The 60,948-nt window shown below is 62.1% G+C and overlaps 1 protein-coding gene and 1 non-coding gene across 2 annotated transcripts; one reads left to right on the top strand and one right to left on the bottom strand.

Moving 5' to 3' along the window:
* Positions 1–7,192: 7,192 nt before the first annotated feature.
* On the top strand, positions 7,193–7,388 carry LOC119049195 (U2 spliceosomal RNA). Its single transcript, XR_005082476.1, has one exon. It is a non-coding gene; the product is annotated as a U2 spliceosomal RNA (small nuclear RNA).
* A 3,363-nt stretch (positions 7,389–10,751) lies between these two features.
* Positions 10,752–59,915, bottom strand: ANKRD55 (ankyrin repeat domain 55). Its single transcript, XM_053657294.1, has 11 exons — positions 59,667–59,915; positions 47,017–47,139; positions 43,362–43,492; positions 39,993–40,102; positions 35,620–35,680; positions 27,259–27,387; positions 25,517–25,701; positions 20,951–21,118; positions 17,837–18,486; positions 13,116–13,208; positions 10,752–11,378 (listed from the first exon to the last, which is right to left on the bottom strand). Exons 1-11 carry the CDS (start codon positions 59,704–59,706, stop codon positions 11,254–11,256), a joined length of 1,815 nt encoding a protein of 604 aa, XP_053513269.1. The 5' UTR covers positions 59,707–59,915; the 3' UTR covers positions 10,752–11,253.
* Between the last annotated feature and the right edge of the window lie 1,033 nt (positions 59,916–60,948).

The following is a 60,948-nucleotide window of genomic DNA, read 5'->3' as shown; positions in this document are numbered from 1 at the left end:
AGTCCGCACCGCTCCTCCCGACAGCTCCGGCTCAGCTCTGGGACCTGAGTGTGGGACACACGTCCCCCGTGAAGCCCTTCCCCTTCGCCAGGCCTCCCCAAGCCTGCAGGGTCCCTCCAGCTGGGTCTTACACTCTCTGTCCTGTGCCTGTCCCCTTGTCTCCCTGACACCTGCCAGCGCGGGGAGGCCAGGACCATGTCACACGGGTGACGGTACCGCTCCCAACCCCTTGCCTGGGGCTGGCACAGGTCGCAGTTGAATAGAGGACAGTGTATGTGTGCAGGAGAGGCTGGGTGACGCGGCCTGTGCTGAGGACGCTGAGAGAGGTCCTCACGCTCCTCATGTTCTGGGAAATAATGTTCACAGGCGCAGGCAATGGCTGGTGGTCCCCGGAGGGGAGGGGCGGGGGCGGGGCAGGCAGACGAGGGTAAAGTGGGGGAAAATGGTGGCGGACAGAGACGGGACTCGGGGTGGAGAACACTGGATGCCATGTACAGGTGGTGAGTCGCAGAGCTGTACCCCGAAACCTGTGTAAGTTTGGAAAGCAAAATCCCCCCAGTGAATTCCGTTTGACAAAAAGCATGGCCGCGTCGAGACCTTCCCGGTGCCATGCTGGCTGCCAGCGGCAGGGAAGGAAGCCAAACCACTTCCTTATTTCTCCCACTGAAATGACATTTAAAAGAGCCGCTTTCACTTTTTTCGGTTTGGGAGCGAGGAGAACTGAGCCCAGGCCTGTGGGTGCGGGCGCAGAAAGTCCCGGGACCGGGCGCCGACCTTGGGGGACCCAGGTGCCGGTTCTCCCGCAGAGACGGCCGGGCACAGACACAGCCCTTCCCATTAGCTCTCTCATCACACGGCCGTCAGCACACAGCGCTGTCGCACGACCAAGTCCCACTGCGGCACCTCGGGGCACTGTAGGTCACGCGTCCCCGTGGCTGCCTGTCTTGTGCGAGGTGCTCGCGTGGCCTGCCAACCCCACTCGGGCGGGCGCTGCTTCTGCCGGGCCCTGCGTTTGACCGCGGGCCGCCGCGCCTGGACGCGTTCGTGCCAGACCGTCCTCACCAGACTGTGCTGTCGGGGGCTGCTTTTAACGTCACCCCCCCACCGATAATTGGGGGGGCAGGGAACGAATGCACATGCTTTGGTTTGCTCGTGGGAGGGCGGTTAGGAGTGAGTGCTGGGAAAAGGGGGTCGGCGCGGGGCACCACGGGGCGTCACTGACCAGTGGGCAGAATGGTCGAGGGTCTGCAGGAGCAATCAGGAGTCTGCCCGTCTGAGACTCCCAGTGTCCGGGGCAGAAGCCATGAGTGACAACGTGTCTCGCATGTCCAGCCCCTGCAGTGCCCCTGCGAGGAGTCTGCCCCCGCGTCTGCCACGGGCCAGTTGTGGGACCGGCGGAGCCCCCACGCGTTCCGGGTTGAGTGACTCCAGTCATCTTCCCCCGGGGGCGGGTGAGAGGCACTCACACCCCCGGATGCTTCCGTCCCCGCTTTCAGGCTGCGGAGAAAAGGCGCTGTCCTCGTCCGTGTGGGCTGCTCTGACGGCAGACATTTCCTCGTCACGGTTCCGAGGGCTGGCAAGTTCAAGGTCTTCTGGTGTCTGGGCAGGGCCTTCTCCCTCTGCCCCCCCCCCCCCCGCGGAGCGAGGGAGGTCTCTACAGTGCCTTTAAGGAGGGCACTGGCGTGGGTGGGCCTGTGGGAGGCGGGCGGTGAGGAGGTCTGCACAGGCGGGTGCCCTGCCAGAGGCCCCGCAGGCTGCCAGCCCTTCCCCCATGGAGCACGGGGCCCGGGGGCCGCGTCTACAGCCCCAAAGAGCCTCCTCACCTGACTCCCCCACTCCCAGACTCCCGGCCTCTGGGGCTGCGAGATGTAAATTGTTGTTTGGAAGCCCCCCAGACAGTGGCTCTTTGTTACAGCGACACGTGGGTCTCACCCAGGAGAACTTCCTGAGTGAGGAAGGGACCCTGGGAGGGAGGCGGGCACCCAGGCTCCTGGGGAGCACAGGGGGACAGGAGCTGCGGGCCCAGGGGAGCTGTTTCCAGGGAGGGGCGGGGGGAGGTGGGTTTCCGGAAGTCCCTTGGAGAAGAAGAGGGTAAAGGAGACGAGGAAGGACGGCCGGTTCCCCCACCGGCTTCCGAGCCGGAAGCCGAGGGGAGCTGGAAGTCTGACTCGGGTTGAAGCTCTGATACTCGCTGTCCTGAACTGTCACCGTGTTGGACTGTCCTGGGCCTGGGGACACGGTCTCCGTTGGCTGTGGCGTGGTGGGCGAGGCTGAAGTCGCCTTCACGGTCACACTCGGCTGAGACTTACATCTTCAAAAAGTGGGTCACATGGAGATCGTGTAGTGTTTGCGGAGAAGAATTCATCTTGCTACGTGATGGCGTCTCTGTGTGTGTGTGTGGCACACGTGTGTGTAACCAGACTCTCACAGGTGGAGGGAGAGGTTCTGAAGGTGCCCTGGTCCCAGAGCCCGTCTCCGCACGACCGTGTTTCCAGAAGAGCCTTTCGTCCCCGGGGCCCTGGGACTCGTGGGGCGGACAGCCACCCATGAAGGACATTGAAGCAGGTGGCGCTTTCCTCTGAGGGACGTGCGTTCTGCCGCCTTAGGGCAGAGGGAGGTGGCGTCTGGTGAGGGACGAGGTCTCAGGACGCCAGCGGGCTCGTGGTTCCCGCTGAACACAGGACGGCTGCTTCTCTGAAGAGTCGGAGTGGGGACCTGCCGCCCGCCTCCCTGCTGGGCTCAACCAGAAGCCCAGCCTGGGAGCCACAGATGGGAAGTCGCAAGGCTGCCCCTGTGCTGGCAGGGCCACTCCCAGTCCCCTCCAGAGGACCTGTCGGCCGGCTACGCCTGGGGGCTTCCCAGGGAGCCGGCTCTGGCCCCCCGGGCTTTCCTCCTGCCCAGCGGCACAGGCAGACCCGAAGGGAAGACGGGGGCAGCAGTGGCCGTGCGCCCCCCGATCTGCTCCTCTCCCCCGAGTCCCCAGCGAGTATCACCAGGTCTCCTCTCCCTCAGGGCCCAGGAGCCACGGGCCACGTGTGGGGAGGGAGGCGGGATGCCAGGGGCACTGCCGGCTGCAGGTTGGCAATCGCGGCGTGGCTGAGAGGTCACCGAAGGCCCCACGCCACCCCCTCCCCTCCGGTCCTGCAGTGCAGGGGCAGCCACGGCGATGAAGTGGTTAAATATCAGAGCAAAGGGGCCTGAAGCCGTGAGCGTGTCAGGACCTCAAACTCTAACGCTCAGGTGAACGCAGGACAGGGAGAGGTGCCTGCCGAGTCCCCAGAAGCCCCGGTGGCCACGTTCACAGGCAGCCCCAGGGTCCAGGTCTGGGCATCTGGGAGCCGGTGGGAGGAGAGGCCTGACCACGGAGGCCGGCTCAGCCTCCGGGATCCCCCAGTGCAGTTTCAGGTTGACTCTGCAGGAGACAGAGCGGGGGCTCCCGGCCCAGTTCTGAAGAAGTGGCGGCTGCACCAGCCAAGCCACGGGCCCCTCCGGTTCCTCCAGACTCTTGTGTGCACGCAGACCACACGGAGCCTTCCCAGAAAAGCCAGATCTTAGCAGCAAAGCCGCCGATCCCCAGCCCGACTCTCAGGGGCGGCACGGCCTGCTTCCCGGCAACCTTCACGTCCGCTTGAGTCTCCGGCCACTGGACTCTGACCACAGTCGCCCACCACTCTGCTCTAGGGCCTCCGTCCTTACCTGGGTCCCTGCCCCGGGCCAGGTGTGCAAAGGCGGATGCATCCCAGACACTGCCTGTCAGGGTCAGCCGGGACCTCGGCCCAAACCGCCGGCCGCTGCAGACGCAGTTTCACTCGAAAGGGCAGAAGCGCAGCCTGCGGTGTGGGCTGCGGCCTGGGGCAGCCGGGGGGGAGGGGGAGCCGGGGGAGGGGGGTGTGGTGGGCTGAGCCTCGGGCGCGTACGGGGGCTCGTTCACCGGAAACCGCACCTGTGCTGCAGCCGTGACACCGAAACCAGACGCTGTCCTGACCACGCAGCTGTCAGCGTCTCCCAGAAACAGCACCTACAGCGGCCCGTCTGGGGGCCCCGTGGGGCCGCCTGTCACTTGGGCCTCTCCGCCCCCTTCTGACCCTGTGGACCAAAGGGACAGCCTGCTGGACAACCTGCGACTGCCCCCCCAGGACGTCCAGGGCCCCAAATGGCCCATCTTCTCTTTCACTGACAGCCCCGCGCCTGCCCTCCTTCCCAGAAGACCGGCCACGTGGCTCGGCCCCTGCGAGGCCCTTCTGGCTGCTGGACGGGACGCTGCCCGACGCAGGGAGCGCTCGGTGAAGCCACTTAAAAGGAGACCTTCGGGTTTCCTCCGTCTAATTTTGGTTTTTTAGATTTTATTTATTTATTTATAGAATAAAAAGAGGTGAAGGGAGGGAGGGAGAAAAACGTCCCTGTGTGGCGGCCTCTCATGCACCCCCCACACTGTGGGCCTGGCCCCAAACCCAGGCATGTGCCCTGACTGAGAATCGGACCAGTGACCCCGTGTGCACAGGCTGGTGCCCCACCCACTGAGCCACCCCAGCCAGGGCCCCATCTTGCTTTTCTGACAAGCAAGGAAGACAGGTTGTCGACACCAGCTCCCTGGGCTGGAGTCCTGGCCTGGCTGCACGCGGCCGTGACCTTCTCTGTGGCCCTGGCCCAGCAGGGAGCTGGGAGCCCTCCCGAGGGGCACAGGGGCCCAGGACTCCGGGCAACGGAGCGGCTCCTGCTTCTCCTTTTCTCCCCTGCCGTCCCCGCTGTGGTGGGGGTGGGGGGGAGGCCGCTCCTTTTTAGACCTGCACTCCACCTCCAGCCCTTGGGCCCGCCCCGCCCGAGGTGGGCGACCCCGCTGCCCCTGCCCACCCTCAGCCCCCGGGAGAACTTCCTCCAACCAGCAGCGGGTCCCTGCCGCCCACCGCAGGAGTCCCTCTGAACTCAGCGGTTCCATTTGCTCCCTCGTCCTGCCTCAGTCCTCACAGGAACCAGGACCCAGCGGAACCAGGGTCATTAGCAGCAGGGCAGGCCAGAACTGGGGACCGGTTTTGTGGGGTTTCTGGGTGAGCGGCGGGGTGGAGTCAGAGACCAGAGCCGGGGCAGTGGATGCGTTTGTCGCCGGGGCACCGCGTGTGAACAAAAGGGGCCGAGGCCCACACCTGGCGGGCGCCTCACCCCTCAGAGGGAGACCACGGAGGGGGGGTCCGCAGTGGGCGCCCCGTCCTGGGCCGGAGCCCCGCAGACGGGAGTCAGTCGCCACCTCCCTGAGCTTGGCTGCTGTCCCCTGCCTCTGAGATCGCACACCCTGGGGGGAGGCGACACCCCTTCTCCGGACCCCCTCCCCCCTGCATCAGCCCCCTGGGGCTGTGACCACCACCCCCTCGAGGTTACTGTTGTCCCGCTGATTGCCGACTGTCACCTCGCCTGCACCCACCTGTGGAGAGGAAGCAGGTGTCCGTCTTCTCCTTTCTGTCCCATCCCAGGGGTTCCCTGCCGCGCTCTCTCCCGCCTCCCTGACCTGCCGCCCACAGAGTCACCACCCCGGTGGGGCCTCTGCTTCCCAGCAGTTGCCATCGGTCTGGCTGAAGTAAACACGTGGGGATTCTCACGGGTCCGGACGTCTCCTCCGCTGACACTCGTGAACGAGGTCGGCTCCGGCCTTGCAGACACGGGGACACCGAGCTCATCCGCCCTGACAGGGGCCCCCACCTGCAGTGGGGGTGCTCACGGCTGCTGAGAAAACTCACGGCACCTGGGCCGGGCGCGTGGGCCACGGGCGGAGCTGGCGGGCGCTTGTTGAACACCACGGCCAGCGTGGGGGGTGGGGCGGGGGGTGGGGGGCTCTGCTGCTTCCCAGGGAGCCTTTTGTTGAGACGCCGTGGTCCGTGTTAGCAAGGACTTTCCTCACATGACAGAGGACACTAGTGAGGTCGGAAGGGCCAGCCTGTCTTGTGAAGACACGTGTCTGAGGGTCTGCACGGCCTTTCTCTTTCATCCCCTCATTTTTCTCTTAGAAACTGTCAGGAAGGCACGTTCTCCGGAATCAGTGTAACTGAGAAAGGGCACTCACTCATGTCAGTGGAACCCACTGAAAGTAACAAAAAAAATCAGAGCAAAGAATTCATTTTCTTAAAGTGACCCTGTTTTTCAAGTGGTTTGTAAAGGTAACTTAAAAAAAAAGATCTTATTTATTTTTAGACCAAGGGGAAGGGAGAGAAGGAGAGAAACATCGACCTGTGGATGCTTCTTGTGCGCCCCCTACTGGGGACCTGGCCTGCAGTGCAGGCCTGTGCCCTGACTGGGAATCGAACCAGAGACCCTTGAGTTCATAGGCTGATGCTCAGTCCACGGAGCCACACCAGCCAGGGCTGGTAAAGGTAAGTTTTGAATGTTGAAGGTGCCACACACCTGAGAAGCATCCTTACGGTCTGTCCTGCGTGCCCTCTCTCGCGGGGAACTGGCCTGGCACGGAGGACGCAGCCGAGGGCTCGCTGTCTGCGTGTGGCTGGTTCAGCCCGGCAGCCCGCAGACCAGACTCCCTCGCAGGGCACGGCTCTGGCGCCCATGACTCTTCCTTCTCCCTCCTCTGGGGCTGACGAGCGTGCCCCCAGGGTGGGCGAGGAGGGGCAGGACCAGAAACATGGCCCTCAGCTGGTTTGGCTTAGCTGGTTTGGCTTCTGTGAGCAGGTGTGTTCAAAGCTTTGCATGAAGAGAGCCAGTCATGGGTAAGCCATGAAGATGCTGTGTCTTGGGGGTCAGTGCCCCCAACATTCGCTGGGTAATCGGTCTGAAGGGAAAGTGGGGACCTGGGCTGGGCTGGGCGGCCCTGATGGGGTGGGCCGGGCTGGGGCGGGTCAGCTCAGTTCCCTGGCTCCTGTTCCCAGCGGCTCAGGAGTGGGCGCTCCTCCCCCACTGGGTCTCCTGGGAGGAGATGTGGGGGTGATGGGGGACTGTGGGCCGGCGGGGCCGTGCCCCTGGTGCAACCGGGCCCACCCTGCACACCCTCTGGCCCTGGGGTCTGCCGTTGGGAGGCCCGGGCCCTGAGCGCCAGGGTCGGCAGGACGGCCGTGGTGACGGTCAGGCTCATCGCTCCCACCCTCCCTCGGGTCAGCTCACGCCTGGAGCCTTGTGACCTCCTCTCCTTCTCTCGGGCTCCGAGACTGCGGCTTTGACACTGTCGCCGAGAGCGGGAATAAAAGTCGAAAAACAGATCGCTTCTCGGCCTAAACAGACCGCTTCTTGGCTAAGATCAAGTGTAGTATCTGTTCTTATCAGTTTAATATCTGATACGTCCTCTATCCGAGGACAATATAAAAAAAAAAGTCGAGAAACACTTTTGAGATGATATCTGGTTTTATTAAATAATTTTTTGGGCTCAAATCACAGCCAGGAAAAATAAAGACTCAAAACAGAGGGTCCGTAGCTTAAGTAATGACATTTTTCCATTAGTAAATATAGGAGGATTTTATCACTTAAATCTCATAGAATTTCCTTTACACTACCTGTGTTCTTTTTCTACAGCCCGGTGCCAAGGACCAATGCCTGCTGAGTGAGTGAATGAACTAGTGAGCGAGTGAATGAGTAAATGAATGAGTGAATGAGTGAATGAATGAGTGAATGAGTGAGTAAATGAATGAGTGAATGAGTGAATGAATGAGTGAATGAGTGAGTGAGTGAATGAGTGAATGAATGAGTGAATGAATGAGTGAGTGAATGAGTGAATGAGTGAGTGAATGAATGAGTAAATGAGTGAGTGAATGAGTGAGTGAGTGAATGAGTGAGTGAGTGAATGAATGAGTGAGTGAGTGAATGAGTGAGTGAGTGAATGAGTGAGTGAGTGAATGAATGAGTAAGTGAATGAATGAGTGAGTAAGTGAATGAATGAGTGAGTAAGTGAATGAATGAGTGAGTGAATGAATGAGTGAGTGAATGCATCGATGCTCCGTGGTCGTCGCTGCCCATCCAGAGCACGCTAAGGCAAGGACAGAGACTCGGTTTTGGAAAAGGAGCTGATTCCCCGATCCTGGCCCGAGAGCAGATCCCCAGGGGCCCCTCCCGCCATTTGTGTCCTGTCTGAGTTCATGGGTCACACGATTTAAATGGACCGTTCTCCTTACAACATGGAGTGACCAGCTGGGGCCCCCACAGAGCCATGGAGCGCACGCGCCTCCAGTTCCGCACAAAAGCCCTTCCTTCGCCTGGCAGGCCCACCGTGGACGGACGTGGCAGGCGAACGTGAGCGGGGCCCTCGATCCTCCCCCGGGTCCCAGGGCAGCCTGCACAAGGCGCACAGCACACCACGTGTCCCTCGCCATGGCCGTTTATTTCTTAGCCACGAGGATGGTTGGGGACACAGGCATTTCCTGAGGGTTTTAGTGTGGGGGGCAGTGTGACAAGGTCAGACCTGTGGCCCCAGAGAGCGCCCCCCACTTTTGACCAGGCTCCCCACCTTGAACAGAAAGCTGCCCACACTGAGCCGCGTGGTGCCCGCGGTGCCCGGGAGAGAGGGCGTTCCCCCTGGAGCAGCCGCGGGAGCGCACCCGGTGCGTCGGAGGGAAGCCCGCCCGGCGGCGAGTCACGGGCACGTGTGTCATGGGTTTCCTTGGGAAGTGTGGGAGCCGACCCAGTGCAACGCAGGCGTGTCGGGCGTGCTCTGGACACGGGCAACGAGTCCCGTCCCCCCCATGTCAGTGTTTCCAAAGCACAGCTTTAAATTAACGAACGTCCTCTTAACGCTGCACGATCTCCCCAGGAAACCCACTTCCAGGGATATGAGGGTGAACAGATCTCGACCGACTAAAACGGTGCCGGATTCGAGGTGCCTGCCGATCCCCAGGGCGTGGGCGCTCACACCGTGGCTGGGTTCCAGCTGTCGATGCTTGAACGGCCATCCACAGAATCTCCCACACTCCCCCCAAGGAACTTCCAGAGCAGGAAAAGGGCGATTGGGGGGCTATCTGTGGATTGGGGGCCAAGGAATTTCCCGCTGATCTTGTTCTGCCCCCGTCAGCTGCCTGACTTGGAGTGAGTGGCCGCAGCTCTCCCTCTGCCTGGGGCTCCGGCCAGTGCGGGGAGGGGGGGGGTGTGGGCTGCGGTGCGACCAGACCGGACAGTGCCTGCAAAGGTAGGGTTTTGATGGGTGTAAGTAACCTGTCCCTCGCAACGAATGGAAATATAAGTGATGAAACAAGAAGAGAATCATTTCCTAAGAAAATAGATTTTTAAAAGCTCTGTGCACATCGGGGGATACCTAACCTCCGATTTGGTCAGTAAGATCCCGGCCGAGAACGGACCTGCCCCGAACCAGCAGGGCGCCCGCCCTGGTGGCCAGAGGACAGCCACTCTCTACTCACAGAGGTGGGGCCAGCGGCGCCACTTCTTCACAGCTACGGAAGGTTCTGGAAGGAGCCTGGCGGGAAAGGCTCCTCCCCTCCAGGGCCCAGCATGAGCCGATTCTCAGTGTGTGGGTGCAGGCGCCCTGCTCAGTGATGTGGCTTGGTGCACAGCCACACGTGGGCGTCCCTTCTTTTCTCCCCCGTCCCCTTCTGTCCCCTTCCCAGCTGCTTTGACCTCTTAGCTCTCCACTCGGCAGGGGCAAACCAGGACCACTAAACGCTCACTTGGGGCCTGAGTTTCGGGGCCTGAGTTTCGGGGCCTGAGTTTCGGGTCCGTCACACCCCTCCCGTCCCCCCTCTCCCTGACAGCAGGAGGAGCGCCTTTCTCTACCCCCTGAAGCAAGGTGTGGCTACACGACTCCGTGTGGCAAACGAAGTCTGAGAGGCGGCGATGAGGCTCACCTCCTGTCTCCGACCCGCCGGGCGCCAAGGAGACGCGTGGCAAAGTGGAGACCAGTCAGCCATGGCGGCAGATGCAAAGACAAGTGTGTCGGCCCATGAGGCTTGGGGGCCGTCTCCCAGTGACACCCACCCTGACGCCGTGGGCCATGGAGAGCAGGCGACCGAATGCAGGGGCAGGTCCAGAGGCAGCCAGGTGACACGGGGAAGGGCCGCACAGATTCCCGGAGTGACGTCTTCACAGATGGGGACGGAGCCTGTCCCGAGCGCTCCTCCACGGCACCAGGACTTGCCCGCTCGGCGGCTGCCTGGCTGGGAGGCTGAGGCCCAGGCGCCCCTTTCCCGGTCCCTCATTCAGCACAAACGAGACTGCGTGGAATAACCTCTCGGGATTACTTCCCCATCTCTCCGCCTCGCCGGCTCCTGACCTCCTACCCTCCCTCCTTCCTGAAAAATGAGAAACAGTCAGGTGCCTCCTCTGTGCCAGGCACTGCGCAGCGCTCCAGCAGGGCAAAGCTGGGGGCTGCTGTCGAGTCTGAGCTCCCTGAACCGACCACGCTGCTGTAAACGGCGGGCGCTGCACGTGGTGAGGTAGCACAGAGTAGCACACTTGCTCAAAAACACCAGGGAGCGACTCTGACCTTCCGCAGCTCAGCCTTGAACTTCAGATCAGTCCAGACAGCACACAGACGTCCTAGCAGGGAGACCCGCAGTCAGCATCAAATCTCACCAAGTCACAACCCTGGAGACGCCGTGAACGGGCTCACACCCGGTGAACGCGTGGAGAATGTGAGGAATGTGCGAGGAGCGTCTGCTCCACGCCGTGGGCCGAGACGTACACCTGCCCAACTCAGATCGCCTCCCCTGCATGCAGTCAGTCAGGTCTGAGAACGCCCCAACGTGGAGGTCGCTGAGAACGAAGGAGGCCCAGAGACGCCCCGAGACCTGGGCTGCAGCCAGGGGTGAACAGGGCTAGAAAATGTTTGGCCAGAGACCACACATTTAAAAGTCATAAACTGTGACCAGGTAAGGAATTTACTACTTTAATTTTAACGAAATTTCATCATGACAAGGCAGAATCACAATAAATGCGAGGAACAATGGCAGAATGTGCTGTTCTGTTTGTTATTCAGCAAAGCAGACTCCGAAAAACAAAACGTGACATCATCCAGGATAAACAGCAGCCCGGGACACACAGCGAGCCAGACGCAGCCTGGAGCCCCGCTGATGCGTAACCTGGCGTTTCGTGGGGGCGTGGTGAAGTCCAGAGACGCACAGGCTTACAATAAAGGCACAGTCAGAGGCTCTGGGTGCTTCTGTGGGAAACGCCATTATTCGGAATAAAGAATTCAGAGTTACAAAACTGTGCATGGCTCACTGAGTGCAGTCCGCGAAGCTAGCCTCTGCCCCTACAAGCCAGAGGACGCTGCTCCTGGCACCGGGGAAAGTGCACGCAGTCCGCGCCGGCGGGCCGCGCTCAGTCTCCATCTGCGGTGGGGGTGGCGGCAGCGTGGTCACTCCCTCGAGCTGCTGGGCTCGCAACCCGGTGGCTCCGAATGGCGGGAAGCACCCGGCTGGCTCGGAGAGGCCCTCCCGACAGAACTGGGGAGGAGACAGAGCAGACACCTTCGGAGGCGGCCCCCTCGGGGTCCCGTGAGGAGTGGCGGCGGGAGAAGGGGGCTCTTCCTCCAGGAGCGAAGGCAAGTCTAAGGAGCACGTGGGGGTGGGGGCTGGGCTGCAGGAGAAGGCTGCGCGTGTGTGTGTCAGCTGGCCAGGTGGGCTCAGTGATGTCCAGTACACAGGGACACAGGTCGTGGGCTGTGCGGCCGGGGAGAGCTCACGGGGCGGGGTGGGGAGCAGGGGGGGAGGGGGCCGCGGATGGCCAGCCAGCATCAGCTCTTCACCAGCCCTGAGGCCTGCGGGCTTTGCTTTTATGCAAAGTCCAAGGTTCTTGAGTTTCTTTCAGGAAGAGCACCGCCTACCTTCCTTTCCATTTCTTTCCCATTGAGCTGATCAAAAATCTTTATCTTCCCTTCTTTCCTGAAATTTAACTGTGAAAAGCCGAGCACCTGGGCCCTGCCAAAGACAATCCCCTCCTTGGGCCTCTCAGGGCCCCGCCTGTGCTCCAGGCAGATGAGGGGCTGTCTTTGTTGAGACACCTGAGCTTGGTTTCTGCTTAAAGACGGGACTGGGCTCGACCTGCACCAGTGACTGCATTTGACCACTAGGGACTCTGCACAGACCCTGAAGGGCAGAGGGCCGAGGCCTGGGCTGCTTTGGCTCTCGGTGACACCGGACCATCCCTCCACTGCTCCCTGTCCTTCTCTGCAATAACGGAGGGTCCTCCCGAGACGCCCTGGCTGGCTGGTGTCACCGGGAGAGCTCCAGGACTTGGCCCGGCCCCCCCACAGCGCAGGCTGGGGCGGAGCGGGCACACTGGGCGCCTGCTCTGGCGGACAGCTGCCAGGTATGTGGCGTCGGGCAGCTCCTATGTCCCCTAACTGCTGCAGTCAAGAGGCGTGGAGGGGGTGTGTGTGTGTGTGTGAGCGTGTGTGAGCATGTGCACTCGGGCCTGGGCATACTTGGTGCCCCGTGGCTGGGCTGGGAGGAAGGAAGAACAACGGGGTCCAGGAAGCGGGCCTGTCTCGGAGGCGGCTGACTTGGCGTCCGGAGTGGTGCTCCCGGCCCTGCCACTGACTCTGGGAGTCCAGCGGCCCCTCTGATCCCAGTTTCCTCCTCCACGCGGTGGGAGTGGCGAGAGGCCCTGCCCCGAGGACAGAGTGTCCGGGTGTCCTCTTGGACTCCGCTGGACAACAGGCACCCCGGCTAATGCTTGCAAACGCTCAAACGTGAAGAACACCAGCTGGATGGGACCCACTAATGTTTTACATTGTGACGTTTTGGTACAAAATCTAACAGAAATCATTGATGCCAAAAGTACCACCGAGGGGCAGCACCTGTCTGACGCCTCCTTTCTGCAGAGCAACGCGTCGCCTGTGGACGCAAAGGGGACGGACCCTCTGCCGTCCATCGCGGCAAACACACCCATGCCGAGGGGCCAACCTGAGAGAAGGGTTTTAAAGTACAGGAGCCAGTACGCAGCCAAACACACTGTTCGTGTAGAGAAACAGCCCTCATGGGAAGGAGCTTTTTCTTTAAAAAAAAACAAGCATCACTGAGCTGGATGAAGCTGTAAGGACGGTCCCCATCCTGTCCTCCTGTGACTCACAAGAGCCGGCACGCATCCACTTGACAAGTGAAAGTGAACTGAAACGACACTCGGCCGTGCCCTGACACGCCACACTGGCCGGGACGCTGAAGCAGCCAGACGGTACTCACGTTTGTGGTTGGGCAGCGGGGCCAGGCTGTTCCGGCTGAAAGGGAGGTCCCTGACTTTGGTTCCGTTTGGGGACAGGTGCTGAAAGTGTTGTCCTGGGGACAGACATATTGGCATCAGTCATCTAAGAGTCCACCAGGTGCACGCTAGAAAACACGGTGGGCACGAGAACCACGCGGCCACTGGAGACCACCGTTTAGGTGCTAACTACAACAGCGTAACAGCTACACTTGACTGGGTTCCTACTACATGCCCGTCGCTGTTTAAATAAAAGGAAAAGGTATCAAAAGGCACTTTGGAATGAACTAGTTTAAGTAAAATTTTAAAACCAAGCACAGTGGGCCACCCACACCATAAAACTTACAGGTTTGGAAACTAGAATAGGCCATAACGTATTGGTCGTGGTCAATGAGTGGGCGCTGGGCCTCTCAGCCCTGGCTGGACACGGGAACTACCCGAGGGGTCAAGGACGTGCCGCCGCTCAGGTCAGTGAAGCCAGCACCTCCAGGGCTGGACAGCTGGGACTGAGAGTCGCCGCCCCGGGCGGGTGCAGGCAGGTGCCAGTCCCAGGGGACGGCTGTGGTCCAGGGCAGACTCGGCACGGTGTGGTGCTCAGGCCACAGGCACCAGCTCTGGGAGCTGATGGCCAGGTTTTCAGGGACTTTGAAAGCTGGTGGCCGTCACCGTGGGGCCGGGACTGTGGCTGCAGCAGATGCATTTACATCACAAAAGTGAGCGGGCACTGACCCTTCTCCCGGAGGGTCGGCTGTGACCCATTTAGCAACACACTCTGGATTTTACAGGAACACGGAAGGGAGTGTGCGAGTGACTGAGGCCCATTGTAACAGCTGACCCAGCGGGGCAACAGCCGGGGGCTCGGACTCCGGACTCCGGCAGGATTCAGCTCAGTCCCCAGCTCAGGCGAGTGACTCGACCCCTCGACCCCTCAACTCCTCATATGTAAAAGGGTGACAACCACTGTGTGTTTCTTCAAGTTGCCACAGAGGTGAAATGGGGGCCAAACGCACAGCATCTGGGGTGCAGGGTCACCCCTCAGCCAACACCAGCGGTCACTGCGGTTCTGTCCTGCGCAGCGTCTGGCCCTCCTGGGCGGCGGGGTGAGCGCTGACCGGCCTTCTGCCCACAAGCCAGCAGGAACCCGGGTCAGTGCAGAAATGCTGGCAGGTGCACAGCGGGACAGACGAGCAGGCTGGTTTAAAGCCCACGCGGGCCCTGAGGGAGGGTGTGCGCAGAGGTCAAGGCTCCCGGTGCCCCCGACCTGGCTTCCCGGCCAGCTCCCAGAGCGCAGGCTGTGCCGGGCTGACCGCTCTGCACCTCTGTTTCTCCACCTCCAGGAGGTGGACGGACGCCCCTCCGGCATTGCGGGGGGAGCACAGCTCACGGCCGCAGCGGGGCCCAGCAAGGTGGAGCTGCGCACGGTCGTGACGCAGAGTCAGCAAGACGTCAGAGGTCAGTGTGACTTTTACGGCCACGGGCGTTCTGAGCTGGCCCCTGAAAGGCTGTTGGAAGCTGGCTGGCTACTGGACTGGCCAAATGTCTGTTACGTTCGTCCCGCCCCCCCCATGACTCCAGGGATGCTTAGTGGTCTTTGACTTCATTCGAAACAATTTTGTAACATTGTATTGCAACAGCTGTCCTATCAGCAAGCGTTAAAAATACTGATCAGAATTGGTGAATTTTTGTGCTGCCACTTGAATATTGAGGATGGAAGAAGAGACACATTTCCAGTGTATTGTGTTTTATTATTTCAAGAAAAGTAGAAACGCAACTGAAATGCAAAAAGGGATTTGTGCAGTGTGTGGAGAAGGCGCCGTGACTGATCGAACGTGTCTAAAGTGGTCTGTGAAGTTCCTTGGTCCTGCTGACATTTTGTTCAAACGACTCCTTGCTGTGGGGCCGTCTCCTGCACTGGAAGGTGTGGAGCAGCCCCCCGGCCTCCACCCACGGGAAGCCAACGGCGGGAGAGAGCCGACGTACTCAGAATATATCCAACTCAATCAAGTTACTGGTGAGGATGAAAAACGTGTCTTCTATTTTACGGAACAAACCACACAGACTTTTTGTCCAACCCCGTGAACGGGACAGGAACAGGGACGCCCTGGGGTGCAAAGGTCTGAGGGGCCGTTCCCGGAGGTCGGGGGACAGAGCCGGGCAGGCTGGGGAGGCTGGGGCTGGGGCACTGGGAAGACTGTCCGCCTCAGTCCAGGAGACGCGGAGCCCCGGCTGGGGTGGACAGGCTGGACCGGAAGGGTCTCAGGACTGGACCAACTCGGGGTGGAGGGTGCATCCTGGCTGGGATGGTCTGGAAAGCTCTGGAGAAGGAAGCTGTCTCGTGAGCAAGGAGGGAGCCCAGCACGTCCTTCCTTTCCTTGTGCAGCCCGTGGGTAACCAGGCTGGGAGCTTCCCGTTCGTTCCATTTTCTCTGGAAGCCGCTGGCAACGGAGGAAGCGGACAGGCGCCGACGGCCGCAGGGGCGAGGGCCTCACCTGTCTCTCCATCAAGCGTGCCGACTGGCCTCAGCGAGTGCCGGGCGCTGACCACTACAACTCAGGTTCCGGCCCTGGAGCAAGCGCAGGGTGTCCACGCCAGGAGCCCGAAGGCAGCAGCTCCGGGCCCACGTTACTGCTGTAGTTTGGGAAAACCCGACGTTCCGTCCGAGTTCCGTCCAAGTTCCGTCCAAGTTCGAGCCAGTGCTGCCGTGGGAGAATTTCTAGTAGCCGACTGGCTGCTTTGCCTCGTTCGACTCCCACGCGGAGTGGGAGAGCTCAGACGCACAAAGACCGCCCCTGACAAGAAACCTGGAGGGCCGAGGCCTGGGCAGTCCCGAAAACAGCACTGAGAACTGGGTCAGGATGCTCGCGGGGGAAACCTGCGGGGGGAACCTCCTGGTTTGCGGGGGACAGCGCACTTCCTGAGAAGACTGCGCCGCGCTGTCAGTCGAGGGGAGGCCACTGGCAGATGGCACTTGGGGTTCAGGGAGAGCTGCGCGTGCCCCTGCTGCCTCCAGTGCAGAAGACCCACGGCCGGGCGCCCAGCGCGCCACTGAGGGGCTGCAAGGCTCGGAGCACCTTGGGCTGGGCTTTCTGGGCCAGGTGAACTGCAGCTACAAAGGCCCCATGGAGCCCAAGCGTGTGGTATCTGGGGGGAGGAACAGTGGCCTGCAGATGTGGTGCGTCTTGCTTTGTCCATCAGTCTTCGTCCAGGAAAACAGAGGTCTCTCCAGGTCTTTTCAAACGTTGGTTAGCAAGACGTTGGTTACACCAGCCAAGGGAAAGCCGAGAAGCCAAACGCAGCACCAGGCCGAAAGGCGGCCCAGCCAGGAGCCGACCCCGCTAGGCTGGGGGAAGAGGCGAAGGGGTGGTCCTGCCGCAGCCCAGAGGCTCATGGGAGCCAGGGCCGCAGGGTGGGGGCCGTGGGGAAGGGGCCACTGCAGGGCGGCGGCGGGGCTGCCATGGCAAGCCCCTGGTCTCTACCTGCGTCTCCTGGCACTTGGCCCAAAGCACCCGAAGCAGCTGGCAAGGCAGGCTGGGAAGTGGGGTTCCTGGGGACCCGAGATGCCGGGGCAGCGAACGCCCACATTTCATCACCTTAACACGGAGAGCACGTGCTGGGTCCCTAAGGCCCAGGGCCTGGCGTGGTCAAAACCCCCAGTGGAGTCCTGGCGGGTGTGGCTCAGTGGGCTGGGCACCGGCCTGAGACCACAGGGTCACCAGTCCTGGTCAGGGCACGTGCCCGGCCTGCGGGCCGTCTCCAGCCGGGGGAAAGCGAGGGGCCACTGGTGGGTGTTTCTCTCTCACCCGACCACGCGCCCTCCCTCTTTGTCCCCCTCCCCCCTCTCTGAAAGACGAGACGAAACCACAGACCGGGGCGTGTCTAGCACCGCATTCAAGTCTCTGCTCTGCGGACTCCACGCACCGCAGCGCCGGCCCCAACGGCAGCCTGTCCCCGACGAGTCAGGCGGCATTTTCCCGGCTTTTCCACATGAGGAAGCAAAGGCTCGGAGAAATTAAGTGACAGCATGTGCGTGGCCTACCCAGACTGTGTGGCTCAGAGCCCTGGGCCACAGCGACAATGCCTCTTGATAAATGAGGGTGACAGACGCTAAACAGCCACTCAGTGAATGAGCGCATGACCAAGCCCTCCCCTTGAGAGCACCACACGATCTCACCCCTCAGCCCAAGAGAGAACCAGCCGCGTCAGGGTGCGGTCAGCGAGCAAGTCCATGCCCCTGAAGGCCCTGGTGCAGGCCGCGGGCTCCCGGGACTCAGTGGCCCAGAACGGCTGCCAGTGATCAAAACGCTGGGAGAGGCCAGACGACACCCGCTGTCACTTAGGGCACCTGAATCTGGGGGCTCAGGACGGAAAGGGGGCATGTCCCCGGCCAGGTAGCCCCGGAGATGGAGCATCGTCCCGCACACCCAAAGGCAGCGGGTTCGATCCCCCGTCGGGGTGCGACAAGAGGCAGCCATCGGATGGCTCTCTCTCACGTCATGTCTCTCTCCCTCTCTGTCTCCTTCCCTTCCTCTCTCAAGTCAGCGACCATGTCCTCAAGGGGCATCAGAAACAGAGAAAAGCAGAAAACACCCACCGCCAACTTTCCCCGGCCCGGCCCTCCCGGAGGCCGTCGCCCAGCCCCTCCCCAGACAGGACCCGTCTCGAGAGAGGCTGCCCGGACCGAGGACGGAGGAAGCCCGCACTTTACCTGCTGAGGGGCAGTGCAGGTGAGGGAGGTGCGGAGGCCCCGGGGCGTCCTGCGGCCTGGGTCTGCCGCACAGCAGCCGGTCGGCCGTGGACGCCGGCCACACCTGGCAGAGCCCCTGGCGGGGATCGCCGCGCCTGGGGTCACTCCGCGGCGCCTGGCCGCCCGGCCTGCTGTGCAGTAAGTCCTGCTCGCTCCAGCTTTTCTGAGACGGTGGGCCCGTGTGCTGGGGGCCGGGGCCGGGGCCGGTATTGGAGGGGGCCCCAGAGCAGGCCATGGGGAGGCTGTTGCCCGCGGTGATGGGCGGGAGGCTCTGTGTCCTGATTGGTGGAAGCCCCTGGCGGGCCAGCGGCCTCTTCTCGGGCCAGAGGTGTTTTGAATCCTCAGGGGTCCTCTTTTTGAAGCCGACCATGGGCTCCTGATCCCCAGGCTGCTCCTGGCAGTTGGTACCCAGGACGCTGTCGAAGGTGGTGATGATGTCATCGACTTCCGAGGGGGGCTTCCCTCGGTGGGCGTCCTGGCAGCCGCCCTCTGGAGAGGCCCTCTGCTCCTCCTTCTTGCCTTTGCCGAAGATCTGGTTGAGCACGCCGAACCGCCCCTCCTTCTTCTGGGTCCTGCTGGGCTGGGGAGGCGGCGGGCGAGCAGGCTCCGCTCTGTGAAATGCGGGGGACAGAGGTGAGGTCAGCGAGTGTGGCGACACCCCCACCCGAATCCCCGGTCCGGTCCGGCCCCTGGGCTCACCCACAACCCCCTTCTGGACCAGCGATCTTCAATCTGTCCACCGCGGGTTTTCAAACACACGCCACCGACTGTTTGGTCAGGGGCACTGGCCTCTTTCCCCTTAGACTGTCACATTAAAAAAACGACCACAGGCAACACAACAGCCGTCTAGTGTGAATGAATCAAATTCACACCGATTTCTTGTCGGATCGGCAAAGGATGTCATGTATTCTTTGGTGCTGCCGGATTTCAGGGACCGGTTTACGGGTCGTGAGGTGGAACAGGCTGGAACTCGCAGGTCTCCACAGAGGAGCTTTCTGGACACGGCCCGTCCCTCCCAGTTAGAATGGGTCCCGGACCGGTCCCTCCTGGCTCAGAGGCTGTCCTTTCAGATTTGCCCCGGATGGTCCGCCTTCACCGCCGAGAACAGCCGGCAGCCCCCTGCCCTCCCTTCTCAAGGACAGGCAGGAGCAGGGTGAGGACGCAGGCTCTCAGCCGGAGATGAAGGTCGAGGGCCAGCACAGCTGCTGGGCGGCAGGAGCCCCGAGGAGTCCGGAGGGGCGGCCCTGGTCTCGGCCCCTCTGACAGCCCCGGGGACCCCGGGAGGCTGGGGCGGGGCCCTGACGCCCCCCCCCCCAGGAAGCCTGCCCACCTTGTGCTGGCGGTGCGCTTTCTGAGCCCCTTCCAGTTCTCACTAAGTTTCCTACTGAACACACTCCGTGAAAACGGTGCTCATGGAGATGGAGAAGAGAAGCTGCCGTGGGCGTCAGCCGCAGAAGAGGAAGCGGAGGGCCAGAGGTGGGAGGGAGGGAAGTGAGCGGCAGGGACGGCAGGCGAGAAAGGTCAGCGGCGGCCGCACACGCGGGGCTTCCCTGGGGCACCGCTCTGTGTTCGCCCCTCGGAAACTTCGGTTCTTCTGAGGCCGCAGGCGACCTACTGCTTTCCGAGGCCTGAGCGGAGGATGCGGCCGGACTGCGGTGCGTCCCCAGAGGCAGACGGCCACCTGCTCTGGAGAGCCAGATGCTGGGACCTGCGGCCTGAAGAGCATCGCGTGCAGTTGGGACACACAGCGCAGGAGTGCACCTTTACCCCAGGGAGGCCTTTTCGTCTCCCCCTTCCACGCTCTGGGGGGCTCCCGGGCCCCTGGAGAGGCCCCCGGGGGTCTCCAGCCCCGTTTCAAGTTCAAGTTCCTCTGTGGACCGCGCCCCCCTGCCTGGGGGCTGATGCTGCTTTGGCAGCTGCGGCAGCCGCCTCTTTGTCCTCTTACGGGGGGTTCTGGGCCAGTGGACCCCCCCAGTGTGGCTGTGAGCCCTGGGGACACGGTCCGGACAGCCCTCAGGGGGCCGTGGGGTGCGTGGTGCTCCCAATGACACAGAGAGGACCGTCTTCCTCCCTACGCTGCCTTCACAGCAGGGGCGCAGCGGAGATACCGGGTGAGATGGGTCAACTGGGCCCCCATCAGGGCAGTGGTGTGCACGAACCGGCTGCACAGGCCCTGTCACTTATCTCAGCAAAGCCCGGTGACATCTGGAAGACACTCGTCACAAAGCGAGCCAGTGTCTTCCAAACGACCAACGCAAGATGCTGTAACACCATGTGTGCAGACAAACGGACTTGAATGTCACAGAAAACGCACACTCACAGGGTGGAGTGCACCCTGCAGACGGCTGCTGGCAGAGCTCCTGCAAAGGCGACTGAATCATTCCTTGTCCAGCTGCGTGTTTCCGTGAGGCCGGGCCACTCCCACACGCGTCGGTTCGAACGACGGCCGTACCAGAGTGAGCTCGGGGGCTGCAGAGTCCTGGTGAATTCTCCTAAACTTCTGTTCCGATGTCAGAGAGGTTTGCAAACCAACGTTGGACAGCAAGGCTCTTCCTGTTACAGTATTTTTGTGTTCTGTGTAACACGTTGTTTCAACCAAGAGTATGGTGTTTGTGTTAACATGTAAATGTAAAGGGCTCACGGTTACTTTAAATGGACAGCTACATAAACATTACACTGAAAACGCTCTCGGTTTTAATGGTTGATGTGCATGTGTTAAGTCGCATGATCAAGAGCTCTCTGGGGTCTTCCGCCGTGTTTGAGAGTGTGAAGGGCCCACGGACACACCGTGTGACGACCGGCAGGGAGGAGGCAAGGCCATGCGCTGAGGGGAAGAGGAAGGGAGCGAAGGGAACCAGGGGGCTGAAGTCCCTCGAACGCAGGTGGACGGATTCACTGCCATCGTCTGGCTCCCCAGTCGAGGGCACGTCACTGCGTGCAGACAGTGCCAAAGGCAGCTGTCAGGGTCCCGCTGGGCTGACCCAGACAGCAGCTGGCGAACTGGCAAGTTCCCTCTGGTGGGGGGTGGGGGGCTGGGGGGCTGGAGGAGAGGGAACACGCCCCCGCCACACTCACCTGCTGTCTCGGGAGAGGAGCTGGACGCAGGCCACGTGGCCGCCGCGGAGCGCGTAGGCCAGGGCCGTGCCGTCGTGCACGTCTCGCAGGCCGCTGTCTACGCCCAGGTCCAGCAGGGCCTGCACGCACGCCTCCTTCCCCGCCGCCGCCGCCCAGTGCAGGGGTGTCCTGGGGACCGGGCGGGAGAGAACGCAAGCAAGTGAGCGCAGGCGGAACAGGCCCCTGCGTGGCGCAGGAGAGGCGGGTGGCTGCTGAGTGTGGGACGGCAGGGTGGTCCGAGTGCGAGGGGCGGGGCGAGGGGCGGGGCTGGGGCGGGGTCTAGTGCGCCCCAGCCTTCCGCCTTTCTGCGCATCTCCCGGAAGAGCTCTTTGTACTTCATGCCGAACTGCCTTCCAAGAAGACTGACCCGACTTACCCTCCTCCCAGCCCGGCTCCTCCTGCGATCTTCCATAAATTTTTCAAAAATCACCTCTTCATTATTGTTTCTTTCACAAGCTTGTGCTTAGAAAGTCTTTCATCAACCAGGAGATAAATAAATACTCATCAGTATTTAAACCTTTATTAAAATGTAAGACCAGTACTGTTTAAATAAAATGAAAAGAAAAAGCCAGAGACTTGCAGAAAACATTTGCAAATCGCATGCCCAATAAGGGGCTTATATTCAGAACATGCAAAATCTTTCGAAACTGAATGAGGAAATACAGGAGCCCAGAAAAGACACTTCGTCAAAGAAGACACATGAACGGTACATCAGCTTGCGAGAAGGCGTCGGTCCCCGGGGAGACGCCAGCACGAGACCCTCGAAACGGCCAACCTCCAACAAGAGGAACACACGAGCCCTGGCCACCCCGGGTGCTGGAGGACACGGAGACCCGGGGGTGTCGGCACACTGCCGGTGGGCGGAACGGTGATGGCGACCTGGGAGGCGGTGTGCCGGTTCCTTCTGCGCCATAAACACACGGTCACTGCGTGAATAGCAGTCTCACTGCTCGGTGCTACTTGGCTTGAGAAACGAGAACTCAGGTGCACACACCTGGGTGTGAACGTTGGTGGTCGAGTCATAATCGCCCCAAATGCCAGGTAACTGCGCCAGCGGACAGCAGCTCCTCACCCAGCGGAGTGGAACCCAGCACGAACGGGCGGCCTCAGCCACGCGGGGCCGCACGGGTGCAGCCCAGGCGCGGCCTGCTCAGTGAGAGAAGGCGGTCTCCCATGGTTCCACACCGAGTGGTCCGCAGATGCGGCCTCTGGAGAAGGCAGGCCTCCTCCAGGAGAGCTGATCGGGGCGGAGAGTCGGGGAGCTGATGTGGGGGAATCGGGGGAGGGCTGCGAAAACAGGAGGGGAGCTGATGCCAGAACGGATGGCTCATTCTGAATCTGATCTGTGGCACTGACAGGAAATCGTGAGCATGCTGAAATCACGTAGCTGCACACCAGACGGGTGCATTGAACTGTAAATTTTAAAAAAATCATTGTTTTCTTCTGTATGTACTTGAATTGGAAACGCTACACAAGGGTCTGCGTGTGCAGTGAGGGTGCGGCCACGCTAGTTCCCAGGCACAGGGCTCCCCAGCACTGGCCGTCACACCTGTCCGGGTGGTGGGGTCACGCGCCAGACCCCGGCCTGGGTGCGGGTTTGCTCTCTCCACCTCGTTTCTCCCAGGACAGACGGTGGTTGGCCCTGTGTTCAACCACAGGGCAGGAGGCACGAGACAGACCAGGGAAGCTGTGTCCCCATTTCCAGAGCGTGGCCTGGGACTGAGAGCTGGTCCGGAGCGCAGGGGCCAGACCCCGCAACCTAGCCGTGGGGTGCAGCGGCGGGGTGCAGGCAGGGGCTCTGTCCCCGGGAGCGGAGCCGATCACAACTGCTTCCTCGGTGGGGCTGCTGGGACGTCGGGGTGGGGCAGTCTGTGTGGCTCTCTAGGCAGTGGGGCCGTAGGAGGGTGAGGGGGGCACGGGGAAGGGCGGTCCTGGGGAGGGGGGCACGGGGAAGGGCGGTCCTGGGGAGGGGTGGGAGGGCCCGGAGGCCTCTCCTTGGCCCGCTGCTGCAGCCCTGCCTGGCACAGCCCCTCGGTTGCTCTGCGGGCAGAGCGGGGCCCAGCTGGGACACAGCGAGGACACCATGCCGGTGTTTGGAGAGCAGCTACGTCCACGGCGTCCAAGTTCCCCACACTCGGGCTTTGTCAGCGGTCAACCGCACACCCCCCTCCTCGCACGACACGGTGGGCAGTGATGCGAAGGCGCTGCCCGGGACCCCACTCGGTTTTGAACACAGCGATCAGTACCACCGCCTGCGTGGGCGAGTGGCAGACGGGTGCGCTCTGCTCCGCGGGAGGCGGCTCGAAGGTTTCGTCTGGAGATGCGGCGGGACCCCAGGCAGACTCCGCCCCCGCTGAGAGAGCACAGGGCCGCTGAACCCGAGGGGGCCTGGCGAGCCGACAGGGGACGGCGGGCTTCGGGGTGAAACCCTCCTTCACAAGGACTGCTGGAGCAGCAGTTCTCACACTTCTGACTGCCAGCTCAGAGGAGGCGGCCCAGGTGAGCAGAGAGGCGAGGGGGCTCGGAGACAACTCCTCCCTGACGCACACAGAGCCTTCGGGGCGACCTGCCGTGTCCCTCCAGCTACGGCTCCCCCCAGCCCTCGGTGCTCCGGGTCCCAGAGCCTCCACGGCTCGGGCCTCCTCCTGTCCCAGGGCCTGGCCTCAGCTCCCACAGTGAGGGGTGGAGGGCAGGGCTCGTGATTCAGGAGACGTGCACAGAGAGAGAGGAGTGGCTGGGACGGTCGGGGGTGTGGGTGCAGGAACGCAGGGTCGCCAGAGGGTCCGAAGCCAAGGGGAGCTCTACGGGCAAGCCCACCCTCCCTGGAGAGCCCCGCGGACACACGGGGAGAACTCGATGAAAAACCGTCCTTCCTGGGTCGGGTGACCTGGGCACCGAAGGGCGGGGGGACCTCCCAGACTGGTGACATCCGGGGCGTTGCAGTGTCGCAGGCTACTTCTGGGTCACGGGTTCCGTGCCATCGACACAGGCTGGCACCCCCAGTTCTAAGTCGAGTAGATTCGTGACGTATTTTAATACCCAGGAGGACTCTCTCCCCTTGTTTTTCTTCATCCCCTTTTATTTTTTTAAGTCAGCACTTTATTTTCCTTCCCTTCCCACAAAGACTTTCTCTCCCCCAGGACGGAGGAGGAGGAGAGGGAGGTCGCAGCGACCGCACTGTGTAAAGCAGCCTAACAACGCGCTGAAAGATCCCGTTCCCACGAGCACGAGCTCACCAGTTTCGGGGAGAAGGTGCCTCTGCTCGGTGCGGAAAATGGGGAACGAGACCGGGCGGGATGCACGCAGGTGGCGGGGGCAGGAACGGGGCTCTGGGAGATTTCACTTCGCCTCCAACTCTCCTGGCCCCGCCTCGCACACCCCCCACCCGGTTTTACTTCCTCCCCTGGGGCCTGTGGCAGAGAGGAACGGAGATTTTCTCTGCTCAGCCTGGGGCTGCACAATGGGAACCACTCGGCGAGGAGCTGGTTCCGGAAGGGTGTTGGAGTCGGCCGCTGGCCGTTCTCCGGCCTTGCTCTTCACAGGGCACTCGCTGCCGTCCCCTGGGACTGAAGCCCCCGTGTCCTCTCAGCTGCACGGGGGACCACCACCTGCCTGAGCGAAGCCCTGCTACAGGGACGGGACTTTCCCTCTGACCGAGGTCGGTGCAGCCCCCTCCAGCCTCCGAGACCCATGAGCAGCTTTGCCGGCGCCTTCCCCGCAGTGCGAGGGTTTCAGGCACCTGCAGCGCCCAGTGGCCTCTAAAATCAGGACGAGTAGTAAGTGGCTGGCTCTGCGCTCCAGGAAAGGAGGGTGGACACCACAGGCCATAGATGCCTTAAACTTACTCTCTGTAGCGCCGTTTTGTTCTGCTTTTCTACTTCCACTGAGCGGGTGCCCGACCTGGGCAGAGGTGAGGCCCGCACTGCAGCCGGGCGCCCTGGCAGTGAGTGCAGATGCTGGGCCTGCGTCCTGGAGACCTCCGTGTGTGGAAGACGGGGCACACGGCTTTACTTAGCTGCTAATCGCCCCCGAGTTAAGTCTCTTCCCTTTCTGGACCTCGCTTCCTGTTCCCTGCCAACACCTCTTTAATGACTCAAAAACCAAAAATAAACACCCTGACAGGGTCCCACCTTGTTCTGGACACAAAGCCTCTACTGTGCTTGTGTGTGGAGAACAGAACTGCTGCCTTGACCACATGATTCAGGAATAAGGAAAAACAAGACACGGGTCAAGGACGGAAAGGTCACAGGGCAGGGAGCCGATCTGCCCAAAGCCCGAGAACGCGGAGGACGTGTGGCAAATGGCGGCTGGTCTCACAGCACGGCGTCTCCCCTCACGGCAGCGGCCCCGCCCTTTGGAAACAGGGCGGCCCATGTTGCTGTGGGCACACACGTGTGTGCACGCATGTGAGCAGCTGGCATAAAGCTGGAGCAGCGCAGGGCAACCCCACAGCCGCGCCCCCTCGGTGGAGGGGGGCGTCTGCAGCGGGTGAGCCTGGCGCCACCACACTCTGCGCCGCCTCGGTACCTGTCCTCCACGTCCAGGGCCTGCAGGTTGCACTCGGGGACCCTCGCCAGTTCAGCGAGGACGTCGCTGAAGCCCGCGGCGGCGGCCAGGTGCACGCAGGTCTTGCCGCTCTCATCATCGCAGTTGACGATGGAGGGGCCCTGGCGGTGGCTCAGGATGAGGGCGCAGAGCGTCCTGTTCCCGCTCTGGAAGACAGGTCGGGGGAGGCACGTCACAACGCCATGCGGGGAGGGGCACAGAGCAGCGCGTTGCCCGCACCAGCAAAGGCACACGCCCCACCCCGCCCCGTCCCGGCCGCCTGTGGAGCCCGCTGTGTCCGCTCGCTGCGGAGGCTTCAGTCCTTCTGTGACTGGGGATCCGAGGAGGGGCCGCGTCAGCACGGGGTCATGGGTGGACGGACACTGGCACTGGCATGGGGCTGGGGCCGCCCGCTGGCCGCCCGCTCAGTGAATCCATTCATCCCGCTCCCCACTAGGCCCCAGAAGCTGACGGCCGAGAGATCGGCCGGGTCAGTTCTCACGTTGGCATGACGACCGTGGACATGCTGACCAAGAACAGTGGGCCCCGGGCTGGGACCGGTCTTTGGGGGCAGGGCGGGCGATTAGACACTGAAGTGCTGTGGCAGGGGAAGGTGACAAAAGCCAACTGGCTCGCCCCGCAGTCTGGCCCAGGGCTGGCTGTGTCGTTGCAGCAGCCACAGTCGGAGGGGCCAACCCAGGGCAGTTTCCAAACCCCTTCCGCGCCCCCTGACCTCAGGCACCCATGTCGCCCTGAAAGGGCCAGGGGCCCCTGCATGTCACTGGAGACCACTGGGCGCTGCCCGGGGGCGGGAGGGCAGACACCCCCCTGGCAGGGCCCACAGCCGCTCAGCACGCGCCCTGCCCAGGCTGATGGGAGCAAACGGGGTGGGTGGGTGCGGCCTCAGAGGCATCGAAACTCAAAGGGGCTCGCAGGCCTGCTGGGCGGGGGGGCCCAGTGCCACTGTCCCCTGAGGGACAGAGCAGAGGACCCCTGGTTAACCCTTCCCCTCGGGAGGAGAAAACGCTGCAGGGACACCGGCTACCCCGGTCCCCCACTCCGTCCTCCGTCCCCCTCCCACGGCCCACTTCCGGGCCGGCCCTGGTGCCTCCCGCTGCGTGTTCCGACACTCACTCCCCTTCGAGACAGTGAGACAGTGACGTGGGGTCGCGAGCCACGGCGGCACTCGGGGCCCCTGCTCTGGGGGCTTCCGGAGGAAGAAAGGAGCCACAGTCTAGATGCCCCGAAGGCTGATCCTGGAGCGTGTGTGCCCGTGACGGCCACCGAGAGGGCAAGAGGGGGGTGTGTGTGTGACTGTGTAGTAGTATCTGTGTGTGTACATGTGAGTTTGTACGACTGTATGTGTGTGACTGTGTGTGCGCACCTGTGAGGTACGTGTGAGTGTGTGTGATTATGTATATGTGTGAGTGTGCGTGTGTGCGGTGAGTGTGTGAGTGTGAAGCCAAGGCAGGTCCTACCTGATGGCCCGTAACCCCCCCCCCCCCCCCCCCCCCTTGTTCGCGGGGTCGCTTCTCTGTAACGGACGCCCCCAAATCCTCCACAGTGACCGGTGTGCTCGTCCCCCGGATGTGAGCGGAGGGGACAAGGGCACTGTGAACCCTACCTTGTCACGCAGAGAAGCCCCGTGCCGGCGCTCCGGCCGCCCCCCTGACCGCCCCAGGCCTCAGGCCTGCCGCCCGCAGGGCGCTGCCGCCCGGTCCTACCTGGACTGCCCAGTGCAGAGCCGTCTTAAAGTCCTTGTCCGCGAGGGCGGGGTCCGCCCCCTTCCGCAGCAGCAGCTGGGCGTGCTGGGGCTGGCTGTGGAAAGCCGCCCAGTGGAGGGGCGCCATTCCCTGCAAAGCCAGAGTCAGAGCGGCGGAGGTGAGCGCGGCTGCCAGGGAGACGCGTTCGCGCGTCCTCCCCGGGCCGAGGGCCTCGCCGGGTGGGCCGCCCGCTCATGCCCTGCTCGCACGGTCACCCGACCCAGGGTCCTTGGGCTCCTGCTCTGCACGGGGACATGGGGTGCAGACACCGCGGGGAGTAAGGTGGACCAGGCCCTGGCCCCGTGGGGCTTGTTCTGTGGGAGAGGAAGCCAGAGGACAAATGTGCACAGAGGAGCGAAGGGTCTTTCAGAAGGCCGCGAGCTAGGACACACGCGGACAGCCCTGGGGGGCGACGCTGGGGCCGCTCCTCGGGCCTTTGGGGGCCGGCAGCAGGTCGCAGAGGCTGGCGCTGGGGCTGAGCCGCGCCGGACGCCATCCCCCCCGCGAGGGCCACGCACATCCCACCGTGCTGTGGTGCCGCAGTCACTGCAGCCGAGGGGAAACGGCGGGGGTGACGGAGGAAGAATGGAGGGAGACGGAGGGGAGCCCCGTGCGTGGGGCCGCCCCAGGCTGTGGGGCGGGCCGCCCGCCCCGGGGAAGGTGCTGGGCTGTCACTCTGAGGGCAACCGGAGGGAGGGCAGCACAGGGTTCCGAGCAGATGACGGCCGACCCGGCGTGCACTGCGGAGAGCCAGTCACGCCACGGCCTCCGGAGAACCGGGGCGGACTGGTCAGTCGGGCGAGCCCGTGTCTCTCAGGGTCCGCGGGTGCACATCCCCAGCACCGCTTCATGGTCAGCGGACTCCTGCTGGCCGCTTCGCCCTGCCCAGACCCTTCGGTGGCAGGCAGCAGAGAGAGGGGTCCCGCCCTGGGCCCTTGCTCCACCCACAGGGAGCGGAGGGAGAGGGGGGCCCCGCCGGGGTAGGACAGCAGGGCTAACCGTGTCCCCAGGTAGCAATCACTGACCCAGGGACCTCTGTGAGATCCAGCGTGTGTCATCTCTCTCCACTCGCGTTAGGTGTGGTGGGAAGACAGCTGCCTGCTGCCCAACCTCCAGCTCTGCCTTCTCCGGGCAGACGGACCCCACCTCCCCCCAGGCAGGTGTGGCATGGGACTGAGACCCGGCCGCACCACGTGGCCACCTTGGGACGCTCACGTGGCCCCGTGCACGTCTGTCCTTCCTCACCTGACAACTGGGTGCAGGGGTGCACAGGCTTGAGAATGTGCCAGAGCCACAGGATTAATGAGCCCTCGGCCCTGACCGGCCAGGTGGGACAGGGCCACCTGGTCAACCAGCTTTGGCCTCTGATGCCAGCAGAACACAGGCGGACACCGTGTTGGGCCCTGAGACTCAGGCCGTTTGGGACAGGAGTCAGCCCACGCTCTGCTTCTCGGCCTGTGGAAGAGGAAGCTGAGCCCTGGAGAAGTCCCGAGTCTGCGGGTGGGCAGGGAACTGACGCTGGGGCATGGGGTCTGCGGGGCACTGGGATTAGACGTGAAGTCCCCTCGGCCGGTCCCACGTTCTGCATCACTGGACTGTGGTCTGCTTTCAAGTTTCGAGTTCCAGCCACATGACGTCTCTGGAGATATACTTGATGACATTTCAAGAAATCAGTTCCATGTGGACAAGAGCGCTGGTCTAAAGACAGAGGGACTTTTTGTTCTGACAGCTGCTCCTTTACTTGGGGCCGGGAACAGCTTGATGCATTTCATTTTTAAGGTGGCCCGCTGGAATTAGGAGTCCGGACTCCAGAGCGTCTGCTTCTCCTTATCATGCACGGCTCTCCTCTTACCGGTGCCCAGGCCCGTTCACTTCGCGCCCCCTGTGCCCAGGATGAAAGACGCCAGGACAAGGAGGTCACTGAGCGTGAGCCTCGGGCCAGGCTGCCCGCCCGCGTGGCTCCCGGCAGCACCTGTTCAGAGAACGAACAGCTTCTCACTCTCCCTGGTGAATGTTTCGCTTTGGTGAAATTTGGCTTTGCTTTTCGAAATCATGCGCACAGGATGGAAAGGCAGAACAGGACTCTGCCTTTACGGAAAACGAGCTTGTCTGGCGCAATCACTGTCACCGGATCATCCAGGAAGCCTGTCAGCGTCTTTGGCGAGAGCTGCAAATGTGAGTGTATGTGAGTGTGTGTGTGTGTCTGAGGTGTGTGTGAGAGCGTGTGTGCATGTGAATGTGTGTGGGGGTGCCCACAGCCACCGACGAGACTCTGTCATGGGAGGATCCAGCGTGAAAGTGTGGCTGTGAATCAACCCGTAATCACCAGTGCGCTGGCGACCTGCGGGTCCCGGTCTCCTGCACACAGCTGGCGGCCGGAGGGAGCTACCGCCTTCGAACAACACCCCTCGCCCTCCGCACAAACAACGGACAGACAACCCAACTCCGCCTGCTTTGGCCAGGGAGCGGGTGGGATGGGCAGACCGCTGTTCACGTGCACCCCCGGGACCCAGAACCTTCTGTCACCTCACTGATCCTCACGGCAGCCCCGGCAGGGCCCAGGTAGTTCTACCTGTGCCACAGGTGGTTCTGGTGAGGCACTGAGACGCGGGCAGGTGGAGCCATTTGCCTGCGGCCACTGACCAGCTCCAAGGTTGGTCAGGTTCAAGTCCAGGTCTCCCCAATGAGGCTCCTTCCGCACATCCCGCTGGCCAACTGTCACTTTGGAAATGAGCTCAGATGCTGGGAGAGTCTGGTCTTTGTGGTTTCAGCTGGAGCGAGGGCCGAGGGTCTTCTCGCGTCTAGAACGGGGATTCTCACTAGCCCTAGGGTTGCCGCCACACGCCACCATTTGTTTCCTGTGTCATCCCCGCCGACCCCCCCAAAATGCCGCTGGCAAATATTTGGGTGAGGCGCTGCGATGTGCGTGCTCCCCCCGTCCCCGCCCAGGCTGCCCGATCGCCCTCAGAAATACCTGTCGACCCTGCAAACGGCCTGAACTGAGGGAGACCTGAAGGACTCCAGACGTCTCTGCGTAGTAAGGTGTGTTCTGACGCACAGAACACAAGGTGCAGAGACACAGCGTGTATTTACATCACAGCACAAACAGGCCGTAAGGACACTGAGTCAGGGGGAATTTCCTGCTGCTATTCTGTTGTCAGTTGGGCTAATGAGAAATAGAGATCAGTCCTCTCAGAGTTGGTGACAGGAAAACCAAACCTTCCGAGACCAGCCCGAGTCTAGCGTCCCGAACACACTCTTGCACACGGTGAGTCATTTATCTTTTCCCCGCGGCAGCCCCGCCCCTGGTGAGCCGGCTGCGGTGGAGCCAGCCGTGACCAAAACCAGGGTTCGAGGCTCAGGTTGTGGGGCTTCCGCCGTGCTATGCCCACCGCCCCGAGCACCCAGTGGGTGCCTGAGTGATGCGCAGGGAGAATGAGTTAGAGGGCATCAGGCATCGCGCCTCCTGCGGACCCGCGGGGCTGGTCACACACTGGGCCCGTTGAATGCGAAGCCCTGTGTCCAAGCCGGGGAGACAGCTCCTGCCGGCTGCTCTCTGGAGCCTCACCAAGGACTTGGCTGGGCCGAAAAGGCACCCAAGGCCTGAAAACAGGAGACCCGTCAGCAGACACGTGGGGGGGCCCAGTGGGTGCAGAATTCTGCTTTTTAAAAACAGAAAGCACTGGTTCCGAGACGAGGACTAACCCGCACCTGGCTCTCCGGGCGTGCTGCAGGGAGGTGACGCAGGATCCACTCTGAGAGGCCCCTGGGACCGAGTGTGACCGCTGTCAGGGGCCGCGGGCCGCCCGGAACTACGCTGCTGTGCGGATGAGCCGTCCTGTGCCCTGAGCCGGTGCCGCCAGCATTTCGAGTAAGGGCTCACACGTCCTGTCGGCTCCTCAGAACGTTTCCCCCCCAAAAAACCTCTGTAGTTGTTGTGTTCCCTGCACCAGAAATCGGATTCGTTCTGAGCGGTCCCTGTTGCCGAGCTGCACTTCTGGACGGGCTCGGGCAGCCCTGCAGGCAGGACAGCTGGGTGCTGCGCCCGGCGCTCTGGGGGTGGAGCAGGCGGCCGGCAGGGCAGCAAAACAGCCCCAGGTGCTTCTGAGGACCCAGAGTTGCCCACAGTCCAGCGGGGGCCTGGCGGACGTTTTTAAATGCACACACCATTAATACCGATCTCCCAGCCCCACAGGCAAGTTACGAAGGGCTTTCTCTAGACACAAAATTGGCATAGATGCTGTGCTTTAAAGGAGTAAAAAAAACCTATTAGAAGTGCGGTCATGAATACCATTTTCTTTAATTTTTATTTGGAAAACATCTTATATAGTAAAAAGCCTAGTAAATGACTTGTCACCTTTGTCCTGGGGCTTTCTAACCCGGACACACAGTGAACGCCCCACAGCCAGAGACCCAGCGGAGGCGGAAACCATCTGGGGCACCAGGTGTGCCCACGAATCACGACACCCCTTGAAGACGCTCACCTCCTCCCTATATAACGACAAAAGCAACGTCCCTGACAAAGAGCAGAAACCTTTAGAACGGAGATTTTTAGTGCAAATGAGCCACAAATGCAAGACAAACCACAGGAACCACGACAGCAGGGAAGCTCCTGGGCGAAGTCTCCCAAGGGCGAGCGAAAGAAGCGGCCGTCCGCGCGCCCGCGGGGCACCTCCTTCTCAACCACGCGGAGCCTCTGCCACTTCCGCACTAAACTGCGGCCTCTCAGCGGCCTCTCAGCGCAGGCGCAGCCTGCACAGCACCCGGCAGGCACCTTAAAACGTGTCGAATGAGTGTGCCGACGACTTGCGTGGACCCCAGGGGTCCACAGATGGGCCAGACAAGTGTCCCCTGTGGGCTGTGGGGCGTGGGGGCTGGGGCAGAGGGACCCTGCTGGTAAAGACTCCATTCCATTTTCTCGAGGTGTGCATTTTTGGGACAAAAATCCGGGCGCAATAAAAACGTGGCTATGTTATTTTACCTTTTGGTAACAGTAAAATAAAATGGTTTCTAGGGTTGGGGACTGTTTGTTTTGATTTTGCCTTTATAGGGCACAGTCTGTGCTTGTGGCTGTATCTTAGGAATGTCAGTGCTAAGAATTACAGCCAGAGGTTCACATCTGGTTTTTACGACTCAAATTTACTTTCTCGGCACGCCACGAGAACGCGGGTTTGGATGGTCCGTCCACTCATGAAAAGTCTACTCAGGCCAGAACAGGCCTCTGGAGTAAAATCCACAAAGCGTTCCGGGCACCGGGCATCTCTGCGCTCCTCTGGGTGGGTGTCCGGCTCTAACCCATGTGCCCGCAGCTCTCGGCCCCTCTCACGGGGGCGTCTTCCTGCCAGAGCCACAGCGAGACCAGGGGAGGGTGGAGTCCGGGCAGTCGGCGGCCGTGGGCTCCCCGGAGCTGCCAGGGACAAGCCTGTCTTTGGTGCGGTCCCCCGAGGCCCCAGAGGACAGGGCGCAGCAGCAGCCTGAACCGTCTGCCTCTCCCACTGGGGGCAGCTCTTTATACTTAAGCAGTGAGGTTAATGAAGCAGAAATAAAAAAACCCCAAACTGGACCATTAGCACAGAACAAACAGTCCAGGAAAGGAAGCACATATTTAAGAAAGAAATCTTGTAACAGCTAAGAGCCTCGTGCAGACACGTCCCTGGGGGCAGGGGAGGCCTTTCAAAAGGCAAAGCAGCTGTGGGCCGGCGAGAGCGAAGTTTCGATGACATCGCACTTTAAAACGTGTGCACGAAAAGTGAAGTAAGCAAAAGACTGGAAAATCGTTTGTGCCCCAACAGCAAAGGAATCATTTCCAAAGTGTGAGCTCCTGCAAACACGGAAGACAGCGACCAGCGGCCCCACCGGGGGAGAGACCAGGGCTCCAGAGAGGCGAGTCGAAAAAGAAAGTGCAAAAAAGGCCCTCACCGTGAGGACAGCTCTGAACTGAGAGGCAGCTCCGTCCCACCGGCTCCCCGGGGGACGACAGCAGCCGCAGAGCGAGGATAATCTGCACGCAGTGGGGGCGCGGGGCGCTGATGTGGCCGCACGGGAGGGGAGCGCGGGGAGCCGGGCAGGTGGAGGAGCGGGAGCAGTGGGCCCCGAGTGAAGCCTTCCAGAGAAACGTGTGTGTAAGACGCTCACGGAGGCTCAGACAAGGACACGCCCAGGGAGGCGTCGCGAGGGCGGTGAGACAACATAAACGTCCATTCGGGGGGGCAGTGAAATAAGCAGAGGTGTTGTCACAGGACAGACGTCCCCCCCATTTGTGGGGGTCCTGGAACCACGATCACGCCAACCCTGCGTACGCCCGGCTTTCCCTGAACGGGGGAGCCCCTGATGGTTCGCAAAGGAGGCGCAGGAAGGGATGGACGGTCACACCCGATGACCCGTGAGGACGGCTCCAGTGATCCACCGGGAGGGAGGGCCTGGGGACGGCCCGGCAGGTGCACCGCCACGTGACACCGTCACACGGGTGCGCCGGGCGGAGGGCAGGCCCCGGCCCGAGGCGGACTGTGCGTGGTCCCAGCCTGTGCGGTGCTTATTTCCAGCAGTCCCCGGGCACCGCGTTCTGACCTCGGCTGACCCTGGGTGGCTGGGCCGTGGACGGGGGCGACCTACAACACACCGGGGGTCATCAGCAGGGACGCGCCAGATGACACATGTCACACGGGGCCCCGGGACGGCTCTGGAGAGCAAGTGAAGTTTCGGAAGCACAGAGGGACTGTGACACTTTCTATGGCACATCCCACAGGGTCCATGGACAGGCAGGAGAGGCCGGGACAGAGACCCCTGGACGGTGGCTGCTGGGCCACCACGGTGTGGCGGCCGTCCCCTAGGACGGGCCAGCATTTTACCTGCAGTCCCTAGAGTTTAGAAAAGCAAATGCATTCACGAATTACTCACATGAGTAGAAACCAGTAACAGCAGCAGCGCCAAACGTTTGCAGCCCCCGAGTGCGTGGGGGGGGGGGGGGGTGGCAGCCCTGGCCTGGCACTCGCCTCCCGGACGGCAAGTGACACAGGCTTTGCTTCCCTGGAGCAGTTACATGGTGGCTTCGGCAACAGACTCCTGCTTCCCTCTTTCTGTTCCTCCGCTTTGCTCTCAGCCCAACACCTCTCATCCTGAAGTCAGGTCTCTGCTGCTGACCCATTCCTCTCCGGCCGTTACCGGGACGGGCTGGGGGTCCTCCAGTCCCTCTCCGGAGCTGGTCTCACTGGGACCTTGGGTGGCACGCCTTCCTCTGTCCTCCGGCCACGGTAGACCGCAGGGCCCCCAGCACACACTCACCCAGACCCGCCCCTCACCCCGGGGGGCCCTGCAGTCTGGCTTCCCGTTGTGCAGGGAGCGTGGTGCCCGGTGGACACGACACTGCTCGGGGGCCCCCTGGGGTCCCCCACGGGAGGTGGTGGGCAGTGGCTGGTTCCGGACGTGCAGGAGCCAGAGGCAGGCCTTCCCCCAGGGGGACGGTGGAGGAAGGAAGCTCGGCCGCGCCCTCCCTGCTCCAGAACTGCCCTCGCTTCCCAGCACCAAGGACCCTGGCCGCCGCAGAGCTGTCCGCCTCGGCGGCGACACGTCTCTGCACAGAACAGGCAGCGCGGCTTCGGACGCAGTCGGCCAGGCCGGCTGGGAGGAGGCGAGGCCCAGCCTGACCGCTGTGGACGGCCAGCGGGCTCCCTCGGCGACGGTGCCACCTGGCGTTCGGGGCGGAGGCACTTTCCTCGCTGTCAGACTCGCTTAATGGTACTGAGTGTCTTAGCCAAGTGCGGCCAAACCGAGCATGCGCTTCTAACTTCATTAAAAACCAGGCATTTGAATCGGTTTTCCAGAGCTCGTTAAAGGAATCAGGCTGGCTCTGGCTGGTCAGTCCTGCTTCTGGAAAGAGCTAAGTAGCCCCCACTACTTAGCGCCTGACCTGCACTTGCCAAGGACCCGCTTCTGGGAACCCGGCGCCCGGACATCTTTGCGGCAGGAGCACAGTGGCAGTGGTGGCCGCTGGCGCTCGGAACTCGGGCTCCGGGACAGGAGCTGGGGCCGTAGGCACTCTGACACCGGTCCCTCAGAGTCAGCAGGCCAGCAGTGCTCTGGGGACTCAAGGACAGGACAGGGCCATGCGAGTTTCTCAGTGCCCGGGGAGGTCACAGAACTTCAGGAATGTGCCGAAATGCTTAATGCCACAGCCCCCCTCGGAGAAGCTGCTGGCGGCCGCCATGGGCAGACAATTCTGCCTGAAGGTCCCGGCAGCCCAGTGAGCGGTTCCGGAAGGCTGCCCTCCCCCTGCCCTTGGCCCACATGCCCAGTGGCCGCTGTCCCTCCCGCAGGCAGGCTCACCTCGTTGTCCTGGTGATTGACCTCGCTGAGGCTGGACTGCTGCACCAGGACCGCCAGGAGCCTGGGAAGAGAACCAGAGGAAGCTCCAGGCACAGACCACGCGGTCGGCGGTGGGGGCCTCTGTCCGCCCACTCTGTGGCGCGGAGCGTGGCAGCCGGGCGGCGGGGACTGAGCAGCTGGCGCGAGGCACCCACCGCCCAGTGAGCCTGGCTGCTCAGGTGTCCCTTCTGAATTCTGGTAGGAAGAGGCTGTAAACGTAACTGCATTTTGGGTAACACTGTTCTGTATTTGTAATCATGCCCCACTACTGGGTGTGTTTCCCCTTAGAGCTGCTTTGGGGGGCGGGAAACTGCTGGCTGCCTTTCTTTTCTCTCTCCCTCCCCCCCCTTCCTGCCTCCTCTCCGTCCCCCACCCCCATGTCTCCCTCGCCTTCTCTGAGCACACCCCACCTAAGGCGCTGCACTGCCCACTGGCCATACCTCATTGCCCCACAACTCGCCTGGACAGGCCCCCGGGGGTCTGACTCCTGGCCCCGTCCCCGGTTGTCCCCAGCTCGGCCCCATGCTGCCCTCTGAGCTCCGGGCAGTGGTGGGAGGCCAGTCTCGTCCCAGGCACCAGGACCGCAGGTATGGGGGCCGCACTTCCCAGTCGGAGTCCCTGCTCCACGCCCGAAGAGCCGGTGACCTTGGCCAAGCTCTGCAACTCCCAGAGTGACATTTTCTTGTCACAGTCACACCCACTTCACGGTTTGTTGTGACTGTGTCAGTCCTTGTAAAGCACTGGGAATGGCGTGTATGCCCTAGGCACTATTTAATGATCGCTTTTTTGAAAAGCTTCTACCCTGTGTATTTTTCAGTCCTCTGCTTGCTGTTAGGTGACCGGTGGGCCAGAGAGCAGTCAGCCCAAGCTGTCCTGGGGCTGCTGGCTCTGGGGCTCCTCTGTTTTGCTGACCCCTGGGTTCATAGCCCTGGGTCCTGCCAGCTCAGTGTGGGGGGTGGAGAAGGGGTCCCCCCACCAGCCCCCTCTCCCTGCCACGACCCTGAAAGTGCCTGGTTGTATGTGGCAGTGAGACACACCTCTGTCCCTGCCCAGATTACAGCGCATCACCTGGTGACTGGAGAACAGGGCCCGTAAAGAATGACCCCCTTCCTGCTCCTGCCGCAGGTGGAGACAGGCCGAGGGGCTGGCGCTCTCCGGGGCAGGGAAGAAAATTCCACCAGTGACGGTGGAGGCCGTGCAGAAGGCCTGCAGAGAGCCCGGGGCTGCTGCAGAGGACCCGCTGCTGGGCCTTCTTGACCCCCGGGCGCCCCCTGTGGGAACACAGCCTCTGCTCCCACCCGGCCCTTCGGAGCCCTGTGTTAGTGACTGCCCATCTCCGTGGGGGCCCCTCTGGGGGCTCCAGCCCAGGAGGCAAGAAGCCCTGGGACCTGCTGAGAGGCTGGGGGCTCCATGCGGGACGGGGGGTCGTGAGGCAGAGGCTGCACCTCTTTGCTTCTGTCCATCCGCTGGCCTTCAAGCTGGTGATTGCAAATCACTCGTGCTGGCAGCAGTGGGGACTGGCCCAGGGCCCTCAGCTTAGGCTGCAGGAGCCGACTGGTCTGCTGGCAAGTCCTCGCCATAGGACCCGCCCCCTGGAGGCAGGGGGCTGACAGAAGAGCCCCCCCGGCTCATCTCGGTGCAGCCTTGGCTGGAGGCTTCCCTGCGAGCGACCTGAACACCAGGTGGGAGGGGCGTGCTGCTCGGACAGACGGGAGCTGCCGGGTTTTAAGCAAGTGTGGCTGCCCAAGCACAAAACTGCAGCGTGGTCCACACTCAGGCTCGTAGTCGGCGGGAGGGAGGCCCTGGCACGCGAGCAAAGGTGGGGCGGGCGCTTTGGGGGCTGAGGGGCTGCGTCTGATGTTCACTGGGGTCTCGAGTGCAGCCCCAGACCCCAGGGACCCTGATGGCCTCGCAGTGTGTGCGCACGTATGTTCATGTGTGTGCACAGTTCTGTGAGCTGTGTGTGCGAGGGAGGGGAGGGCCGGGTGGGAGCAGGGGTGGCAGCGGCAGGGGCTCGTTACTTAGCACTGACACACCACGCTTCTCCCCTCCCGCCTGCCTCCCACCGTCCCCGCCACACTCGCTGACAGCTGACCAGCGACACTGCCCGGTGCCTCCCACACCGACTGTCCTGCTGTCCCGCCCCCTCCCCGGGGCAAGTCCTGCATCACCCCCGTTTGGAGAGACTGCGAGAGGAGGATTGCCGAGTCGGCCTGCCCCGGACAATGCAGCCCCGGAGAGGGGCCGACTCGCTCCGACTCCCGGGCGGCCCGCCTGCCACGCTCGCCTCTGCCCAGGAGGCTCTCGGGAGGTTTCCAGACACAAGCGTGACACAGAGTCACGTGGGAGAACCCAGGGAAAACGAGGACAGGCGAGGGGACGGAGGCGGGACACACGTCAGACCCGGCCTTCCCGAGCTTGGCTGGGGCCCCAGTGTGTGCACAGCAAGATGAAGGGTGACCCCTGGGGAGAGCTCGGCGAGTCCTCTCTCAGCGAGTCTTTCGTGTGGCGTCTCGCGGAGGCCCGGGCGTCGTGAGGAGCAGAGCCCTTCCTGATGACGAGGTGGTGGGGGTTGGGCCCGGCTGCCCCGTGGGGTTGGGCCCGGCTGCCCCGTGAGGCCCGGGATGTGGGCCGAGGGCCGACGACAATAGGTGGCCATCGGAGCAAACCCTCGGGGTCCTTACGCAGCCCTGGCATCCTCACCCCTGCCCGGGCGGCTCCTTCTCCTCCCCGGCCCCGTTTCCTCATCTGCAGAGTGACGACAAAGCTGTCCCTGTCACACGCAGGCACCGTCGTACAGTCCACGGGGCAGGACAGAGACTCAGAACAGGGTCAGTAAACATCTGTTTGCCATCGTCGCCACGGTCGCAGCGAGACCCGCCGCGGCGGTGGTCAGCCAGGCCGGCCCGGGGGACGGGTCCTCGCGTCCGCCTGGGCGAATGGGCGCGCAGAGCCTGCCGGGGCCGCGCCCTCCCGCATGGTGGCCGTGGGTGGGGCGGTCCTCACGAGCCAGACACGGCTCTCTCTGTCTCGGGAAGCAGACTGACACTGCCAACGCCGCACAGAAAGGCAATTAAGTCCATCAAGGCAGAAGAGTGTTAAAAGACACATTTTAACCGTTTCCTGAAGGTTACACCCAGGAAAACCGTATGACTCTATGAGCCGCATTTTGGGAGTCGTCCAGACGCGTCATTTCCCCGGCCTCATCCAAGGGCGTCACCACTGACGGTGCCTGCAGGCCGTGGGCTCTGAGCCGGCGCTGCTCCCCTGAACTTCCTTGTTTTGTGCGGCAGAGGACTTTTCTGTTATTCCTGGACGTAACCCAACGACAGTAAGAAGCAAGGCTTGGTTGGGAATCGACGTGGAATTTCCCAAGCCCTTTTATTTTAGTGCCAAACAGGCGGAAATGAAGAAGTCCTGTGACCGCCCCACCTGGAAGGGCCGCGGTCTCCCTCCACCCCACAGTTTTAGTGCCCATTTGGGACACAGGGTACAGGGGCCGAGGTCCCCAATGCCGCTCCCTGAGTGCTCAGCTCCTGCCAGCCGCGCCCTGCGCAGCCCCGGCTAGGGAAGTACCCGCACGCTGCCGACTCCAGCAGGACCTGCTGTGACCAGTTGCTCCGAGGGGCTTTCGGGAGATGGCAGACCAAGGCCACTGAGACCACAGGACTGGGGACGCTAAGCTTGGCCCGTGCAGGCCTTTCTCTGTTGCTGCTCCGCTGTCTTACAAAAATGTGACCTTTGAGGTCACCACTGATTTGGGTGTACGTGTTCCCAAGCCTTTCGACACACCCACTTTTCACTCCCACCCACCAGCATCCAGGCCCCTGCGGGTCCTCCGCCTGTTCCCCACCCAGAAACGCGGGCCCGACTCTGAGGTCCTGCTCACTCCTTTCTCCCTGGCACTCGTCACTGCCCTAAGTGACCCTATGGGTCGTCTTCTGAGTGGCCACTTACCTCCGTCCCTGGGGCATGAGCTCCGCAAGGTCAAGGCCCCTGCTGTCCTTCCCGTGGAATTCGCGGGGGCCTAGAAGGACGTGGCCCGTGGCACTGAATCAATAGTTACTGAAGTAGTAGGTGGCTGATTCAGGGCATGAATGCGTGAACTCGGTAACAAACCGCACTGCTTTTTAAATCTGACTGGGAGAAAGGGTTTCATGGATTCAAGTTTAAGGTCATTCCAGGGTATTTAGCTTTACTGACACGGTCCTGTCTGTGCCAACTTCAAACAAGTGGGTGGGTCCATTTTAACTGGCTGCAGGTTTGGGGTGGATCACCTTCTGACCCCGGTCGGCCCCTGGCCCCATCTGCGCGCCCCAGAACCGGCTGCTCACCTGGCGTCGGGCTCCGCGGTGGCCGCGTGCAGCGGCAGACGGCCGTTCTTGTCGGGGACGCTGTGCTTGGCCCCGTTCCTGAGCAGGCTCACGCAGCCTTCCAGCCAGCCCTGGGAGGCGAGAGCGGGGCCCCATCAGGCCGCAGTCCCGCCTCCGAGGCCGAGACCCCCCCTCGTTTCCTCCCTCCTGCTCTGCCTGCGGGCCTGAGCAGGCGCACGTCCCACGTGACTCGGGCGGTTCAACATCTGCTCGGTGCAGACCCCCCCCCCCCCCGGGGGCCCCAGGTCTCAAGGTGGCTCCCCAGGAGGCTGACCCCTGGACCCTCCCTTCCTCCCCCACCCACGTTTCCAGGGCCGCCCACTGGTGTTCCTCCTTCATTGCTCAGTTCCCGGGGCGTGTGACGGGGCGACGAGTCCGCTCCAGCCTCTCGGTCCAGGGGCTCAGCCCCAAAGCTTGCTGTCGGAGTCCGACCTCGACCCCAGGGGCTCACCCCGGACACTCGCCCCCGTGTCGCTCCTGAGCCCCTCAGTTCGCCTGCACCCCCCAGACCGGCCTAGGTCCTCTTCTCCAAGGTCCCTCCCTACTGGCCCCGAGGACAACACCCTGCTCGTTCTAGTCGGCCCCCTGCCGACACCCAGAACCCCACCTGAGCCCCAACGGCGGGGACCCTGCCACCTCCCGTGGGGTCATCGCCAGCACCCTCAAAGGGTTCCCCATGGCTGTGTGTTACCCTCAAAGGGTTCCCCATGGCTGCGTGTTACCCACCTACAAGTCCCCAGGAAACCGCATGAGGCCCGGCTGTCTCCACATCTCACACTCCTCCCCCCTCGGTGGGCACCTGTGGTGGTCTTCCCACACGCCCTTCACTCCGGAGCAGACAGAGCTGCGGGCTGGACCCCTTTCTGCTCTGCAGACCGGAAGCAGCCGACTCAACCCCAGTGACGGCCGAGGCAGCCTCGCCACCAAGGGGCACGGCTCCCGCACCCACCCGCCGCCAACGGGCGCTCACAGGTGGAACTATTAGCACGAAGGATAATCGACAGCTTTCTCCCCGGCCTTCCTCCTGTCACGTATAATTAAGGTTCAAGGACCCGAGGAAGGTGACGAGATTTCCCTCACAAAATTGCAAATAGTGAAAACCAAAATGTTGTCAATGCTCGGAGGAGAAGAGAGACAACGATAAGAAAAGGATCTCTTTGTTCTGAAAAGTCTGGAAAAAATCTCTCAGTAAAGCGCAGAAAAGCTCATGTGTTAAAATGCTGAACATGAATTTGCAGAGCTGACCGATCACGTCTCAGTCTGAGCAGTTTTCTTCTTGTGGCAGCGCTTCCTAAGGAATTAGATCTGGTTCAGCTGCTACTGTCCGAGTCACCGAGTCCCCTCGCTGAGAGGAACCGATGGGACTGGGGGACCCCAAGACGGGCACATCGGACAGATTTCAGAGCCACCAGAGTTCTTCGGGTTTGAAAAACAAATCTGACGGGGGAAGGCACAAAACATTTTGACTATTTTGCAACATTTCCTGGCACGCTGCGGGTAGGTTTTTTCTCTCTTTGGAAAAGAGCTGGGGAAGCTACCGAGTGCTCCCAGCCCCACCGCCCGCCCTGTACTGACCAGGGGCCCGCACGTTTCTGCCCCCACGGGCTGCCCCCAGGCTGCCGCTTCCACCCGGTTCACTAGCGAGGAAAGAGGCACAGAGACAGGCAGCGACTTGGCTGTGGTCCCAGGACTGTGGCGAACCTGCCTGTACCCTGAGTTTGGAACTGCAGCTGAGACTTCATTCCTGAGGCCCCCTTGTCAAGTGTCTGTAATACTGGAGCTCACACTCTGCCGGGGGCAGGGGGCCCCGGGAAGTGTAGGGAAGAGGCCTGCCTTGGGGGGCCACGCAGCGGTGGGGGCATCGCTAAGTGGGTGGGCGGTGCCACACTGTGGCCTGCAGACACGCTCCCCTCAGGTGTCTCTGCAGAACTCGTCCCCGGAAGAGCTGACCCCCCAGGCGGCCGGTCCCTGGGCTCACGGTCGCTGCGACACAGCGGAGCGACCTCTTCCCAGTCCCGTAAGCACTTGTGTGGCCCAGGAGAGGCTGGACTTCAGAACTGGGGAGGGAGTGCGGCCCGGTCTCCCTCTGCCCCGGGTGCTGCAGAGCCAGCTGTACAGCCTCCCCCGGCCTGGACCCAAATTTCCCCCTTTCCTCTGCTCAGAGATGCCAACAACTGTGCGGGCAGGCGCTCGGAGGGGGGGCCCTGGGTGCCGTCCAGCGTCTGAGATGGGGAACTTCACCCTGGAGTTGGGGCTGGGGGTTCCGAACACGAGTGGGCAGGCAAACTGCCGGGGAGCGCTGTCTGGCACACAGGCCCCACGGCCCGCTGCCCCCTCCCGGGCCCCACCCAGGAGGTCCAGGGCGCCCTCCCGGGAACTGCAGCACTGGAGAGTTTCCCTGGGGCCCCCGTGAGAGCCCTGGAGGAAGGGGCCTGTGAACAGGCGGAGAGAAAGCGGTTCGTGCAGAGAATCTGAGCCCAAGGCCGGGTCGCAGCGCCCACGCAGAGCGCAGCCCTGCGGTGCTGGGGAGGGAGGGGTCCTACTTTGACGCAGGTGCAGCCTGGGCGTGGGGGGTCAGGAGTCGGGGGACCCAGAATGAGTCCACCGCCACCAGGGACAGCACCAGCAACTGCATGAAGCCGCTGCGGCAGCCACGGTGGTGACGGTGGAGAAGAGGGAGGACAGTGACATCATGGGGCGCTAAGGAGACCCTGTTTGACCTGCAGTGGGGCTTCCCAGAGGGTGTCGAGGAGGCTCCGAGAGCCAGGGCCGGCAGTTTCCGGAAGGCCCCCCAGGCTTTCTCTGAGAGCGGAAAACGTGGACTGAACCCCCTCCCCCCACCCGGAGGCGAGGGCGGCCCCACACAGGTTTTAACCTGAATGCTGACTGTGGGTGGGGCCCTAGGCCGGGGGCGGCCCTCGGGCGCCTGGTGTCTCTCCCCCCAACTCCTGCCCTCCCCACAGCGAGAGAGGTGCTCACCCTCCGCCTGCCACTCCGCTCATCCCACCCGCAGTCCTCACAGCAGCCACAAGGGTGCCGCCCCCTTGGGGGGCCCCTCAGAATGGGCACCAGGGAGACCAGAGATGCCCACGGGGCATTTCGATGAAAAAGGCTGTGCCTGTCAGAGCGCCGGCATCGCCATCTCAGCTTTGGGGGGTTGTCAGGAAGGGCTGAAGGGACCGGAGTCCCCGCCACCAGCTCTAAGTGGTGATGCAGCCGACAGGGAGGACTGATGCAGAGCTTCAAGTTCAGATTCCCGGCCCCGCTGAGCCCCGTCAAGGCGCCCCGACCACCCACCCGCCCCCTGGGCCCCAGCGGACGCGGTCGTACCAGGTAGGCCGCCAGGCACAGGCTGGTGCGGCCGCGGGCGTCCTGGGCATTGATGTCGGCGCCCATCTTCAGCAGCAGCCTCACCGTGTCCGCCTGGCGCCCGGACACGGCGTGCATCAGCGGCGTGCACCCTGCAACGAGACGGCCCACGGCGCTCAGGACCCGGGGCCTGCGCGCTCCTCCGCGCGCTCTCTGCCGACCGACGCCGCCCTCCGCCCAAACCCAGCTGCTGGCTGCCCGGGCAGAGGGAGTCATGCCGCGACAGGTACGTGACCCCGGCCCTTTCCCCAGACCATGGGCACGGGGGGTTTTGCGGTGATAGGTTGGCGGAAACGCCTGGGTGTCCCGAGTTCTGCTGTGTCCCATCGACCTGCGTTTGTCCTCTGCGACCCCACTGGTGCGCGCAGCCACGTGGCGCCTTGGACGGGCGAGGGCCGACTCCTCCCTCTGCGTTCTTCATTCCCCGAATTCCTCTTACCCACCCCACGTGCCTTTCTGTGTGGATTTCAGACAAGCTCGTCTAGATCTGCGGCGATCTTGCTGGTTCTGATAGGAATCGCCTCGGGCCAGTGTACGCATCTGCGCGGCTTTCGTGTTCACTGCGCTGAGTCTTCTGCCCGTGAACCTGGTCTGCCTCCCGAGTTGTTTAGACCGCCCCCAGGTCTGTCCACCGGCATTCACAGCTCTCAGGGTGCAGGTCCTACAACCAGTGTGTCACGGTCGCACCTGAGTATTTGTGTTGTGCGGGTCACTGAATGGCGCTGCGGTTTGGGTTGTGGTGCACGAATAAATGCAGTCTGTTTTCATGTGTTCATCTTACACCCCGTGACGGTGCCGAACTCACTCAGCTGGAGAAGTTTTTGGTAGGTTCTCTAGGGTTCTCTGTGTCGACAGTCAAGCCACGCAAAAAGGAACAGTTATTTTTTCCTTCTCAATATGTAGGCTTCCTATGGTTTCTTGCCTTTGTGTGCTGACTAGCACTTCCCCCGCCATGAGTGAGAGTGGACCCCGTCGGTTGGTTCCCGACTTGGGAGCAAAGTGTCCAGTTCGTCACTGGGAAGCGAACTATCAGCTCTAGACAGCGCACTGAGGAAGTTCCCCTCTTCTCCTATTTTCAGAGAGTTTTTAATGAATGTGTGTTAAATTCTGTCACGTGCTTTTTATGCATTAATTGATATGTCTGTGTGGTCTTTTTTAAAGCTGGTTAATATGATGTATTGCATTGACTGATTTTTCAAATATCGAACAAGACAGATCCCTAGAACAAACCTCACTTGGTTACAGTGTATAATTCTTTATTCATATGTATTACCAAATCCTATTTGCTAACATTTTGCCAAGGATATCTGTATATTTAGGAGGAGTATTGATTGGACTGTAGGTTTATTTTTTATATCATCTTCGTCTGATTTCATAAGCATACCTGAGAAAAGTTTCCCTTTCTTATCTGTTCTGCAAGAAATTATATAGAATTGATATTAATTATTATCTAAAAGTTTGTAGAAGTATTTAGTGGAAGCATTTAGGCCTAAAGATTTCTTTGTCTAAGAATTTTAACATTAGGAATTTAATTTCCTTAGTAGCCGCAGGCCTATCCAACTGACCTATTTCCCATTCGATGGTGGTGGTTAATCTTTTCACCAAGTTGACCCGTTTAATCTAAAGACTAACACTTCTGCATGCGGAGCTGCCGGGTACGTTTCTCTTCTGCTCTTCAGGTGTCTCTGTGTCCACAGTGGTACCTTCGGTTTCCTTCCCGAGAGTGGAGATTTGTATCTTCTTTCATTTTCCTTTTGTCGGTACTGTTATTAGAAGTTTGTCAATTTACTGGTCTTTTCAAAGATCAGTTCCTTATTTAATTGATTTTTCTGTTGCTATTCTGTTTTCAAGTTCATTGTTCCCTAGTCTTTATTATTTCTTTCCTTTCATTTGCTTTGGGATTATTTCGGTCAGTTCTTGAGGCAAGAACTGAGACTGCGGACCGATGCTTCTCCTCTTTCCTAGCGGCAGTGCTGTGAGTCTCCCTCTCGGCATGGCTTTAGCTGTCTCCTCTTTCCCGTTCAGTCAGTTCAAGTTGGGCCTGAACTCCAGCAGTCTGGCCCTTGCACTTGTCACACGAGGGCCGTTTAACCTCTGACTCTCCTCACTTCTACGGCCAGCGCCAAGACAGATGCACAGGTAAGTCTGCTTTAAAAACAGACAAATTAACACCACAGATACATTAGGGACCAGCACTCTACAGGACACTTTGCTGTCGTGAGAAGGGAATCCAAACCTCCTTTGGGAAGGTCAGCGGGTCAGAAATCAGTAATGACTTTGCAGAAGCGCTGGGAAGGAGAAACCAGGGACAGACCCCGTTCGTCTCCATAGGCCCCGAGGCTCTCTTCTTTGGTTCTTTGGTTCTTTCTTGAAATCTTACTTCAGTGGTCAGCTTGGCTCACTTCTGCTGAGGAGCTAGAGCTTATCCACTGAGTTTTCAGTTGTGATTATTGTGTTTTTTAGTTCCAGAAACTCCCACCTGGCTTTTCTGTCTGTTAGGTCTTTGCCGAGGCCTCTGGTTTCCCACCTGTTCCAAGCACGATTGTAACCAAAGCATTTTTTTTCGTGGCCACTTGCCAATCTGTCAGATAATTCCAGCATCTGTCACCTCAGTGCTGATTGACATCCATCAATTGTCCCCCTTTTCATTCAGTTTGAGGTCTTCTGGGTGTGACAAGTGATTTCTATTGAAACTTGGATGTTTGAGTTCAGTGTTATGAGTCCCTTAATCTTCCTTATGCCTCCATTTTCTTTGGCTTCGCTGACACTACTCCGAAGGGGAAGCGGGAGAGCCCCTCGTTTTTGCCTGGAGGGACGGGGGTCCAGGCTCCCTCCTTAGCCCTCCGAGGGGGAAGACGCGTCATGATCGCAGGCTGACGGTGCAAGTCCCATTCCTCGAGACCCCTCCTCTGGCCCCAGCACCACAGGGAGGGCGGGGAGGGGACCTGGTTCCCACCAGGTGGAGGTGGGGCAGGTGGGGCGGGGCCGTGTGTGTGTGTGTGTGTGTCTGGCTGGAATGGAGTTGCTGTTGTCTGAGATTCCCTGTCTCGCAGGCGGCTCCTCTCTGGTTCTTTGGCTGGGAGAGCAGGCTCCCCTCAGGGCTGCTGGTCTGCGCCTCTCGCTCCCCTGGGTTCCGGCTTCTTCAGCCCCGAGTCGAGGTTAGCGGAGGCCAAACCCAAGAAACCTGCCACCACGGACTAAGGCCCAGACAGGCTGCCATTTTATCTGCGCCCCGCAGAGTGCTCTTGGGTTCCCTGTGTGTGACACCGGGGACTCGTAGCCGTGTTTAGCCGGCAGGGCGGACGGAAGCACCTCCACTCCATCCTCTCGCAGGCAGACGCCCTTGCTGTCTGTCTTCTGGTAACCGTGACGCTACCCACATCCGTCCCTGCGCAAGTGCCCCCCTTCCCACCCCTTGTCTCCGCCCACTACCTTCAACATTGGGACGGAGAAGTTGGAGGCAAAGTCGAACCAACTGGCTTCACTAGAAGAGGAGACGCAGAGGAATCTGCCCCTCTGTGCCCGAAACCCTCCTTGAAAGAGATGCCGGGGCCCGCCCGCTGCTGACGGGCCGCCCCGTCCGAGGGCAGAGCCCGCGGGCCCGGCGCAGGCTCACCTTCGCCGTCACAGCACTCGAGGACGGACGGGTCCTCCCGGATGGCGGCGGTCAGAGCCCGGACGTCGCCGCTCGCTGCCGCCTGGTAGACCAGGGTCAGGTCCACTTCCTCCAGTGACTCGCCTGCGTGACTCAAACAGAGACACCCTCAGTGTGCGTGGGGTCACTGAAAGGACAGCACCCACGGGTCACCGTACGGCTGATTCATGAGCTCCTCTCCGTGGGCAGGCAGAGGGCTGAGTCAGCGGCTCACTGGCACCCACACCGCTTCCCGACAAAGGTGGGCGGGGGGGGGGGCAGTGTCACCGGGACTGGGAAGGAGCCGTGGGCACCAGTCGTGCCCTGAGGCTTCACCACTCCCTCCAGGCGTCGGGCTACACGAAATCTGAGGCCACAGTGGCTTTCTATCTGGAACTTGTCACTTTCCCTTTTAGTGGCTCTCCTCCAGCTGTGCCCCCTACCCTCTCCCTGGCCTGCTCTGCACCCCGAGGGCCCACCCTTGCTGATAGTTTCCCCTGACCCCCACCTGCCCCCCGCCCCCTGTGCTGGGAGATGCCCCCACAGGAGCTGGTGGGGAAAAGGGAGCGAGAAGCCCTTCCCGCCCTCTCTGGGCCCCCAGAGACCCCGCCCCCGGGGCCGAGCCTCGTTCTCAGCCCTGCCTCATCCCTGCATGTCGCCCCTCACAAAGGCCCCTCCCGGGGGCAGCTGGGGTTTCAGGACAGGCGACCCAGGAAGGAGCAGAGTTGTGGACAAGTCCTCTGACTTCGGTGCCACCCGTAAGGCACCTCTGCCTGGACCAGCGGTGACGGTGGAACTCGAGCACGCCCGGGCAGCATCGGGGGGCCTGGGGGCCAGTCCCACTCACAGGGACCCCGCGGTGTGACGCCGCGCCCAGCCCCCACTCACAAGGCTTCTCCCCACACACAGCCATCGTTGGGGACAACGTGGGAGGAAGGTCCTCAAGTTGAGTTTTTCCCCCAACGTGGATGTTACGCCAGAGAAGCCTCACCACTCCGACCGGCCCCTCGCTGGCAGGGGTCTGGCCCCTGGGACGTCAGTGAGGGTTTTGCCGCCCCTGGCCCGGCCCAGGAGGAGCCAGGGAGCCAGTGACTGAAAGCGGTCCAGCGGGGCCAGCACACCGCCCTGTGCAGCGTGCGGCTGCTCCGCCGCGGCCGCCACAGGGGTCTCACTGCCATGTTTCTAAAGTGGACTCACCGGACACCTGCCCGGGGGTGGGGGGGGCACTGGTAGTGGGAGGTGAGGGCCAGGAGGGCCAGGGCCACTTCTGAGGCGAGAGCCGCCACTGGCTTGGCCTCCGCGGTCTGGCGTGTGACCACTGGCTGTGAGCATCTGGGCCCATTCCCACCCTGCAGCCTCGGGTCCCTTTTCCTCAGCTGCCAAGGGGACGGCCGCCTGTCTCTGTACTTGTGGCGGAGTGAACGGGCCACTCCCCTGAGCTTCTAGGACAGCGTGGTGTGTGGCCAGCCCTGCGCAGGCTTCGACAGGGCTCTGGGGACGACGGACAGAACTGGACTCCAGGACAAAGGTGGGCCCGGTGCCTGTCCGGCGACACCCAGAGGAGCCGGCGGCGGGGCCTGGGCAGGAAGCCCCCGGGGGTGGCTGAGCAGCCGGTGCCTGTTCACACTTCCCAGGGCGTGCTGACGTGACTGTGCACACACAGGTTCGCAGCGTGTTCGCTAGAGTGTGACAGGTCTGCAGGCTCCTCACACGTGGGGCACACACAACCGAGAGAAACAGTCAGGACCCAAAACGACTTCCTCAGAGGGTTCTGGAAGGACCGTGTTTGTTAGACACGACCTGGGCGCTGTCTCGGCCCCAGACGTGCCGTCCAAACTCCCTGAAGGGCGGCGGATCCATCGTCTTCATTGCTCGCCACCCCTCACCCCGTTGGGGACCCTCGCCTGATTGTTTCCTGGGGGCCACCCCTTCTCCACTTTCGTCATGGGGCTGACTCAGGGGAGCTGGTGCATCTCCGCTCGGGGCGGCAGACATGACCAAGAACCAGCCGTTGAGCACCAAGGTCACCCTGGGCCCAGAGACTGGCCAGGGACGCGTCCCTCTGAGGCTTCTAACGGGGGCGAGTCCAGGTTGCCTCCAGGAGCCAAGCCCTCCCTTCTCCTGCCACCTGTGAACCTGGGCGACAGGCCCAGCCGCCTCGTGGGGGCAGGGCCTGAAAGTCAGGGCCCCCAGAGAGGAGCAGAGCCAGGCTAAGGTGAGGAGGTCCCCGAGACCTGGCCCCACTGCCCGAACAGGCCCCACCTGCCGCACACCCGTGTCCGGGCCAGTCACAGGTGACAACAGTACCCTGTTGTGCTCGAGCCGGTCGGTGCCCACAGCGTGTGTCTTCGTTAGTAACTGAAACAGCTCCGCCTGGACACAGGTCTCAGTGGTGACATAGGGCAGAGGGCCCAGGGCCTTGGCGGCAGCCAGAGCCCTGGGAAGGTGATGATAAAGCGGTCGGAGTGACGGCGGCATCGGTGACGGCCTAGTTGCCAGACCGAGGGAGGGGCATTTTTCAGTCTCAGCCGGCCAGGGCCACGCTGGGCTCTGCAGCCCGTGGACTGATGGGCTCCGGGTGGAGGACATGCAGCAGTCAGTGTGGCGAATGGGGCGCGGAGGGACCTGAGGTCAGGTGACCCACAGGGAATGGGGACAGCTGTGTTTACTCTAGAGATTAGTTCCCAGGGTTATGACTGGGGCCTTGAGATACTTGAAAAGCTTTCTTTTAAAGATTGTTTAGAATAATGGTGATAAATACACCCAACACAAATGTGCCATTTTAATTACTCTCCAGTGCCCGGCTCAGTGGCTCACTGCGAAGTCACACCGCTGTGCCGCCACCGCCACCACCGCCACCTGCGGCGCTCCTCTGACCTTCCCAAGCTCAGACCCCGTGGCTCTCAGGCAGCAGCTCCCTGTCTCCTCTCCCGGCCCCGGCCCCGGCCCCTGGAGACCAGCTTTCCCCCTCCCGGCTCTGGGGGTTTGCCGGCTCCTGGGGACCTCCTGCGAGCAGAGTCAGCGGTCTGTGAGCTTCGGTGGCTGGCGTCAGAGGCCCGTGGTTGGTCTGCGGGAAGGCTGTGAGTCCGCTCTTCTGTGTTTGCAGCACAAAAGTTTTGGTTGCAGAATTTTGAGCAGCATTTTCGAAGGAACTGAGACCCAGAACGGCCCTGAAGTTCGCCGCCACCCCGCCGCAGGACAGCGCTGGCTCCTGGTACACCAGCCGGTCACGGTGTCAGTGACAGTTCTACCGACGGCCAACACTCACCTCCCTCGTCACGGTGAAAATAGCTCATCACAGCAACTCGCTGCGATGAGAACATCAAACCCCGGGAACGTGTGTTCAGCACGTGGACGAGGAGAAGGACAGGACCGGACTGAGGGAGTCACGGACGCGCCGAACGCACGAGGGCCCACGTCGGTTCTCAGCAGGGGGGCCGAGCAGCCTGACCGTCCCGATTAGCACACAGACCCACGTGTGAGTTTAACGTTGTTTCAGCCCAGGTTCCAACAGTTCTTCGGTGGGGTGGGGTTCGAGAAAATGATACTAACTTTTGTTTGTAAAAATAAACACATCACTTTATACTTTAAAGAAGAAAAAAGAATATACCGGGGTGCCTGCTTGCCTCCGTGCGGCCCGTCTCCGGAAGGTGCTAGAAACGGCTTCCGTCATTTTGCTTGTGGCTGGGGGGCGGGGAGGGGGTGGGGGTTGGTGGCTGCAGGGGTGGGGGCGGGGGAGATTTTTCACTGTACTTTATGCCCTGAACCCGTTTGAATGGATCACATTCCAAAGGCAAAACAAGCAAACAGAGGAAACAAGAAGTGGCTCCGAACACCCACGAGACTGAAAGAAGACGCCTTGGGAGGGCTCCTCCATCAAACAGTGACGTGCGAGGCTGACACTTCAAAGTGCAGTCGGCCGCCAACCTCACACCTCGATGGACCCCAGAGCAGCACGGAGAGTCTTGGGCACCCCCCAACCACGGCACCAGGCGTGGAGGCCAAGGGCAGGCTGGCCCCGAGCACGGGTGGAGCTGACCCTGGAGGACAGCTGTCCCTCCCAGAGGGTCGCCAGCAGAAGCAGCCACAGGAGCGAAGCTCTGTGTCAGGCCGGGAGCTTTCCCAGACACTGTTCTCCTTCTGACGCGGGTTTCCAGCTTGGGCCGATTCTGCCCCTTCCCAGTTCCAAACACAAAGGGGGCCGTGCTGTGGGTTCGCTGCAGAGGGTGGCTGCTGGGGGCTGACGGCCTTGTCTGTGTGGTGGGGAACTCCAGGGTTAAGGAGTTCAGCCTCGGTCGGTGGGCATTTGAGTGACTAATGCTCCGGGAGAGCTGCCATTCCAGGAACCAGGACGCGGGACCTGTGACCCCAGGAGGTCTGATGCGCAGCCTTCCAGCCCCGGGGGTGTCTGAGCCGCTGTGTCCCGGGAGCGACGGCTGTGACGCGGACGCAGACCTGCTGACCCGCAGACAAACACTGGGACTGCGACTCTCACCCGATGGAACTTTCCCCAAACCCCTGCCCCACCCGTTCTCTCCCTAGAAACAGGCCGGCTGGGGACGAGGTGTTAAGACACTTGACATCTGGGGCGGGGTCACATGGAGGGAACCCACCGTCTTCCCAGATCGCTGGCGTCTGAATAAAGCACCTGTGAAGGTTTCAGTCCTTCCCTCCACTCACCGGTTCTGGTGGTGACAGCCAGCGGGCACGCTGGCTTTTCCAGTTTCACGACCTCTCGCAAGTCGTTTGTGAGTGCCACAGTCTCCAGGGCTTGGTGTGCATCACGTCATTAAGTCTTCACAGTGATCCTCAGAAGGTGGTCATGACCACCCTCAGGGCGACCCTGTCACCGTCAGCATCAGCTGCTGGGGGCTCCCGTGGGCCAGGCCTGCTTGGCAGGTGACAGTTTATATCCATCCGCTCCGTCTTCACAGCAGTCCTCGTGGTTGCTGCACCCTTACGTACACGCCACAGCAGGGTGCATGCGACATCGAACAGCCAGGCCGCCGCTGTCCCAGCCCGACGTCCCCGCTCGACCCTCTGTGTCCTGGCTGTCACACGGAAACGGTGAGCGAGTTCAACGACACATTCCCTGAGGTGCCTCGGGTTCTGCAGGTGCGACTCTCCCAAAGCCAACACTTCCGGGGCCGGTCCTGGAATCGAGTTCTGCTGTGACCACCGGGAACCAAGCTCCGAGGGCCCAGCCCTGCCCCTCTTGACGTGCGGCCCGTGCGGAGCCAGCCGAGCGGTGGCGAAGCCCCAGGACACCGTCTCCGAACGGCACTGAGCAGTCAGAAGCTGAAGTGGCACCTTGGACGGATTTCAGGTGTCCTCTCCTGGTTCTTAAAAACAAGCAGTGACCCCCCTCCCCCACTCGACTGTGCTGATTCACAGGTGAGTCAGGGAGCACAGACACCTTCCCAGGTGGCCCCTGGGCAAAGCCGAGGACGCCAAGGTTGAACCGCCTCTTCTCTGTCTCTGTGGGCTGCTGTCTCCCTGCGACCTGTCTTCGGGGTTGGGGCTCCCCGAACTGTCTCCTGGAGAAACGCCAGCCCTTTGCTGCGCAGAGCAAACAGACCGAGGGAGGAAATGGAGGGTCTGCCTGCAGAAGCTTCCACGAGGGACCCACGCCCCAACTTTGCAAGTCTCCCGCCAGCTCCCAGCATGGCAGCCCCCACGTCACCTTCTGGGGTGACCCAGCGGCGGGCCCCTCCTCTCCCTCCTTTGCCTCCGCTCCGCAGGCGACTGCCCCACCCCGGCCCGGGACAGGGCAGCTGCCCCCGAGCAGAGCCCGCTGAGTGTGTGGCCCAGGGCGGCCCCGGGGCAGCTGCCTGGCTTGAGCAAATGTGTCTGCCTTGGCCCTTCTTTGCCCTCTTGTGTGCTGGGGGCCACGGAGCGGCAGGCGGGTGGGCTGACAGGACCCTGGAAGCAGAACTTGGGGGTGAAGGGGACTGTGAGGAGTCTCGGGGGTCACCGCCAGAGTTAATTTTTAAACTGCGGTTTGCAGCTTTGCCCTTGACCCTGTGGCCCTAGGCAAGCGGCATCCACCCGGCCGAGCAAGAGATCGAACGCATCCCCGAGGCTGTGTTGAGGGTCAGCTGAGGTCACAGAAACGGTTCAGCGCGGGGCGGGGCCCACGAGAGCTGTTTCGTGCACCAGGCTCACTGCTCTTCAGATTATCAGTAGTACGGTTCTAGTTAGCACTTGCGGCCTGACCCTCGCCTGGGGGGGGGGCGGGGGCATGTGGGTCCCCGTGGACCTGAGCAGCAGGGGGGCGGGGGGCTGGGCTGGGGGACCGAGGAGCAGAGCCCTCTGCTCGTCAGGGGCAGGGCGCTGTGTGGGCTGCCTTCGTACGTGCGCGGCTTGAGCATTTGAAGGAGGTGGGGTGAGTTTTACGCGGGGAAGAAACAGTATTTCTAAAACTCTGTAAGAGCCAGTTGATACGAGATGGTCCAGCGCCCACACCCTCGAACTGCGGGGCAGGACTGAAGGGGACTGAGCGGCCCGAGGCCGGGCGCCCCCGTGTGGCGCTGTGGCGGGGAGTGAGGCAGCGTGACAGGAGCTCCATCCTCAGAAACGGCCGGGTCACTGGGCCCGCAGCCCACCAGCGTGGACACTCCGAGTGTGGCCCCCTGTGTGACCTCAGCACTGGAACCAGCGTTTGGCCAAACTGCAAAGTGTCAGCATTTAGGGAATCCCCGGTCTGGTCTCCTTTTGGGTTAAATCCACTCCCCGAAGCCCAGTGCTTTCCAGTGAGTCCATGGTGACGACCTCCACTGAGATACAGGTGCTCCGATGTGGAGCCAGAGCAAGAGCGAATGAGAGAGAGAGAGGGGGGCTGAGAGGGGCTGAGAGGGGCTGAGAGGGGGCAGTGAAGTGTGCTGCGCGGTCCCAGACGGGGCCCTGCACCGGGCGGCGGGGTGGGGGTGGGGGTGCGGTGGAAGGAGGCATTGCTGGGTCAGCAGACAAAACAGGAATGCAGACGGGGGGGGTGAAGGTGCGCACCTGTGCACCCCACACTCACAGGCGCGCACACTCGCAGGTGCACACTCAGACAGAGACACCGAGAAGGAGCTGCCTTCACAGTGACCGGGGCGTGAGCGGGGGGCGGGTCCGGGCGGAAGGTGGGCAGCCGTTCCCACACGGTCCCTGCGACGCACAGGTTTGGACCGGCAGGGTTAGAGAGCTGGTAAACATTACACATGCGCATTGCAGAGCTCTGAGGACACCTCTGCCGTGGGAGCACTGCCCTCGCAGACCCGAACGGCCTTCCTCCGCCCCTCCCCCAGCAGACCCAGTTCAATGTTGTCAGAACAGGCTCAGGGCCCGGAAGCGCTGGTTTCCATTTTCTCAAAGAGAAGCCAACCCGAGGGCTCTTAATAATCACACACACCTATCTGCAAGTTTGAAGTTAATCTCAGGACAAAACCACCACGGCCTCAAGAGCTAAACCAGAAAGTCTGAGATAACTGCTCACTCAGGATACGAGCGAGTTCTCGGAGTGAACACGCTCACTGTCCGCAGGACGACTGACAGGCTTCCTGACCCGAGTGTGCCAGACACGCGGCCCCTGCTTAGCCGGGGTCCTCCCGCCAGAGTGTCTAGCTGACGCCCGCCTTCTACACAGCCCTGGACCTCGGAGCATCGACACCCTCACCTTGTCCCAGAGCCTGTTATGTCGCTGCTGAGCAATAAGAACAGCTAGAGATTTAGCAGCATTTCTTCAAAGTATCTTTGTGTCCAAACAGTCGCATCACAGGGAACTCCACGGATGCCAGTGACCTTATACAGCTGCTGCACAACCTCCGCAGCGTCCTGGCGTTCCTGCGCAGAGATGGCATGGGGAGCCCAGGGTGGCCCAGCGCAGGGTCCCCAACCCGGGCCCTGGTCCGGGCCGCACAGCAGGAGGTGAGCTGAGGGGAGTGAGCAAAGCTCTGCTGGAACTGTGGCCTGAGTTCCGCCTCCCGCCTCTCTCCCCTGCCCCCACCCCCTTCCCCACTGGTCTGTGGTAGAACTGTCTTCCAGGAGACCTGACCCTGGGGCCAGAAAGGCTGGGGACCGCTGACCTGGCTTTGGGACGAGGGCTGAGTCGGGTGGACCTGGCTGTGCGGCCGGACACACGTCAGGGTCCATTCTGGAGGCCAAGGCTACAGATGGGTAACTGTGGGCTTCCCTGCAGCCGGGGTCACCAGGGGGGTCACGGTGGGGCCGGTTGGTGGGAGGGAGCGGCCTGTGCTCTGCGCTGTGGGAAGGGCAGCACAGAGGGGCGGCAGGGAAAGGGGGGCGGGCTCCCAGCGACCGGTTTGTCCAAAGACCTGGGCAGAGAATCCCCCACCTCTCGCCCCCTCCCCTCCTCCTTCGTGACCCACTGAGAGAGGGCGGGGCTGCAGACGACCGCGTCTAGACCTGCGGGTCCCTGCCTTGCCCGCGACTCTTCCTCTGTCTGGACACCACCCTGACAGTTGACCACAGACCCTCCCCCGCGCCCTGCGTTCGCTTCCCCGCAGGAAGGTCTGCGAACTGGAAACCACCCTCGGAGGCCGGATGACACCCCCCTGCGTCCTGGCCCACCTGCTCTGCTCCCACGCCCCTCTCCGAATCTGCCCACCCTCCCGTCGGAGGCACCTGGCGGGCACGCAGGCGTCTAACTCCTGCGTCTTCAGCACACGTCTGTGCCCTCTGGGCGCTCCCTGCGGAGCACCCCGGTCTCAGCCCGTCAGCGCGTGGGGGCTGTGGAGGCCGCCAGCGCGCTGCACAGACGGCGGGAAGACGCCACCAACCTGAGTGTGCGCTGACGTCTCACTTCTTCAGGAAAACGCAGGGTCGATCCCGGAAAACAAGCAGGTTTAGGCTCCGATCGCCACTTTGCCATTTTGTTTCCCGGTGACCTTGGGCAAGTCATGACCTTTGCGAGTTTCCTCATCGGTCAAAAGGGGGGTGAAGGTGGGGCCGGTGTGAGAATCAAAGGCTGCTCTGCCTACGGCCGGGCTCTGCCTCGGGCTCTGGATCCACGCTGAGGGTGCGCACAGTGTGCCCACACGCGCCCCGTCTGCCCCAGCTCCTCCTGGCTCCCATGAGAGAGGGTTTCACCAGAACCCAAGTCCCGGGCTGCGTGCTTTCTGGAAAGAACTTGCGATCTGGCCTCTTCTCATGCGGTGCCGCGGGCCCTGAACACACACCCGTGCCCCGGTTTCCAGAACCCGGGAACTCGCCTTCCACAGCAAGGGAAGCGATACATTTGAGGGTCTCAGTTCTTCCTTTACACTGAACTTATCGGGGTGGAGTCAAGAATCTCGAGGGCAGTAGTTTGCCCTGGATTATTTGGGTGACCCTAAATGTAATCACATGGATCCTTATAAGAGACAGGAGGGGGTTCAGACAGACCCCCAGAGAAGGCCCCGTGAAGACAGAGGCAGAGGTGGGGGGGCAGAGGCAGCCGGGAGCGGGAGGAGCCAGAGGTCTCTCTCCTGCAGCACCCAGGAGCGCCGCCCTGCCGACCCCCGGATCCCACGCGCGGGCCTCTGCGACCGTGAAGACGCAGGTGACAGCGCCCGTGGTGGCCGTGTGTTGGGCATCCAGGACTCTAAAGCTCTGCCCAGCCGGGCTGGCCGGGGCCCTCCCCGAGTTCTCCCCACAACCCTCGCAGAGAAAGTCCTGTGAGGGAGGCCCGTGGCCCCCGCCCCACCCCCGAGGGTGCTTGCAAGCTCACTGCTCAGCAAACCTGTCTCGGGGACACTGGGCAGGGCGGGGGCCGGAGGCCCGGGTCCTCCTCCAGGCAGCGCAGAGCTGGCCCCCCCACTGGAGGCAGGGTGAGACGCAGACATCTCAGCCTCAGCGGGAACCCGCGTGTTCCGTGACGACGGCTCCACCACAGTCCCCTCCTGCACGCGGGGCCAGGAGAGGGGTTGCTATGGCAACGGCCTGGCGCAAGCCAAGGGCAGGTCTCCCAGGCCCAGGCTCCTCTGTCTCCATTTCACCAAGATCAGAGAGTGACACCCCCTGCCCCCCACCAGTTGGAAGCGGAACTTTAAGTCCCCAGCAACCCCGCCAACAGCTGCGGTCGTCCCCATGTTACAGATGCGGAGACCGGTCACTTGCTTGAGTCCACGCGGCTGCGCAGGCGACGGGCGGGGCTGCGGCCGGGCTGGTCTGCTCAGCAGCCTCAGGCACAGAGCGGCCTCACCACCCTGACCAAGCGCAGGGAATGCAGCTGCCTTTGCAGACGGTTCGGACTCACCAGCTCCCCCTCGTCGGGGCTCTGCCTGTCATTAGCTGTCCTGCTCTTCGAGCGCACCGATGGCCGTTACCTGGGGGCCCCGAGCCAGAGCTGGCAGTGGGCCCCCACCCCTGCCCCAGGCCGGGGCTGCGGGGCTGGAGACTGTGGCAAAAAGAAGTTCCCTCTGGCTCCACCTCCCGCCAGCCGGGAACTCCGGGGCCTCAGCCTGCTCCGCTACTGAGCTGTTACCCCAGTAAAGGCCCACCTTTCACTGCTCTGCACCCCACGCTCCCCACCAGAGACGTCAGGGTGGGCTGCTCGCTGGTCCCCCTGCTCTGCCTGGCCAGGCCAGCCCCCGCCCGAGGACAGGGCGATGTGTAGGGGGAGCCCCAGACTCCAGCAGGGTCAGACACGTCCGGGTGAGCCTGACGGGGCCCATGTGAGAGCCCTTGGCTTACACGGCGTCTCTGACTGTCCCTGGTGCAGTGTCTTCGGCCGACATTGGCCCGGGCAGCGGGGGGACGCTGCGGTCTCCATGCCCCAGATGTTCGGGGTTCATGGAAAACTCTCCTCCAAAGGCCCACACTCAGCTCTGCCACGGAAGCCACGGGGCTCGCCCACCCAGGTGATCGTGGCTGCAGGACGGCCTCACCTGGCAGGGCCTTTCCCACTGTCAGGAAGGGAGAGGAGGCGTGAGAAGGCACAGCCACCCACGCACACTCAGTTAGGTAACTGTTGTTCTGGGGGCTACTCGGGGCCGTGTCCCCAAGTGCTGAAAAGATAAGGAACGTGAGCCGGTCGGCCAGCACCGACCGAGGCCGCACTCGCTCCGAGGGCAGCGGAGCCCCCGCTGCGCGGTCAGGGCGGAAACCGCCCAGGCGGCCACAGTGTGGGGCCCACGGCAGGCGCGTCTCTGCATCGGCTTAGATCCGCGCAACCCCCCTCCCGGGCCCGCAGTGTCCTCTCCGTTTCAGGCTGCGGAGGCCAAGGCCCAGAGGGGCCAGGGGACCGGCCAGGCCCCCACGGCCGGGGAGAGGATGGCCTGCCCTGCAGCCCAGGCGGCCCACGCCCCTGCCGCCACAGCACAGCCCCTCCAGGGGGCGAGGGCTGAGGAACGGAGGCAGAGGCGTCTGGGAGAGGCAAGCTGGCACGGGAGGGACTCGGCGAACTGCTGGTGTGAAGGGAGCCGTAAAAACAAGGTGACCGTCACCACCTGCACCGGGCCGAGTGCTGGCGGGGGGGACACCCTACAACTGACGGCCTCACCGCGAAGGGCTGGTGCCCACAGTCACAGCGGTGCCCCGGTCCGTCTCAGAGGAAAACCATCCATTGGGCCCTCATGGGACCCTCTCAGTGGCGCCCTCTCTGGCCAGAACGAGGGCCCAGATCACCTCGTGGGCACCTTGTCGCTGCTGCTGATTGCCGGCAGTGACCCCACAGGCAGCGGGGGGAGGCGGGGGCGCAGCTGCGACACCCCCGTTCTGCAGGGGCCCGGCGCAGGCTGAGGGCACGCACACACGGCTGTGCACAGGCGTGTTCAACACAAAGGAAGCCCTGGAGATCAAACTGCGTATGCACGCGTTTACGTGGTCCCCCAGAGAGCTAAATGTAAATCTGCTGTATGAGAAAATGCCCCGGAAGCCAGAGGAGGCTGCCAGCGCAGTGAACACACCGTGGTCTCGAGGGAAAAGGGAAAAAGAGAGAAGCCGTGAATTTTCTCAGTGAGTCTGTCGTGGCCAAAACACGTGAAGACTGCAGGACCTCAGGGCCCAGAAGGACACTCGGAGGGCAGAGGAAGTGGTCCGCTGCCCTCACAGCACAGGGGTCCCTGTGCACATTTAGGAAGCGGCTCAGTGACACGCAGGGTTACGTGCACGACATATACACACTCGGGTGCAAGACGCATGCACACAGGCTGCACGGCCAACACGCGCTTTTACGCGAGGATGGGCAGTGTCACGCAGCCCTTCCACGCGGAGCCCCAGCCCTGCGCCGGGCGCCGTGACTGCACATGACAGCGTGGGGACGAGTCACCACACGGCCTCCGAGGAGGGGACGTTGGCGGCGCCTGCTCCTGCAGGAAATCCAGGGCTGTTTACAAAACGATGCAGGGAGATGCCGCCTGAAGAGATGAAAGGGGGCACAGAGCCTGCTCTTGTTTACATTACTTTCTCTAATGGATTTTTAAATATCTGAAAAAAAAACCGAATAGAATGAAGATGACACTCTGAAAAACCCGATTTTAAAAACTGGTAGGTTAGAGCACCCTCACCAGACAAACAGGCCCACAGCTTGTTTAGAACCCTCTCCCCACATCTCATGCGCGCGCACACACACACACAGACACACACACAGGCAGGCAGCCGCAGTGAGACCAGCGCGGCGAGACCAGAGGCCCTGTCAGAGCAGCCCTCACCTTCCTGCCGCTCCAGCGCAGACGGAGCTCGGAAGTCCATGGTGCCGGACTCGGCCGCCGCCGTCAGGAAGGCAGACGGCTCCCCGGGGTCTGGAGAGGAGGAATGCCACCTCACACGGTCCAGCCCACGCAGGTCCAGCCCACGCAGCAGCCTGAGCCGGCACCTCCACCAGGACCTCCGGCCGAGGGCCAAACCCGAGCTCCAGCTGCAGCTGTTGTCATGGTGAACGATGGCAGCAGGGAGGTGTCACTCTGGCAGACGCCCGCCAGGAAGAGGGTCACTCCACAGCCTCATTCATCAGCCCGTGTGTGTGAGTGTTACACACCCTCTGCCCCTGAACAGAATACAGACGAGCGCGATCCCTAAAAAGCAGGATTGGTGGGGGCAGGCCAGGCACACACCGGGCGTCATGCGGCTCCGGCAGCTGGACTGTCGCTGAACACACAGACCTCAGTGGGCGAGTGAGGCGTACGAGGCAGGCGGAGCGTGTGTGGTGGGCGGTGCAGCTGGGGCTCGGCCGTGCGCTCGGCGAGGGGAGAGCTGCGCCGGGGACTGTGAGCCACGCAGGCTCGGGGGAGCGGGAGGTGGGGCTGCATCAGGGGGCTCTCTGCAGCCTCCCTGGGGCTCCTTCTCCGCATGACAGGGAGGGGGGAGGGGTGGCGGCTGGAAGGCTGGAGCACCCACAGGACAGAGTTAAAGCCACCGCTGTCCCCGGCATCTGCAGCGCAGCACACGGGCGGCGACACCCCCTGAAAACCAGCTCCACATCGGTCGCTTGAGAGCAGCTGGACACGTGGCAGTAAATTCAAGGTGGACGACACAGCCTGAGCCCGGTCTCCGTGTGTCTATGGTGCAATGCCTCTGACCTGTGGTTCAAAAGGCAGGGGGTGTCCGTTAGTTGTTCACAGTTTATAAAGCTGCAAGCACCCACACGCAGGCAGGCAGGCTGTAGGACACCGAGGGAGGCACAGATGCTGTGGGCCACCACAGGGACCGCGGAGGAAGTGGGGTTTCCACGCTGCTCTTCATCTGCCTTCGCCCTGCTGGGCTCCCCGTAACAGGTGTCCGCTGTTCTATATTTACAAGTGGAAATCTGAGAAAATACATTCAAAACAAACAAACAAAGCTCTGCACTCAAGGCCCAGCCAGACCTCTGGGTCAGACAGCCGCGTAACAGATGTTCTCGCAAACGCGGCTGGTTGGTAAGGGCGGCGACTGTTTTCTTCAGAACTTAATTATCTCACGAGTATGGAAATGAGCGCGGGGACCACCCCCCTCGCC

Source organism: Artibeus jamaicensis, unplaced genomic scaffold (assembly GCF_021234435.1).
Source record: "Artibeus jamaicensis isolate MK-2021 breed Jamaican fruit bat unplaced genomic scaffold, CSHL_Jam_final scaffold_369, whole genome shotgun sequence".
In the NCBI taxonomy this organism is placed as follows: domain Eukaryota; kingdom Metazoa; phylum Chordata; class Mammalia; order Chiroptera; family Phyllostomidae; genus Artibeus; species Artibeus jamaicensis.
Note: the sequence above shows the minus strand (reverse complement) of the source record. Positions and strands in the feature narration are given on the sequence as shown.

Coding starts and splice junctions, on each gene's coding strand:
- ANKRD55 (XM_053657294.1), bottom strand. CDS start 59,706: ATGGACTTCCGAGCTCCGTCTGCGCTGGAGCGGCAGGAAG. Junction 43,493..47,016: donor CGAGTGCTGTGACGGCGAAG/GTGAGCCTGCGC, acceptor GTCTCGTTGCAG/GGTGCACGCCGCTGATGCAC. Junction 11,379..13,115: donor CCCGCTGCCCAACCACAAAC/GTGAGTACCGTC, acceptor TCTCCTCCCCAG/TTCTGTCGGGAGGGCCTCTC.